The 68,835-nt window shown below is 44.3% G+C and overlaps 9 protein-coding genes and 1 long non-coding RNA gene across 13 annotated transcripts in view; 4 read left to right on the top strand and 6 right to left on the bottom strand.

Annotated features, from left to right (window-relative positions):
• LOC8069647 (40S ribosomal protein S3-3) overlaps positions 1-169 on the top strand; it is a 2,466-nt gene extending 2,297 nt beyond the window's left edge. Inside the window, exon 5 of the mRNA XM_002445068.2 lies at positions 1-169. This exon is cut by the window's left edge and continues 236 nt beyond it. The gene's annotated coding sequence lies outside the window, so the exon portion shown is untranslated.
• On the bottom strand, positions 4,165-6,328 carry LOC110436983. Its single transcript, XR_002454977.1, has 2 exons — positions 5,026-6,328; positions 4,165-4,602 (listed from the first exon to the last, which is right to left on the bottom strand). It is a non-coding gene; the product is annotated as an uncharacterized LOC110436983 (long non-coding RNA).
• On the bottom strand, positions 8,360-11,941 carry LOC8080865 (probable polyamine transporter At1g31830). Its single transcript, XM_002443869.2, has 2 exons — positions 11,673-11,941; positions 8,360-10,286 (listed from the first exon to the last, which is right to left on the bottom strand). The coding sequence occupies exons 1-2, from the start codon at positions 11,673-11,675 to the stop codon at positions 8,808-8,810; spliced, it is 1,482 nt and encodes a 493-aa protein (XP_002443914.1). The 5' UTR covers positions 11,676-11,941; the 3' UTR covers positions 8,360-8,807.
• Positions 30,693-35,318, top strand: LOC8080864. 2 transcript variants are annotated; one of them, XM_002445067.2, is made up of 4 exons: positions 30,693-30,910; positions 30,982-31,082; positions 31,163-31,556; positions 34,729-35,318. In XM_002445067.2, the coding sequence occupies exons 1-4, from the start codon at positions 30,834-30,836 to the stop codon at positions 35,006-35,008; spliced, it is 852 nt and encodes a 283-aa protein (XP_002445112.2). In that variant the 5' UTR covers positions 30,693-30,833; the 3' UTR covers positions 35,009-35,318. The 2 variants fall into 2 exon arrangements, with proteins under 2 accessions (XP_002445112.2, XP_021320539.1); XM_021464864.1 differs by having other exon boundaries at positions 30,704-30,910; positions 30,988-31,082.
• LOC8080863 lies at positions 36,541-37,725 on the top strand. The gene is made up of 2 exons (XM_002445066.2): positions 36,541-36,857; positions 36,937-37,725. The coding sequence occupies exons 1-2, from the start codon at positions 36,850-36,852 to the stop codon at positions 37,553-37,555; spliced, it is 627 nt and encodes a 208-aa protein (XP_002445111.1). The 5' UTR covers positions 36,541-36,849; the 3' UTR covers positions 37,556-37,725.
• Positions 40,265-42,722, top strand: LOC8069646 (acyl-CoA-binding protein). The gene is made up of 4 exons (XM_002445065.2): positions 40,265-40,421; positions 41,021-41,138; positions 42,060-42,122; positions 42,276-42,722. The coding sequence occupies exons 1-4, from the start codon at positions 40,410-40,412 to the stop codon at positions 42,356-42,358; spliced, it is 276 nt and encodes a 91-aa protein (XP_002445110.1). The 5' UTR covers positions 40,265-40,409; the 3' UTR covers positions 42,359-42,722.
• Positions 42,751-44,320, bottom strand: LOC8069645. The gene has a single exon (XM_002443868.2). The coding sequence runs from the start codon at positions 43,611-43,613 to the stop codon at positions 43,023-43,025; it is 591 nt and encodes a 196-aa protein (XP_002443913.1). The 5' UTR covers positions 43,614-44,320; the 3' UTR covers positions 42,751-43,022.
• Positions 44,498-47,430, bottom strand: LOC8069644. Of its 2 annotated transcripts, none has more exons than XM_021465393.1 (6): positions 47,140-47,430; positions 46,868-47,062; positions 45,281-45,447; positions 45,084-45,165; positions 44,929-44,997; positions 44,498-44,800 (listed from the first exon to the last, which is right to left on the bottom strand). In XM_021465393.1, the coding sequence occupies exons 1-6, from the start codon at positions 47,392-47,394 to the stop codon at positions 44,630-44,632; spliced, it is 939 nt and encodes a 312-aa protein (XP_021321068.1). In that variant the 5' UTR covers positions 47,395-47,430; the 3' UTR covers positions 44,498-44,629. The 2 variants fall into 2 exon arrangements, with proteins under 2 accessions (XP_021321068.1, XP_002443912.2); XM_002443867.2 differs by having other exon boundaries at positions 46,868-47,059; positions 47,140-47,409.
• LOC8069643 lies at positions 47,537-59,301 on the bottom strand. 2 transcript variants are annotated; one of them, XM_021465394.1, is made up of 10 exons: positions 58,754-59,301; positions 56,372-56,429; positions 55,252-55,480; positions 55,098-55,166; positions 54,852-54,881; positions 54,380-54,412; positions 54,117-54,187; positions 53,843-53,924; positions 47,946-48,035; positions 47,537-47,831 (listed from the first exon to the last, which is right to left on the bottom strand). In XM_021465394.1, exons 3-10 carry the CDS (start codon positions 55,474-55,476, stop codon positions 47,757-47,759), a joined length of 675 nt encoding a protein of 224 aa, XP_021321069.1. In that variant the 5' UTR covers positions 55,477-55,480; positions 56,372-56,429; positions 58,754-59,301; the 3' UTR covers positions 47,537-47,756. The 2 variants fall into 2 exon arrangements, with proteins under 2 accessions (XP_021321069.1, XP_021321070.1); XM_021465395.1 differs by having other exon boundaries at positions 47,549-47,831; positions 55,252-55,383; positions 58,754-59,300.
• LOC8080862 lies at positions 58,785-59,327 on the bottom strand. Its single transcript, XM_002443865.2, has one exon. It carries the CDS (start codon positions 59,325-59,327, stop codon positions 58,785-58,787), a length of 543 nt encoding a protein of 180 aa, XP_002443910.2.

Genomic DNA, 68,835 nt, shown 5'->3' with positions numbered 1-68,835 from the left:
GTTACCTTAAGCTTTGTGGACAGATGCTATGTATTGGTTCTGTGTTACTTTTGTTTAAGCTAAGTTTTGCCGAGACAAGCTACATTGATATGTACCTGATGAAATTGTGGTTCCTTATTGTATGCTCTGCTATGTTATTTTTGCCTTTTTTCAAAATGCTTTAACGGAATCAAGCTAGCAAAGGAAAAAAGATGTTCGGACGGTATGGTGTCGATCTGTCTATATATCTTAGCCATGCATCTCGTACTTCCTAGTCCTAGCCAAACGCTGCTTAGAGGTGTCTAAGGATATTTGTTTATATATGTTGATGATTTTTGTTACTGTTGATTATATCTAACCTAGTTGTCGATTCTTATAGAAATTTCTAACAATGTATGACTCGCGCCTGTTTGGTTGCTAAATCGATGAAGAATGGAAGCATTTGGATCTGGAGTGAACATGGACGGTCCGAATTGAAAGATACTCGTCCCATGAAATTCCTTTCGGACGTACGAGGGCCGTGCTCCTCTCGGTGATGAACTCCCGAGGGGAGAAGAAGATTGGGCTCTGTCTGAATGGGGAATATGAGTCTCTTGAGCTCAATTCAAAATCTAGTTTAAGTTGAGGACCCGGCTCGAAGCGAAGGCGCTAGCCGTGATGTGATGAAGAACTCGACGCTATCGTCTAGGGCAGTGCCACTTGCTCCAGCGACGCGACGAGTTGGGTGCCTCGAGCCATCCTAGAGCCGGAATCACACTTGATGTGCTCGCCTACCTGGTGCACCAATTGTTCGTGGGGTCGATACCGAAGCGTTGATAGAGCACTTAAGAGAGGCTCTAGAAACTTCTATTTTTTTTTAAGCTACTCCAAAAGTTTATAAAATAGACTCGTATTTGCCCTCACCCTCTGTGGGATGAGCCTAAAGCGTAGTGGACGTGTAGTGATGTTGACGGCTTCTAGTTGCAGTGCCGGAGAAGCCGGGGTTCGGAAATTCCCTCTGTCTACGAACTAGAGTTTTCTTTAGTTTTTTTATTTTTTGCATAAAAAGAAACTAGTTTGCCTCCTTGCGCACAGTGGACAAATCACCCACGGAGCCGCTTGTCCCATTCTGGGCCGGCCACCCTGACGCTGGGCCTTCGATGCCTGCCGGACCTTCGCGGCCCATCTTCTCTTCCTCTCCCACCAGGACCAGGCTGCCGCCGCCCATCATCATCATCAGCGGCGGCGGCATCAGCATCAGCATCAGCAGTGCTGCTGACACCGAGGAGGCATGTCGTCACAAGCCGGCGAAGGAGCGGCGCCGTGCTCTTGATCAGCAGGTGCAGCATCGCCCGGATCGTCGTCTCGACCTCCACCTTGAGCTTGACGTTGATGTCCAACAGGTGCGGCGGCGCCATCAGGTACAGCAACCACAGCGACGTCTGCTCTGAGAGCAGAATGCGGAGCACCTGGTTCGTCACCCGCCGGAGCCATGTTGAGCAGGTGCAGGAGGTGTCCTGGAGCTTGAGGCAATAATGGCGCGTGGCGACGGCGGCGGCGAGTGGCCGGACCACCGTGGCGTGGAGCAGAGAGGCCAGCAGTGCGGGGAGCAGCGGCATCCACCACGCGGAGACGGCGGAGTCGTTGGTTGTGAGCTCAACCGAGAGGCAGAAGAGCCGAGCTGAGATGGTTGCTACCAACTCCATGGCGGCAGGGCCTACCGATGATAGACCTGGATGCATGGAAAGAGCATACTAGTGGACAGAAGGAGAAGCTGAGACAGACTGAGCCACTGTGGAGACAATTTAAAGATGAAATTTAGGCCTTGTTTAGTTCCAAAAAATTTTGCAAAATAGGAATAGTGCCACTTTCGTTTGTATTTGACAAATATTATCCAATCATATACTAACTAGACTCAAAAGATTCGTTTCGTCAATTTCGATCAAACTGTTTAATTAGTTTTTATTTTCATCTATATTTAATACTTCATGCATGCGTCTAAAGATTTGATGTGACAGAGAATCTGAAAAATTTTGCAAAATTTTTAGAAACTAAACAAGGCCTTATCGGAGCGCTCCCTGAACGTCGAAGCAAGGAAGTACGTAATCCTGACCATCTCATTGGATTCCAAATTTTTTTGTAAAATAAGAATAGTAGTATTTTTTTTTGTATTTGACAAATATTGTCCAATTATGGACTAACTAGGATCAAAAGATCCGTCTCGTCAATTTCGGCCAAACTGTACAATTAGTTTTTTTATTTTTATCTATATTTAATATTTCATGCATACGTCTAAAGATTCGATGTGACGGGGAATCTGGAAAATTTTCCAAAATTTTTGGGAAACTAAACAAGGCATTGGATTGGCTACCGTACAGATTCGAGGGCCAATATACCGCGGCTTGGATTGGCTACCGTACAGATTCAAGGGTCAATATACCGGCCCACGTACACGTATCCTACTCATTATTAGTACTAAATTATCCCACTAGCTAGTAGATCGTCTAATCTCACAACATGGCCCTACTATCTTTTGAGCAGAAAGTTTGTTAGAATAGGAGTAGAAAAGAAGAGGGAAGGTGAGCATAGGGTACTGATGAATAAAGAGGATTGGGGGTCTGAGCCTAAAAATTGTTTAAGACGACAAAATGCTTCCCCTCCCCATTGACTAGCTAGCTAATGAACAATAGAACTTTTCCATATATTTTTCTGCGTCATCCAGGTCCCACGCAATTATCATGAAACATCGACGTGGATCCAACCTCCACAAGTTTTTGTTTAACACAAATCAAAATTAGTGGAGCAAGTGAACTTGAGCTGCGGCGTTGTAGTGGGGTACAGGCGGTGCGCTGGATGAAAGAGCATTCCATGTGAAGGGATAAGGTGTCGTGTATTTTTACAGTTTCTTTAATTATTATGGTGACTGTTTTATTTATTGGACGTCAAAACACTTGCGACCTCAGCTGGCAATTAATAAGTACGGAGTAACTGTGAAGATCCTCCCAGGTTAATCAAAGCTCCTGAAACGTCATACAATTAATAAGTTTTTTTACTAAAGAAGGATGGAATATTTGCTCATACATTCATCCATTGGTCCAATAGAGAGGATAAGTTTTTTCAAACAATTGTTGTTGGACATTCTAAGAGCTATATCCTTGAATCTAAGAGCTTTTGCTTTGCTCGAGGACTCCAGGATCTTCTACTTTATATGACATTCCCTTTGGGTTACTGGTGTGCAAGGGAAATCCAAATCAAGTTGAAGCAATTTAGCACATACTAGAGGACTTATTCTTTGTCAATACAACGTGTTTTTTTATAACTGGACTTGTCAATACAACGTTCTCTTTTTGTATATAACAAAAGGAGCATGTAACCAGAACAAAATCTCGTGGGGGAAAAAAAGGAAGAAAAGCAAGAGTAAACTTCAAGCTGATAAGAGAGGAAGGTGAGCGAACACATGACAAAACAACAAAAAAGCTGTGACATGATGAAGCACTAATATAGTAATATGTCATGTGTCATGAACCTTGGTTCATTTTGGGGATTGGAGGTGGAGGATAACCATTGCTAGGAGGAAGGTTGGGCAAAGTCGGTGTGGAGGGAGACTATAACATTTAGGGCTACTTTGGCAACCTTCGGGTAATTAACCCAGGGAGCAAAACCTTCCACGGGAAATTTTTTGGACATTCCATTCCCCCTCCCACCAAAGTGAAGTTGCCCCCGCATGAGAAATTTCCCTTCCGCTGTTTGGAAGTGCCGGCGGTGAGAATTTTCTGCTGCTTGTCCATTAGACATGAGATGGCCTGCATTCTGCAATAGTCATGCACTAACCAGTGACGTTATCTAACTAGTACATCCAAATTAGCAAAAAACCATATATCACTGATCAATATACTTCCTATGCATATGCATATAAGAAACATACTTGGAGAACCAGAACATGAATGACAAAACCTAAATGCCAACCTACTAGTTCATTTATGGCCTTGTTTAGTTCCTGACAAATTTTGCTAAATTTTTCAGATTTTCCATCACATTGAATCTTGCGGCATATGCATAAAGCATTAAATATAGATTAAAAAATAACTAAATGCACATTTTGCCTGTAATTTACGAGACAAATCTTTTGAGCCTAATTAGTCCATGATTGGACAATATTTGTCAAATACAAACGAAAGTGCTACAGTATCCATTTTGCAAAAAAAATACAACTAAACAAACACATGCCCAATTTATATTACATCATACATACAAGCACCATATTATAACATCATAAATTACAAATTAAGGCACCAGGAGTCCAATATAATTCATACAAAAGCGCTCCATACAGATGAAGTAAATATGATACATAATAGAACCCAAGATACCAGCACCAACATAAATGCTCCATACAGATGTGCTCCATACAGATGAAATCGATATAATAGATAATAGAACCCAAGATATGAATGAATAAGGTTACATCTACAATGGTTCAAACAATTCAACCAGCAACCAGAAGATTGAATCAACCTAGATGTTATCGCCCAATGGAATTGAATGTATGTGCTTCATGCCTTCATGTGGTCATGCCCACACAATACTAGGCACTCAAGTATCACCAGACTCATCTCAAATCATGCACTATTTCCACAAAGGACTCTGCATTTGTTCAATGAGAAAAAATATCTTACAATAGGTTAAGAGCACAAGAGCACAAGCTATTAAAAAAATGCTACCTCTACAACTCTATCCAGAAGGAATATATTTATATAATGTTATAAAACAGGGCAACAAAGGTAGCAAATTACCAGTAGCTTGTTGCCACTGCAACTCTGATGAGCTACCAGATTCAGAAAAGTAAATTTTCAGATGATAATGGTATAATCTTGTATACTAATGTAGTAATGTAAGCTACTAATGAAAGCTTATACTTGCAATTCAATTATTTATGCACCAAACTACTAATGAAAGCTGCTACCAGAAAACTATATAACTATCTTAGTCCACTGCAACTCTACTAAAAAGCAGTTTATAAATATTCAAAAAATTTAGAAAACTATATAACTATCTTAGTCCACTAACCTGGAATGTCTTCAGCTAGCTGAGATGACAACTGTCAGCGGCAACGCCTGATATGTCAACTGTCAGTGTTGCTCTTGCTCATTGCAGGTGGTTTGGCTGTTGGCAAATGGAAATTCCAACTGAAACAATACATTTCTTGTGTGTGCGTGGGTTGATGCGCTTAGACCTCTATAAAACACCTCTCTGTGCCTTCTACTTGCCATGATCACAAACACAAACTAGGGATATGTCAGCCTAGGAACAATTAGGAATTTTTTTTAAGACAATGCGAAAGCAAAGCGACAAGGCACGGATAAATCACATGCTAATTATCCAGCTAACAAGAGCTCCAAACAGCATGTGAAATATCAAACCAAGAGCTACAGTTAAGGCATGCCATATAAAGCAATTAAATCAATCTTCAACATTGAAACACACTATCAGCTAGCAACATTGAAACGCACTATCAGCTAGCAGGAGGCTTAAAACTAAAATACATGATGGCCTTACTTCTGGAAAGATGAAAAGACCAAGCTGCCACTCCTGTACTACTAGGAGGCAAAAGAACAGAACACAAGATGCACTCACACGTAAAAGAACAAAACCGTATCCAGTCTTGAGATCTGAAAGTTCAGCAAGTAGCCGATACTTAGTCCAGTGCAATCCAGATTCACACAGGGCTAAATACGAACTAGTAAATGGCAGAATACAACAATTTGGATAAACCGCTCTTCTTGCTATATTTTAGGTAAATATAATACACTATTGCTTTCAGTAAGATGGAACAACAATCACCATTGCTATCCTTTCCCTAATCAGTGCCTAGCTACTTTGGGAAAACTAAGCACAGATTACGCCAAGCGCCGACGTTTCCAATTTTCAACTGCTAGTGCAGCATATGCAATTATTGACGCATTCAACACCATAAGTGCCTGTAATATTTAGATAAGAGTCTACTACTAAAGAAATAAGCTGAATGCATTGCAACAAATAGAAAACACCAAACATTGAAGAAAGATTGAACCTTAAGTAGCTAAATCTTCAGTATGTGATGCACGCAAGCAGACACATCAGACCATTGACCTGAATTTTCAGGCACCGCAGGCATTTTCTAGCTACGTGCCTACCCCTGCACCTGCACTCGATCTCTACTTTCCCCTATAAGTCCTGAACAACTAGCTAGTATGTGCTTTCCAATCTCTGCTTCCATCATTTACAATAGAAGCAATACCGTTGCTTTGTCAAAAAGGAGCACAGATCTACAAAGTTGCGGATGAAACCCTAGCGGATCAAGAAACGAGGAAGGAGATGCGTTTGGAGGATAACTCACTTGCATAGGCGGAAGCAAAGCTGCTGGTGTTGCTATCCGAGGTGACGACGACCGCAACGCAGAGAATCAGCAGGGAAGCGTGGTGGAGGTGAAGCGAGGCGGTGGTGGCCTGTGGAATCCCTGCCACGAGGAGTCACCGGACGCGAGAGGTTGTCGAATGGATGGCGCGGCGGAGACCTAGGGCCAGCAGCGGCGGCGCAGTGCCTCCTCGTGTCGAAGGGATGACGGGCGGCGACGGCGCAGCGCCTCCTCGGTCCTCGCCTCCTCGCGTCGGAAGATAGAGCGACCCACGAGCGGAACCGTGCCCGGTGTCTCGAGACGTGGGGCAGCACCCCGGGGAAAACTCGTGGATCGGGCTGTCCTCCCCTCCGAGCGTAGGCTTCCAAACGGCACCGTAATCTGGCCCATGGCCAGTTTCCGCGCGGGCTTCTCGCCCCGGGAAAAGGCGAGGATCCCAGAGGGATCCCCTGCTGCCAAAGGAGACCTTAGAGGAATTGGATTCTGGGCAAGGTTTTACCCCTCTACGCCGTGTTGTTGAAGAAGGGGAATTAGAAGATAGAATTGTCTTGCCATTGCTTAATACCCATGAGAGCTGGTTAGGCACTTGACCTGCTAAATAAAATGACTCCATAACTCCCCATCAATCCCCTAATTGTTGCCTTATTTGCATGCTGATCTGCATGCTGCTAGCGCCATTTGGGCGGGGTCACCAACCCCTAAATCTTGCCTTCCCTGCATGCTGATCCACATGCTACTCCTTGCTGATACTTTGGCACTTTGCTGACCAAATCTGGCTGCGGTAATTGCGTCTCCTCTGGACACCATGCAACCCCCGGCGCGGCTGCCCTACATGACATCATCGATTATTCCTGCAAAGCAATTCATGAAACATAAAATCGGAGCTTTGCTTTGCACAAAGGTACCACAATTCATGAATCAAAAAAGGGTGTTTCTGTTGCTCCTTTTGATGGAAGGCACTATACATGAAACATGAATCCATTATCCATATCCATTGCAATACAAAGAACTAACCCCGTATCAAGCTAAGCAGGGAAAATGAGCTCACATCAGCTTATATGGACAAAAGAACAACATAATTAATGAATTATCTCATCTTCACCTTGCAATTCTAGCGATGCACAACAAAATTGGACTAACAAAAAAAATGCCAATTTTGGCTAACCTGCACCAAGCCTATATCCAAAGGAGGCATCTCTTTGATACATGCTGACTCGCTGACACATTTCACTCAAAAATTCAAAAAAAAAGAAAGCACCAGAGGAAAAAAAAAAAGGCAATCCTTTCTATCTACAGAACTCCTACAAACTATACATGGTTGAGCTTGATGTTTCATTCTCCTACTTGGTGTTTCTTACCAGATATAAGTTCCCTGCTTTGTGTTATGGATAACATTCAGTCTTTGCTCTATCGCGTTTTCCCTTCATGTACTGGTATTAGATGTTGCTGTGAATGTTATTTCCACACAATTTCCAAGCAATTTCCATGCGTCGGGCGTGCGAGTGCGAGTGGCGGCTCACGCTGGGGTGTGCACAGGCTAGCTGTAGGAAAATCAGCCAAGCAGGTAATTCAAATTGATTAATTGAATAATCAATCTTTGCTCTTGATTTCTAGTCAGTAGTATGTTTGATTGATGGATCATCACTTTCATTATTGCACATTTAGTTATTAAATGAAGATTAGCAACAGTACCGGATCATCGAGAGACAGACAAGTATGGGTAGTGTTGTAAGGTGAGTTCAACTTGAATGAAATCCTATGCGAGTATGTGACCCAACTCTTAGGAACCAAATTGAACGGCAAGTATCCAAATCAACTGAAGCAGTTATTTTTCGACCAGTTGCCACGCACTATAAGCTTGCATATAGACATGTGATGATTTAAATTCATAAACATTATAACAATGAAAATTTGGATTCAAGAATCCAGGAAAAAATAACAGATCCCCTCCAAGACTCAATATAGTTTGTGAAACTCAGACTTGAAAATGCAGAAATGACAACTAACTTCCAAGAACAATTATACCGATGCTCCATTTATAACACAAACCTGTACATAAAAGATCGAATTACTGATAACAGTTCCCCCATAAAGAAAACCAGGCAACCAGGTCAAGAGTTCACGTTCTCCTATTTAAAGGCGAAACTTGTATCAAGAGTTCCTATTTCCAGATGAGCAACCTCATGTCGTATCATGGATCTACCCTAGTATATAAATGAGTTAAGCAGCAGCTGACGGCAGATGCAACAAGTATTTGGTGGTGTTACATTTCTGTTTGATGCCATCATGATGTCTCCAATAGCATGGTGACAACATAATGCATCATTATACAACATGTCTAAGATTGCTGGCTTTGGAACTCATCCAGGAGATACAGGTTGAGAATCCCAGTATCACATTCCGTCCTACAATGCCTCGATTGGGAACAACACCTCCACAGTGGAATATTGGAAGTTTAGAATACGAGTGGAACAGCATCATCTTCAGCAGTTTCCTGTGCATCAGGCAAATCGGGCAGGTCTGCACTGATGGAGAACCTTAGCCATCGCTTCTTCTCCACGTACCCTAGGCATGGCTGCAGCACGAACCCAATGACCATCGCTAAGATGCTCACCGCCATTACCTTGTAGGATGCGATGGCCATCACCACGATGATCAAGACAGCTGGTGGGATGATCATCAGGACAGCACCAATGGTGCCCAGAGGTATCTTGTAGGGCCGAGAGGCGTTCGGATGGGTCACCCGAAGCTTGATGAAGGCAATGAACTCCAGGATCATGCCAAAGCAGTAGAGGTAGTTCTCAGCGGCAATGATTTCCTGGAAGCTCATCCAGGATAGTAGGATCACACCAAAGGCAGAGAAAAGGATGCCGATAAGCGGGGTTCCATGGTGAGATCTCTTGGCAAAAAAGTCAGGGAGCATGCCACGCTCAGCCATCCCAAGAAGCTGGTAAGAATCACTGCTCATTTCAGTGAGGAAGTTGCCCATGTTGGATAAAGCAGCTGCTGCTTGGATCCACGAGTGCAACCAAATGCCACCGAGAATTCTTGCAATGTCTGAAAAATACCCATCTGACCAGTACTCCCGAACAACTGGAACTGCTGCTGTGCAAGTTATCAATGGGTAGAGGTATCCTCCCACCACTAGAACCAGAGCATAAGAAAGCGCTCTTGGCAGGGTTCTCTTTGGATTCTCAACTTCACCAGCCAATGTACTAATTGAATCCCAATAGTTGAGGTTCCAAAACAGTGTATTTAGATACAATCCCCAATCCACATTCCCTAAGTCCATTTCAAGCCACCTTGAAGGTTCAATCCTTGGAATAGCGATCAATCCCATCACAAAGAATGGGAGGAGAGAGAACACGCCAAGAAAGACTGCCACCCAGCCAACTATAGTCAGCCCTCTGTAGTTCATATATGTAAGCGCAACTGTGAGGATAAGCACTGCTACGGTCCTTGGGAGCCCACCTCCAAGAGCCGGAACACTGGACTTGACATAGTCCAGAAAAAGAACTGGATAGAGGGCATTATCTATGACACCACTGAGCCACTTTGCCCATCCTTGCTGAAAACCCCAGAACGGACCAAGAGCTGAAGAAACCCAGACAACATAACCACCGTTCTCTGGGAACATTGTGCCCATCTCAGCAGTGATTAGAGCTTCTGGAATGCTCCATATGAGCGCAAACAGAAGGAAGCCCACGATTGCTAGTAGTGGCCCAGCAGCCTTGACACTATCCTCAATCCCAAAGGGACCCCCTGAAACTTCATAGAATATGAGGAATATGAGGGGTACCATGGAAACCTTGGGGATGCCATGCCCTCCCTTACGCTCTTCACCCTCATTGACGCTGTTGTACTTCACACCAACACGATCCCCCATTGGAAAAAAGGCTGAATTTGCTCGTGTTATTGCTGTGTTCCTCAGTTTCTGCAGTTGATAAGCCAAATAGTCAGAAATACCCAAGCATATGGTTCTTCCTTGTTTTTCAACATGGAAAATGGATATGACCAACATGAGTGTTTGTATGGGGAAAAATCAATGTCTTCAATCTCCATTGAGCACGCGCGTGGTTTATTGTATACACATTATATGGTACTCAGAAATACTGGGCTCTGAATGTATGTTGAGGGAGAACAATAGGCACTAGTATCAGTGGAAATTAAATATTATTTTGGACAATGTGGATAAGTATGCGCACTCAGTAGAACCAATCCTAATATTGTGGGAGAAAATCGTCAAATCGATCCCTTTCACTTCTGCAAGGAACATGCAGGTGATCTCTTGCTTATACGTATAATAATCTGAAAAACTGTTCTGACTTATGAATGGTATGTTCATTGGGAATAATGAGGCCCTAGTAATTTCTCTGTGTCTTGAAGACTGAAGGACAATTAAACAACTAGAGTACAAAAAGGAAATAAGGAATGGAGTTAGGTAAATTATCACTCACACACTCCAAGCTCAAAGAAACTATACTGTGATTTTTGTAAACTGGGCGGTGACAAAAAGAACATCCAAAATGTTGGGACAATGCCAAGAGAGCTCAAACAATAATGCTAGGTACCTCGAATGAGATTGTATACATTACGGCGATCAGAATATCCTTGTCTACTCAAACTAAGGCACACATGAAGCATCAAAAAAGAGAAGATAATTAAACCAAGAATTTATACATCATTGGATATACTAAGAATGAAATAATCCCTGCATGGCACAGAGAATTTATTGTATGTACCAGTGGCAATAAACTGAGGTTGCCTTAAAGAGCCGGCACTCACTCCACCGCCGTGCCAAAGCTTGCGAAACTGAAAGGGCGCGAAGCAGAACGGTTGACCACACTTTACTAGTAGTAGCGTAGAAGGATTAATTACTCTGGTTGGAAGCGAAAACTGTGGAGCTTGCAGATGGCAATGCCGGGCGGCGAAAAGATGCGTGGAACTACGAACTAGAGCAGCTAAACTGGACCTAATTTGAATCCAGTGTAGCATTAAAGTAGCCTATCGGTGAGAAGCAGGTTGATGAGGAAGGAGTGGTGAGGAATCAGACGGAACGGATCCAGGGGGGCGCAGGCGGGGCTGGGAGGAGACGGCCGGGTGGAATTGGGATTCCGACGAAGCGGCTCGATCGGGGTTTGGGCTGTGGGATGAGCGCGGTTGTTGGAGGGAGGGAGCAGCGATCTGTAGTCCTGAGACGTCACGTCATCGAGATCGAGCAAGGCAGGCAATCCAAGCGTAAGAACTGGCATGCATGACGGAGATGGCCAGTGGGGAAAGCAGAATCAGAGGAGGGGGAAGAGAAGCCAAGAGCGCTCACCATCTAGCGCGCGGCGGCCCGCATGCTCCGAGTGGATCTCCCTCCCTCCGACGGCGCGAGCGCGAGTCCGCGTTCGTCACTTCCTCCGAGACGCCGAGAACTGGGAGGGAGGGCGAGAGCAGGGCGGCGGCGAGACGGAGTCCTGCAGGCAGGAGTAGGCGATGGGGGCAGCCTAGTCCCACTGGTCAGAGTCCTCTTCCTCTGTGCAGAGGAGAGATCTTGCCCTCATGAGCAACCTGAACTGACTTTTCTATACGTGCTCCCCCCGCTTAATAAACAACCATTATCAATATCTGTATATTTAAATAAATGTAGTATCAAAATACAGTTTGTATAACTTGATTTTTAGAAATATATTTTTTATTTTATTAACAGAAGGTTCAAGGCCTTGTTAGTTGGTGAAAAAATTTGAGTTGGACTACTATAGTATTTTATTTGTATTTAATAATTTGTCTGATTATAGATTAACTAGGTTAAAAAAATCGTCCCACAAATTACAAGCAAACTGTGCAATTCGTTTTTTTACGATATTTAATATTTTATATATATATATATATATATATATATATCTAAAAAATTAATATGATGAGAAATCTTGAAAAAATCTAGAAATTTTTTTGAAACTAAATAGCCCTTAAGGCCTTGTTTAGTTCCTCAAAAAACTTTGTAAAACTTTTTCAGATTCTCTATTACATCAAATCTTACGGTATATGCATAAAATATTAAATATAGATAAAAAAAATACCTAATTGTATAATTTGATTGTAATTTGCGAGACAAATTTTCTAAGTCTAGTTAATCTATGATTGGATAATATTTTACTAATGTCTATTTTGCAAAAGAAAAATTGAAACTATAGGCCTTGTTTACTTCAAAAAAATATACAAAATAGAAATAGTAACACTTTCGTTTGTATTTGACAAATATTGTCCAATCATGAACTAACTAGACTCAAAAGATTGGTCTCATTAATTCCGACTAAACTATGTAATTAGTTTTTATTTTTATCTATATTTAATACCTCATGTATGCGTCTAAAGATTTGATATGACGGAGAATCTAAAAATTTTATAAATTTTTGGAACTAAACAAGGCCTAAACGAAGCCTAAATCAGGAAAAGAGAAGATACGGACACGCGATCGCGGCGGCGTCAGACTTGGGACTTGGGCACGCTGGCGACGGGAAGCCGAAGAGCAGAAAGCACACCTGTGCGTCATGCACGCGTTCACTGCCAACTCCACCCTCCAGTCCAACAGGCAGGCTCGATCGAGGCAGGCGGCAGGAACCAGCCGAGCTGCGGAACCAAAGAATCCGTCGCACGCGGGCCGCGTGGGAGCGTGCATGCTCTGCCCCACAGCCGCTCTAGTTCCACGTCACTCTATAGTACTAGTAGTACCTAAAGTTGGATAACGAGCTAGTTTCGTAGGCTCGTTAGAGCAGACTCTCTATATTGTTTCTATATATGTTAGGAATAGCAATTTTGATGAAAAACTACCATCCAACAGCTTTTCTAAATGATTATCCAAATATAGCCATTGTCTATTTCGGATTTTTTGCTAGCCAAATATAGAAGACGAGAATGACCCTAGAGTGCGCATGAGATTTAGCAAAACTGTTGGAGAATGAAAAAAATATAGAAAGCGATTTTTATGTAAATGATTATCCAAATGATGATTTAGAAAGTGAGATTTAGAAAGGCTCTTGGAGATGCTCTTAGGGTTTGTTTAGTTTGTTTCCAAAATCTAAAATATTTCAAGATTTCTTGACACATCGAATCTTTGGACACATGCACGAAGTATTAAATATAGATAAAAATAAAAATTAATTACACAGTTTATCTGTAATTTGCGAGACAAATATTTAAGCCTAATTAGTCTATAATTGGACAATATTTGTCACATACAAACGAAAAAAAATTGTAACTAAACATAAGATAATGAGCTAGCTCGGTTCGGCTCGTTACAAGTTCGAGCTGGTTCGTTAAGCTAGCGAGTTAAATATAAAAAAATACATAAAATATAATATTTATATTTATCTAAACCTTAAAAATAATAATTATATAATAATAATAATATATCCAATAGTCTTAAGTTTAATAAAATATTCATATAAACTAACATATCAATCATTTATAAAATATAAGATATGAAGTAATACAAAATTAATATATGTTATGATGACTTTTTCTCTAAAACTGTAACTTGTTTGGCTCGCGAGCAGCTCATGAGTTGGCTCGTTATATCTAACGAGTTAAAATATGGGTTCGGCTCGACTTGTTATCATAACGAGCCGAGTCGAGCCAAGCGGAGCCAGTCACGAGCTGAGCAAGCTAACGAGTTTCGAGTTTTTTTTAATTCAGTCTTACTAGGCCTTGTTTAGTTCGTGAAATTTTTTGGTTTTGACTATCGTAACATTTTCGTTTGTATTTGACAAATATTATTTAATTATGGACTAATTAGACTTAAAAGATTCGTCACGCAAATCATCGATAAGACGGGTCCAAAAAAAACAGATAAGCCGTCAAAAATGGTTTCAGCTCCTAGATAAGCACCGAAATCAAGTGAGTCCCCTTTATTGAATTAACTAATTAATTTCCTTTTACCTTTTGGATTTTTGATATTTTTTATTTGATTCGGCATTATTCAACAAGAAAAAAAATTCAACAAATTCCTTTTTTTAAAAAAATTGTGATAATTATGAGAACCAATTCTACTGCTTCGTTCTTGGGGTTTCCACAATTGAAGAAAAAACTAAAAGCATAGGGCATCAAATTATTGAAGAAAAATAGTTTTTACAAATTATTGAAGAAAAAACTACAATTATTATGAATCCTTTTTACTGTTTAGTTACGATCAAATTTCTTGTAGGTTGTCATGCCTGCTGGTTAAATTGATTGCAGCTAGCAGATGATGTACCTAATTTTCTGAAAAATTAATCGCTTGGAGTGGGGGAGGATTAATAAAGTTGCTATCGTTAGTTAGATTTTTTTTGGAAAAATATACATATGAGTGCCTCTAAATTGTCTAGTGTTAAAAAGCTAAAAACTGGTTCTTAGTTTATAGTTCACTGACTGTTCAAACTGCAACAAAAAATTTTAGAATTTATCTTGGTTAAGAATGTTCAGAGTTAAACGTGAATGTACACTGGCTTTCGGTTGCCAATGTTCCATGGATTTGTTGCTTTAAATGTTGAAAGTGCAAAAATTGGGCTGCTTGATAGGTTGCATAATACATGTTCTTATGTAATGTTAATTATTTTTCTTTTGCTGCTAAAAGCCAATCCAATTCTCTCTTTCTCTGCTCATTTTAATAATGCCTCAGTTTCATTAGTGTTTTTTCTTGTTCAGAGTAGTATGTGGAAGGAAAAAACAGAGAATATTGTCACCGGACACATTTGGGTTATAATCTGATATACAAAAGGTGAAGTTATTATTATCTGGTGGTATATGCAAAATATGAGATAGGACCCTACACAATTGTGATTTAGTATTTTTTTAGATAATGGATAAAAATCTAGCCTCTACATTCGAGGATGTACACAACCCATTATTATAAAAACTTGGATCAAATGCAAAAGAGAAAGCCATAGTCATAAAACGACCAGGACGCTAGATCAAACAATATAAATGTTTCCATCCTTTATTGGAAAACTCTAAAGCAATGACTTCTAATTTCTTGCTCATTATCGAGAGCGCGTCCTTAGCTTGCTCTTCATGCTGCAATTGGGCCCAAAAAGCGTAACCAGTACGCTCCCCTAAGACCTGCATAATAGAGTTAGACTTTATTCTATTAAAAACAACATCATTACGGCATCTCCAAATAGCCCATAACATAGCAGCCACCCCCACCCAAATCAAGTTCCTAATCTTTTTATTTTGATTAGATAGCCAATTACCAAACATGTGGCTGATTGATCTAGGTTGAGTCTGAAAGGTCCTAATATGGCTAGAGGGGGGTGAATAGCCTATTTAAAAATTCTACAAGACACTAGAGCAAAGGATTAGTATAACAAAAGGCGATAAGCAATTTTGCTCTAGCTCTACAAGGGTTGCAAGCCACCTGTCCAATAATTCTAGTTGCTATAATCTCTAGGCACAAGCAAGGTCTATGTCACTACTCTTTACAACTAGTTACAGCTAGCTAAAACTAGGATCTACTAGTTACAACTAATTTGCAAGAAAGTAAAGAGGTAAGAGATAATTATACCGATGTGTGGGGGATGAATCAATCACAATGTATATCAGAATAATCACCGGGAGAATACCAATCACAATATTAACACCAATATTTTTCTCTCGAGGTTCACGTGCTTGCCGGCACGCTAGTCCCCGTTGTGTCGACCAACACTTCGTGATCCGGCGGTTAATTGGGATTCCACACCCAAGCTCACCACGAGCACCGCAAGGACCTACCACAAGTAAGGTAGCTCAATGACACGCGCAATCCACTAGAGTGGCTTTTGGCACTTCGCCGGGGAATAAGCCCAAGAACCCCTCACAAATATCACCTTGATTGGGGCGGACACAATCACCAAATCCCCTCACCAATCAATAAATCCACAACCGTCTAGGTGACGACAATCACCAAGAGTAATAGAAAATCCACAATCACAATAATCACCTAGTGCCACAAGAAAATGCAGTTTCAAATGCACCTAGGGTTTCCCTCAATCCTTTCTCAGATAAGCACCAAGCTATGAGAGGGAGAGGAGAGGGAGGAGATGCTCACGAGCTCACTGAATCAATCACGCAGGCCTCTCAAAAATCTCTCGTAGAATTAGCACTTGGGAGAGATGGGAGAGGGGAGCTCGAGTTCTCTGTTCTCTAGAAAGAAAGAAGTGTGTTCGCAAGAGACAGAGAGAGCTCCAGGAAGGGGAGCGCTCGGCCTATATTTCTGCCAGCTCTCCAACGGGCAAAACAACAGTGTCGTTTGCCACAACGAGCAGCAGGAGGCACTGAGTGACTCTTTGTATTTTCTCAGCACTGGGCTCAACCAAATAAATGAGTGAGCAGCAAGAGCTACAACTTCCCAGCAGTCCACGCGCATGCACTCCTGCACTCTCCACTCTGAATGGACAAGCAGCATCTTAAAATAATTAAGTGTCTTCTTGTACTTGAGTGGGTGGCCCACTCTATGAAGAGCAAAGGTCAATGGCTGTCTCCTTTTATCAAGGTGTGTTCACACTTGCATGCAGCCATGCAAATCACCTCTCTCTCTTTCTCTCTCTCATTTAATATGGCAAGAGCTCCACCACATGCAACGTATGCATGCATGGTCCCTGACTGCCATTCCTTCTTGCGCACGAGATGGACAGCAAGCAGCAGCTGTAAAAACTTTCAACTGATTCCAACTAGTTGCAACTGCTTTCAGTTCTCTTTCACCTGCCTGCTGTTGGGCTGCACAGTAACTTGTTGCGACTGGTTGTGACTGCTTCCAGCTTCTTGCAATTTCCTTCACTTCCTTGCTGTTGAGCTGTGCACTGATTTTAACTCGTTCCAACTGGTCGCAACTTGCTTCCAGCTTCTTGCAAAAGTCTTCACTTGCTTGCTGTTAAAACTGTGCACTGCTTTTAACTGATTCCGACTGCTTCTAATTCGTTTCAGCAGCTTGTAGTTCTTCAGCAGTTCACCTTCTGTGGATTTTCAGCACCTTTTCAAGTAGCTAATTTTACCAAAATATTCCAAAATAAATTAGACATTTAAATTAGCTTTTCACAAATATTTTTATAGACTTTCTCATGCAGCTCACCACGACACTAAGCGCTAGGTATATGCAAATGAGAAACATATTTAGTGGCACTAGATAACCATTGCAATTAAAGATTTCCCCTCTTTATAGTACGGTTATCTATCCTAAATCCACTCACACCCACTAGGTGTCTTGAATGGTAAAACAAAATGACCCTATTAAAAAATACCTTTGCCTTGAGCCCATTTTGTTTTTCTCTTTCTTCTTTTCTAAGTTGGAGCACTTGAATATCATCTTTTGGTCACCTCCATCACCATGACCGTCATCTAGCTCCATCACTTGGTTTGTACCGACCTATCTTTATATTTCACTCATGACAAAGGTTAGTACACATAGGTTTCATCAATTATCCAAAACCAAACTAGGGCTTTCAGAGTCAGGTTAGTAGCATAGAAGATAAACCTCCAAATCATTTTGGCAAGGGGACAGTCTATGAATAAATATTGAATACTTTCATTCCCATTACAATATATATACTTCTGACTCTCTTTCCAATTTTTCCTGGCTAGGTTGTCTTTGGTAAGGACGACACCCCTTTGCAGAAACCAAAGAAAATTTTTTATTTTTAGAGGTATTTTTATCTTCCAGATCTTCCTATGACGAAAAGGTGTATTTGTATCTATAAGATGGAGATATAGGGACCGGACAGAGAATAAATCTAATCTCGTTAAACTCCATATGAAATGATCTGATCCATCCACCAGTTCGACATGAGAGATATTTGCTACTAAACTAAGCCATTCCGTAAGTTTATTATCCACCAAAGCCCTCCCAAAAGAAATATTCAGTGGGCTAGTGTTCATAATCTTTGCGACTGTAGCGTGAGGATCTCTCACTATATTATATAAAGATGGATAGCGAACTTTCAGAGGCTTATCACCTACCCATGTATCATCCCAAAATCTAGCTGTGGTTCCATCCTTAATATCGAAGGAACCCTTTGCCAACACCTCCTCTTTGATCCGCATGAGGTCTCTCCAAAAATGAGAGTCATTGGGCTTAGCTGTGACCTGGGATAGATTTTTAGAACTTAGGTATTTATTCCTTAGAAGAGATTGTCATATACCTTCTGTATTCAATAGATGAACCAGCCATTTTGCTAGGAGGCATTTATTTTGCAATTGTAAATTTAGGATACCCAGTTCTCCCTGGTCTTTGGGGCAGCAAATAATGTCCCACTTGGCCAGGCGGTATTTATGTTTGTCTGTGGAACCTTGCCAAAAAAATCTTGATGGTCCAGTTTCTTTATGACTCCTTTGGGAATCTCAAAGAAAGACATCATAAATATGGGCAGACTACTTAGGACTGAGTCAAGAAGTACCAATCTTCCCCCATCGACAGGTACTTCGCTTTCCAACAAGAGAGTTTTTGTTTAAAATGATCTTCTACTTTACTCCATTCGGAGTTTAGGAGTTGTCTATGATGCATAGGAATTCCAAGATATTGGAAGGGATATTCACCCACATTGCATCCAAAGAGATTTGTATAGAATGATTCCATCTCTTTTACCGCTCCATAGCAGAAAATTTCACTCTTATGGAAATTGATTTTCAGCCCTGATAGCTGTTCAAAAGCGCAAAGCAACAGTTTTAGATTCTGCGCTTGTGCTGGGTCGTGATCAAGAAAGATAATGGTGTCATCTGTGTACTATAATATGGATAAACCATCATCTATCATCTATCAAGTGGGGTATAACACCTCTTATTTGACCGTCAACTTTTGCCCTGTTAATAAGTAGAGCTAGCATATCCGCGACGATATTGAATAAGATAGGTGACATTGGATCTCCCTGTCGAAGTCCACATTTGGTTTGGAAGTAGGGTCCAATGTCATCATTGACCTTGATTCCTACACTTCCACCTGTAACCATAGTTTGAACCCATCGACACCATTTGGGAGAGAATCCTTTCATCCGTAGGGTTTGTTGTAGAAAAGACCACTTCACCTTGTCGTATGCCTTTTCAAAGTCAATTTTGAAAATGACACCATTTCTTTTTTTGGTGTGAAGCTCATGGATGGTTTCATGTAAGATGACGATCCCTTCCATTATATTCCTACCTGGCATAAAGGCAGTTTGTGTTGGTCTCACTACAGTTTTGGCTACCATATTAAGCCGATTTGTGCCCACTTTAGTGAAAAGTTTGAAACTGACGTTAAGAACACAAATTAGCCTATACTGCTGAATTCTTATGGCATTATTTACTTTTGGGATTAAAGTAATAATTCCAAAGTTCAGACTGTAGAGGTCCAGAGCTTCTCTATGCAGCTCAACAAATAAGGGAAGAAGGTCATCCTTTATCACTTCCCAAAACATCTCATAGAATTCAGCCAGAAAACCATCTGGACCTGGAGCCTTATTATGTTCCATTTGGAAAATCCCCTTCCTCACTTCGGATTCAGTGAATGGGCTAATGAGGATGTCATTTTCCTCAGGCGTAACCTGTGGAATGTCTAGGTTATGGTCTTGCCTAAGGGAAATCTCAAGATTCTCTGGCTGGCCAAAGAAATGTTTGTAGTATGTCGTAATATGACTTTTGAGATTATCATCGCCAATCACAGCACCTTGAGTATCTTCAAGTCTATAGATATGTTGTTTGCGATGTTTCCTGTTGGCAACTAGGTGAAAGAACCGAGTATTAGCATCCCCTTCTAGAAGGGTTTTAACCTTAGCTCTCTGGTACCATTTTAGTTCCTCCTCCCTGAGAAGGGTAACTAGGCGCTCTTTTAGATAATGATTTAGATTAATATCTTGGTCAGATAGAGGAGAGATCTCAGCTTTCTTATCAATTTTCTCTAAAAGAGCTAACCGAGTCTTTTTTTTTCTTTTTGATAGGACCCTGCTGTGTGTTTCGCCCATCCCCTTAAATACTGTCGTAGTCTACGAATCTTAAACTACCAACGTTCAAGGGGGGTGGACCCAGAGCATGGAGATTGTCATATATTTGCAACCATATCATGAAATTCATCTCTTATTAACCAGCCTCTCTCAAATTTGAAAGGGCGGCAGTGGGTCTGGTGGGTTGACGAACCTGTATTAAGCACCAAAGGAGTATGGTCTGAAATATTTCCATCCCTTGGTTCTACTGTGGATAGAGGAAACATGCTCTCCCATTCTGTGCTAACGAGGACCCTGTCCAACTTCTCAAGGGTTAGATTATCCCCTGGGCCTGCCCAAGTGTACTGGCGTCCTGTCATATTAATCTCCTTAAGATCTAGAGATTCAATAATAGCATTAAAAAGATCTGGCCATTTAGGGTCAAAGTCCCCAGTACTCTTATCTTCAGGGCATCGCATTATATTAAAATCTCCTCCTATGATATATGGTAGGGATTCTTTAGAGCACGTGTTGGCCAATTCAACTAGGAAATCACGCTTATGTTGGAGTTGTGCTGGTCCATAAACCGAATATAGCACAAATTTGTGGTCATTTGATTTGACTCTAAGGGTGAATTTTACATAATAGTCTCCCTCCCCAATAGCTCCAATGTCAAAGACATTCATGTCCACACCTAGCAAAATACCCCCCGACCTACCGTGGGGTGCCATAGTGTGCCAAAGAAAATCATGTCGTCCACAATAATTTTTAAGAACATGATCTGGGAATGAGTCCCGCCCTGTTTCGGAAAGAGCAATAAAATTAATCTGCTCTTACTTAACTAGTTTAGCCAAATACCTATGCTTAGCCAAGTCTCCCAGACCTCTGCCAGAAGACACCCTTCATTTCATAATAATTTTGGAAGGGGTTTTTGGTTTTTTAGAAAGTTTTCCTTTCAAATTATTCTTGGCATTATTGTATTTTTTTCTTCCTTGGGAGTGGAGAGAGATCGATTATTTGATCACTCTCATCCTCCAGCAAATTCTCATTTAAATTACCACAGGCGTGGCTGAGAATCGCATCAATTTGGCTTTCTCGCTCATCATCCCTCTCAAAATTGGAGAGTCTAGGTTTGATAGAGCATTTTTTTATTTGCACATAAAACCAACCTATCTACCTCTAAGTTTTTAATATTCACTACAACTAAGGTATCTAAGTTGATGTCTATCCTACCAAGGTTTGACAAAATTTTTGAATTTGGAAAGCTAGTAAAAGAATTACCTGGGAATTCGAGGTTCTTCTTTGCCATCAACCACTCGGCCTTGTGCAGCGTGTGCACATCAGTTGACGCAGCGTTCCTGATGCTCCGGCGTAACTCCTTGTTAGGTGCAGCTAGCACCGCAATCTTGGAAGTCGGGGACGTGGGCGGTGTAGAGGTTGCAGACGGTGGTGCTGCTGAGGAAGCCGCTGCTGCAGTAGGAAGCAGCTCGGCCCCCACGTCAGGTGCCGCTGCAGCAACAGGAAGCAGCTCGGCCCCCACGTCAGGTGAGTCAACCGCCGCCTTGGGTGGAACAGCAGTGACCACCTCGGTCGGTACAGCAGCGACTACCTCGGACGGGGCAACAACAACCACTTTTGTGGTAGTGGCAGGAGCCACTGTCTGCGCGTTCCCCTTCACGATGGGCGAGGGCGAGCTCCCTCCCTCCTCCAGCGTAGCAGGCAGCGAGGGAGAAGAGGGCGCGCCCCTCTCCTTGGACGAAATAAGTGAGAGAGCAGCGAGTTGTGCGCCCTCCTCCTGTGCGCAGCAAACAGCGAGGGGGAAGAGGGCGCGTCCCCCTCCTCCACAGTCCCCTTTGGCGTGGCTGGGGCAGCAGGAACCGGTGACGTGACGCCGGTCACCACCACCGAAGGAGCAGCTGTACGAGCAGCAGGTAGGACGTCCACCTTCTCCCTTGCAGCAATACCGCCCCTATCAAAGTAGGAGCAGCAAGGGACTCCTCCGCAAGAGTAGGCGAGGGAGGGGGCGCAGGCGATGTAGATCCCCCAAGACCCTCACCAGCTGCGCCATCAGTATGAGCAGCAGCATCCCCTGTCAAGTACTCCGTCGATTGTAACACAACAAAAGAAGAGGAGTGAATTTTGTTAGTGGCATTCACTTTATTATAATAAGCCTCCAATTCTTCTTCTGTCGGTGGTGAGTAAGTCGTCCGCGGAGACCCATTGTCTGATTCAAGCATGACTTTAAAGCTGATCTCATTTAGGAGTTGCTCACATGCCAGATCTAATGCCTCATTCACCAAAGCTGTCTGCTTCTGAGGGGGTAAATTCTGAGAAGGTTGTGGAGGATTATGGGAAGTGTTATTATTACCCGGAGGATTTGGATTAGCACCATCTGCATCCTCCATCACACGATCGCCATCAGCATGCTTCTCCTTGTCTTTGTCCCCCAATAGGTCATCATCATCCGGGTCAGAATCAACAGTCTAAGGGGCTTCCTGAGCTTTAAAATAGAGGCGGTATATGATGCTCCCAGCACAAACATCAGCCAGCGGAGGGATTTTCCTAGCATCAACGACCGCTACTAGAATGCGGACCTGACCAGTCGCCCGAAGATGTGCCATATCCACCTTTTGTGTGACCCCAATGATAGATCCCACTGCCCACAGAGGAAGAAAAGCTCGAAGCATCTCTTGTGACCGTTACCCAGACCTGCTCCAACAACCTAGTGGGTTGCACATCATCCACAATTTTTTCAAAGACAATAGTGCCCTCTTTGTTCTTCGTGGTGATGGAGCCAATAGCAAGCATACGATCCAACTCCTCCATGCTTGGAAACTGGACAACAAAAGATTTATCCCCTTCTTTTTGGACCTCCCACTCCCAACGGATTGGAATAATCCTCGCCAGTGTCGGTGGAGGTGCTGACGTTGATCCATCGACAGGGCTTCCGTATGTCGGGAGGTTTGGTGCCGATGGGAGATACTGGGGTGGCGGCGGTGTGGGAGAGGATCGATGTCGCGTGCACAAGCCTGCTATGGTTCGGTCTGGTCGGTAGACCCAACCGGGTTGGGCCCGGTCCCAATCTGACAGTCTCCTCTGGTTGATCCGTTATTATAGGATCACGGTGACCCCCGTGCCGCCGGCAGGTGGTGCGGCGTTCCTGTCCACGATGTGGAGTGCCCGGACGCTCGAGCTGCGGTACAAAATCGCCAAGCGTGGCCGGCGGGGTGATGCACATCAATTCATTATGAGTATTTCTTAAAAAAAAAATGTATGCATACTTTGATACTAATACTAACATTTGAAAAGTCTGAGTTGGTGGTGCTTTATTAGTATTCATGCTTCGACTTAACATTATCAGTTTTTCATAGTATTTTATGCCTTCGACTTGACTTGATTTCATTTCAGAACTAATATAGGTGGTATGGCAAATCAGTGCAGGAATAGTCTGTGATCGTGTGTGTGCCACCAGTGAATCATGCCCTAGACGACTCTGCTGCATCTCCTTTTGTCATCTCCCGACTGATTGTTCTCCATCATCTGCTCGCCGCTGTCTGTTTCCATCGTCTGTCACCGGCTTCCATTTGCCTCTCCACACTTCACTGTAGATGTTTTCAAGTTCTTGCTTAGGCAACTCAGTTATTACCTTTCTTCTGGAGTGATTATTCTCTCTCCTGAAATGGTAGACCATACCTTTGCCTTGAAGCTGTAAATTGCAACGTATTGTGCCTTGAAGCTGTAGATTGCAATGTGTCATTTATCTATTTCGAAGTTTGATCACCGATTGAGTAAGCTGAATGGAAGTAAATAACACTGCTACTATGTTTGCTGAAATGAAAATGGTGGATTTGATTACACACAAGAACATGTATATGCAGGGACAGAGTGATGAGTCGAGGGACTCAACAAATGATCAGTTGCATCAGCTCATTGATCATGTTTGCCATTCGTGCAGGTTGCAATCCCTGTTGTTCCAACAGTGAGAGTGGTTATCACTTTCACCAAGTTTGCCCCTGATGGAACCAAATCTAGTTAGATTCAATAAAACCAGAGGATTACAGGAATATTGAGATGACTCGAGATTGACAGATATGTTCCTGAAAGACAATTTTATCTTTATTTTTGAAGGATAAATTTCATTTGAATTATTGCCAATTCCAAGAATTATTGTTGCACATCGATTTGCTCAATCCATTCCAGGAGACCCCGCTAGCAACGCCCCCAGAGCTGCCCCCGATGCACCACGACGCCATGCTTCCGGAGCCAGAGCCCGACCGTGGTCCACTCCCGGCAGTTCCTTGTCTAGTGGGAAGGGCATGACGCCATGACGGCGGCTTCAGCGACGTGGGAGGATGCTGACGTCTTCACCGCCAAGTTCCCTGCGTTCCAGCTGCTTCTCAACCGGAGGAGAGATGTCATGTACGGCCAGGGCTGGCGACGTGCGCAGAGCGGCAGAACGCGCGGTGCCTGAGATGGAAAGATGAGATAGTTTCTTAATTCAAGGAGTATTAGACTCCGGTTTATGTGGCCCTTGGCCCTTATATTATAACCGCACGTCGGATGGAGGTCCGACGACTGAGGGGGCAAAACCTCGCCGGCGACGACGACGGACCAAGAGGCTACAAACTGCGTAGCCGAGGGCCAGCTACCCTAGGTCCCGACGTCCCTGACACACTAGGATTAATTGTGAGTTAGCAATTTGCCACCAAAAGTCTTAATAGAAGACATTGTTTTTATGCAAGCTTATGGTGCGTGGTGGCTGCATCTTTTGATTCTTAGGGTTAGGATTAATGTGAGCTAGCAATTTGCCAAAAAAAAAAAAAGTCTTAGTAGAAGACATTGTGTCTATGCAAGCTTATGGTGCGTGGCAACAGCATCTTCTAATTCTTAGGTCCTTTTCTTTGGACCGCTCCGCTTTAACTTTTGCAGCTCCTCGATCTCCCAAACTATCCAGCCAAACAAGCTCAACTCCGGAAACTCCACTCCAAGTCTCCAAGGAAAATGAGGAGTTGATGAAGACATTGGTTGTTGGCAATACGTACATCATGGTCTTGAGGACAGAATTGATGCACTTCAAATAAAAGCCGAGCAATGAGACTGTTGTCCACAGCGTACGAATGGTATATCGGTAATTTGGTACGTTATTAGAGGTCAAGAGGTACGAAGATGATAAGTCCATCCTAAAGCAATATGTAGAAGGTGATCACAAAGCACAACCTGAGAAGTTTCCACCATTGTCTAATCAGCAGCCGATGACGTACACGTCCAGTTATAGGATTATGACAAGATAAAAACTTTAGCTCTTAGATTCAAGGATGTAGGTCTGGGTATAGGGCTTATTTGAATTCACCAACTAAACTTTAACAGGCTAAATTTAGCAGCTAGAGATTGAAACGCTCCGATCCGGCTAAAGTTTAGCTACTTGAACCTACTCCGTAGTTAAACTCAGCTAAAGTTTAGCTGAGTGTTTTACAAACACCTTAACTAAAGTTTAGTTTTAAAATTTTAGCTAGCTATAAACTTTAGTTGTATGGATCCAAACAGGCCCATAATCAAGGATGTCCAAAAGCAATTGTTTGGATTGTATTTTTGATGTCCACCAATAATATAGAGCTCGTACTGTATGATGTGTGCTCTGTTTGATGTCCAGCAACAATAATAGTAATATAGAGCACGTGCTATTAATGTGCTCTGTTCTGAATCTTTTTGTCATCTATTTTAGGATCTATATTATATTCTTTTTTTTTCCCTTTGCCGGGCAGCCCAAGACTGATGGTGGTTTGCCCAATGCACCTCTCGTTTTGGCGCTCGGAGGTAAGGTAACGGTGGCGTCAGATTACAGTGCAAATCAGGAAATCAGATACTAGCTTTATCCGGTCGAGAATCCAGACCAGAGGTCGTTTCCGATCAGTTGCTGATAAACTATAACTAAAATACTATTCAATGATTTGTTATTAAAGAAAAATATTTCTAATTCGATGAATAAGTTGGAGAGAACATGCTGTCGACGTATGCTCAGTGCGATCTGATGATGGGGGCACTAGGTGGGAGGCAATTAAGTGCGTTCTGATGACCGGGGGCACTGAGCGGGGTTGTGGGGGCGTGCCCGTGTGTAAAAAGTGTACCCCCCGCAACCTATATAAACCTGACCAGCGACCATGTCGGTGCGTGTGCGTCCACCACTAGTGTATCAAGGCCCTGTGGCGATGGAGGTGGTAGCAACCATCTCATCAGCAACTCGGCTCTTCTGCCTCTCAGTTGAGCTCACAACGACCAACGACTTCTCGTCCTCCATTCCAGCGTCAGCGTGGTGGACGATGCCGCTGCTCCCCGCGCTGCTGGCCTCTCTGCTCCACGCCACGGTGGTCCGGCCACTCGCCGCCGCCGTCGCCACGCGCCATTATTGCCTCAAGCTCCAGGACACCTCCTGCACCTGCTCGACATGGCTCCGGCGGGTGACGAACCAGGTGCTTCGCATTCTGCTGTCGGAGCAGACGTCGCTGTGGTTGCTGTACCTGATGGCGCCGCCGCACCTGTTGGACATCAACGTCAAGCTCAAGGTGGAGGTCGAGACGATCCGGGCGATGCTGCACCTGCTGATCAAGAGCACGGCGCCGCTCCTTCGCCGGCTTGTGACGACAGGCCTCCTCCGTGTCAGCAGCACTGCTGATGCTGATGCTGATGCCGCCGCCGCTGATGATGATGATGGGCGGCGGCAGCCTGGTCCTGGTGGGAGAGGAAGAGAAGATGGGCCGCGAAGGTCGGGCAGGCATCGAAGGCCCAGCGTCAGGGTGGCGGGACCAGAATGGGACAAACGGCTCCGTGGGTGATTTGGCCCCTGTAAGCAAGGAGGCAAACTAGTTTCTTTTTATGCAAAAAAAGAACTCAAGCGGTGATGTAACTTTCCGAGGATACTATTTTATTTTATCAGTACTACCTCAATCCTAAAAAAATACAACTATAAGTTGCGTATCATGTGTAGTGGTTCTTGTTTGACCAAGTTCTAGTAAATAGTATCCACATTTATAGCTTTAAAATATTTTTTACAAAATAAATTTCTTAATTAAATAATGGTATTTATTAGGCCTTGTTTAGTTTGCGAAATTTTGGATTTCGCTACGGTAGCACTTTCGTTTTTATTTAACAATTATTATCGAATTATAGACTAACTAGGCTTAAAAGATTCGTCTTACAAATTACAGATAAACTGTGTGATTAGTTATTTTTTTATCTATATTTATTACTTCATATATGTGCTACAAGATTCGATATGACGGGAAATCTTGAATTTTTTTTAAAACTAAACAAGACCTTAAGTAGCGATACTTTTTTCATTTATAATTAATCAAAGTTAAGGTACTAAAACTTGACATTATGCTAGAATTGTATTCTTTCCGAGACCGAGAGAGTAAGACATAATTCAAGTTTCTTCGTCGAGGCAATTTTGGAACCATGACTTTGCCAGCAAGGCAGCTGATTGATGTCTCTGTCCCTATAGAACTACAAACACCACAACTCACAACTTGAGGGATTACGCTGGCGTTTGGTTGCCAGCCATGGTACGCCATGATGCCACCGCCAACTTTATGGTGCCACACCTTCGGATGTACTGTACTAGCTACTAGCTCTGGTTCGTTGATAACCCGAGGCTTGCCACAGTTTTTTGAACTAGTAGTTGACAACAGCCGGGAACCAAACAACCAAAATAATTAATTAACAGCAACCAATCATAAACACGGAGAAGGGAAAGAAAACAGTATTGGAGACTGGAGACTTGCTGTGGACAATCGTCACCATTTTATTTTGATGGCTGCTTTTCTTCCATAGTATTCTTTACCTGGCATGTTCGGTTGCCATCGTTGATGCGATTGCACAACAGCAATATGCTGATGTATGCAGCGAACACTGCCAGTAGTGTACTCCTGACAATACACGCGTGCTGACGCACGCGTACATGCTCTGCTTCCCTCGTCAGCATCCCAAGTCAGATGGCGACGGCGCTGCCTTTGTCAATTATATAATATAATATAAATATATATATAACTAATACATAGAAGTCGTTTTCTTTCACAATTAACGGGTTCTCATGACGGCAGCTACCACTAGCTGCCCTCCTCCCGTGTCGTCTCCACTCCTGCACAGTCCTCCTTAGTGCTTAGGCTTTGTTTACTTGCTGAAAATTTTTAGATTTGGCTACTATAATACTTTGTTTGTATTTGATAACTTTTATTCAGTTATGAACTAACTAAACTTAAAAGATTCATCTCATAAATTACAGACAAACTATACAATTAATTATTTTTATCTATATTTAATGTTTTATGTATGCGTCTAAATATTCGATGTGACCGAGAATCTTAAAAAATTCTAGAAACTAAACAAGGCCTTAGCCACAGCCACCTAGTTCTTGTCGTCCGACGACGAGACATGGATTCGCGATCGCACCGTCGGCGTGAGGGACAACCACTCCGAGCATGCAGGTCATCGCGCGGTAGATGGTGAGCACTCTAATTTGTTGAAAGGTCCTAATATGGCTAGAGGGGGGTGAATAATCTATTTTAAAACTTCTACAAACTCACTAGAGCAAGAGATTAGTAGATAACAAAGCGAAGCTTTTTGCTCTAGCTCTAATGGGGTGTTTGCAAGCCGCCTATTCAACAATTCTAGTTGATATGATCACTAGGCACACAAGAGCTATGTCACTACAAGCTACTCTAGTGAATTGTGCTACACAAGGCAAAATAAGCAACTAACTAATTACACTACTTTGCGGTAAGTGAATCGAGAGGATGAGATGTTTATACCGCCGTGTAGGGAATGAACCAATCACCAATATATCAACAAACAAGCCATTCTAGCTTGCGACTCGGGAGTTGGGCGTCGGAATACCGATGTGGGTCAGAAGCAGTATTCACGTTTGGCAAAGTACAGACGTGTGTGTGGAAACTTCCAACGTTTCCTGTTTGCCTTGTTCATTTGGGCTTATCAGCCGGATCTGCCAGCCATTCAGCAGTGTTTTTCTCTCACAATAAATTAGTCAACAATACTTTCTGCCATGACTTATTTGCTTAAAGTTTATCCGTCGAATCTGTCTGTCATTCAATAATATTTTTTTTCACAATAAATCAGCAAATAGTACTTTCCATGGCTTATCAACCAAGCAAACAAGTTAGATCTAATTGTTCTTATTAGATCTGATCTAAACTTCTCCGATCTTGTATAAACTAAAAATAGGAAGGTTTTTTTATTGGTACAAGACAATCTACGCTATACATATTGGAAGTATATGTATTGGACAATCATAGTTGATTAAGGTACCACCATACACAATCCATCAAAAACCAATCTACTACTCTCTTCTTCTACATTTTACTCTTCCATCTCCATGTTGCTGATCATCGCTTGTTCCCATGACAAAAAATGGTACCCTAGGCTCACTTGTCGATGTCCTTGCCTCAACAGGATCCCTTTCGAACGAGAGTTTCAACGACTCCTTTGCTAGTTTGCCTAAAAACCAGCCATTCTTCACTAAGTAAGCCCGATAGCTATCTTTCGATGGTTTGCTTATAAATCTTGCCGCCCTTCACTTCAGAAGTGCATTTATTATCCGCTTTATTCTTTGGTTTGTTTGTATCATATTGTCACGATCTCATTTCAAATTTAAATTTTACGAAAACTCCCTCGAAAGCTTCATCCTTTATCAATCAATACTCAATATGGACCCCTCCACCCATGATCATCTAAAACACCTTCAAACTGCAAAACTAAATTGAATCATGCTTCAAAGCATCTTTTTTGCTCTCTTTTCTGCAATGGTTACACTCACTAACAAAATACACAAAGTTAATTAGACGACCAATTGCGCTTCGCCTCTAGCACGTGACACCAGGCGCGATAGGGTGGCCTAGCGGACGCCCACTTCCCCATCCAATGTTGCGGCCTTTCCTACACCCGATGCTACTTCTTCTGCCTTTCATTCTAGCAGGGGGACGAATCTGTCGTCCTTCTTGTAGCAGTTGAGGAAGGCGACGTTCTCTAGACAGCACCAGGCCGCTATGTACTTCGATGCCGCCATTAACACTGAAGATTTTGGGACCGGTTCTCCTGACGCGTCTATGGACGTGCTACTCGCTGACATTACTACGTGCACGGAGTTTTCCCCGGGCTCCTAGTCTTGGAGATCTAGGGGGGAGTCAGTGAAGCGATGGTACTTTCCAAATTTTTGGCAAGACAACATTTTCTCTCTTGTTGGTATGCATGTTTTGGCTTGCCCTAAAATTGGTGTACCCATGTTTTGGCTTGCCCTAAATTTAGTGTACCCATGTTTTGGCTTGCCCTAAAATTGGCTTGCAACTAACCAGGCCCTAAATATCAATTACGTATTTTTTTAAAAGCATATAGTTCTTTCACTCCTATAGTCCTATATGTGCTACTTGGACTTTTCAGGGGGTGTTGTGAAAAAGGACAATGGCTCTCTCTACCTCATCCTTATCCTTTCCCCCTGACCTCTTCTCTCCTCTCCAGCGCCGCCGCTGGCCCCAGCGCGGCCGCCGTGCTCCTCCTCCACTCGTGCCTCCCAAGCTGCTTCGCCGGAAGCAATGCGAGGATCCTGCCCCGGCGGAGGCGCCTCGGCGTCCTTGGCCCCAAGCTTCAACGGCTTCCGAGCCATGATCTGGTATGAGCTGCTGAAATTTCCCCCCTTTTTCTCCCCCTCTGGTCAATTCAAACCCTTGTGAGATCTCGCAGTCGCAGGCCGGCAACAGTAAATTGTACGAGCCGGATCGGCATTTCCTTCATCCAAACAGCCAAAACGGGGCCGTTCCGCGCAGGCGACAGGGCTACGGGAGGTGATTGCCCGCGCATACGACATGATCCAGCTACGCAACCGTTTTCTTTGACATTAATTTTCGTCCTTTTTGTTTCTCAGGAATTTGCTATGCTAGCCAGGCGGTTGAATTGCTGCCCACTTTGTGCCCTGAAATCGTGGTCCGAGACGCACGGCTCGAGGACTGCTGGGAAGTGGCTGACACTCACTGCAGCTCGTTCTTTCCTGGTTACAAGTTCCCGTTGGACCTTGTTCTCCGGATTGATCGTTACATTGCTCTCCTGTCTGGATTTTCAGTTCCGCCCGGGTGCATGAAGACTTGCCTTGTGGCCGTCAATTCTAATTCTGTAAATAATAGTTTCACCATCGAGTGTGGAGATGTTACAGATGCCAGCTTTCAAGAATACAGTCTCAGTAGAGGTTCCATAGCTGGCATTCTTACTCTTGATACAGTGGCAGACTATCTTCCGAGAAGGGGACCCCTGAAGCAGAGAAGGTACATATTTAGGCTCCGTTTGGCACGGCTCCACTTCATCAGTGAAGCTGTTTTTTCGGGCTTCAGCTCCATGAACAGCTCTATCGGTGGAGCTGGAGCCATTTTAGTAAACCGTTTGGCAAAACAGCTCTTTCCTTATAATGTGCTCGCACATAACGCCACGTAGGTTGAGGTGAAGCCAGGAGAAGACACTATTTTTTGCTCCTTCACACCCCAAAACTCTGTGAGATCATGTTTTTAGAGGCTTCATTGGTGGAGCCATTCTATTTTACCCCGTTTGGCACAAAACGGCTCCAAACGGCTCCTGAAGCCGCTGGAGAAGCCGTGCCAAACGGGGCCTTAGTTACCGAAACATATAAATTGAATTTCCTCGGGTCCATTTGTTAAGACTATTACCTATGAAGGGATGCAAGATATGAATGTTGCTGTAGGCGTCACTTGGTCTATATCATTAGTAAGCTTGTCTGTTTATCATTGCTAGTTATATGCATTTTTCTTGTTAAACTTGTTTGGCTTTTCAAATGTCTACTTGGCATAATTAGCAAGTAATGAAGTTTAAACATGACAGAGGACATGTGTAATGTAACAAAGCAGTCATAATATGGCAATCAGAGACAGCTTTCTTGTGGCCTAAGGTGGTCATGTCTCCCCCTGTTACTAGGATTCTCTTAAGTCTTAAGCAAACATTATACTTCACCTCCTACATGCTAACAAAAAAAACTAAATAATGAGTTTTGGGCTTAGTCTTTAAACTTAATTCTAATCTAACTATGAATGCAAATTCCATCAGTTGTAATTTGGGTTAAGTCATTAACTCGAAGTTTGTTGAAGACTTGTCCATGAAAAAAACAAGGTTTCACACGTCAGCTGCAATGGATGGGAAACATGTGTACACATTGCTAGTGCATTTTACAGCCTTTTAGATTATCACTTGTAATCATATTCTGCTCTTCTGAGTCTTCTGGCAGCACATCTTTTGAGCTCCCAGAAATAGACTTGTTACACATATTATGTACTAGATATGTAGGTGAACTACAAATGGCGAAGTTATGATCATGAGCATAATTACATACAATCTATTGTCCAATATGTTTCTTGGTTAAACTGGTAGCTAATTAACTCAAATACTGTAAGATAGTATTTAACACTTTGATGCTCTAATGAAAGCTGTGGCATGATTTTCAGCTAATTATGCTCTGGTAATGACATTCTCACCTACCCTACCCCTTCAATGTTGGAGAAAGCATAGTTGTTCAAGCTTGTTGAGATGCTTATAAATGGCATCATTTTAGTTCCTCGAACACGCATTAGAGTTACGTATCATTTCATTAAGAAGAGAAAGGTAAAAGGGAGAGTTTGTAAACTATCAATCCCCAACACACCCTAGACACAAACTAACAATACAACCCCATAAGAATGGCATCATTTTATGTATAGGACAGTATTGAGTTTGGGCTTTTCTTACCCTTTATGGGCTATGGTTACTTTTCTGAGAAGTAAAGGCAGTCACAGGTTAGACAAAAGAAACTAAAGCCAGTGTAGCTGTTAGTGCTAGGGTTGCGGCGTAGGTTGTAGTTGAAGGATGTGGATGGCCGGGGTTTGGGTCCCCTGTGTTGGGGCTGCGGTGCCATGCTGCTGCGCGGCATCACGAACCCGGCGTGACAGGAAGGGAACAGAGAGAGCAGGAGAGATCGATTCAATCTCCAGCTGAATCCTTTATTAACCAACTGTTTGAGTTATATATTCCCCAAAGCCTTAACAGCCCAAGCTAATCAATCTAAACAAACTCCTGGGAAATAGAATCTAGCTAACTGAACGGTAACCGGGTGCCAGCAGGTGGTGACCGTGCGCTGGGCGTGCCCAGCCTTTCACCGGCCGCATCTCAGCCACAGCTCCATTTCCTCTGCTGGTACACGTTGCCCACCATAACAGTAGCTCCGAACTACACAAGATTCTGGAAATGGTGATGTACTGCAGTGACCTATGTTGGAAACTGATGGCATGTAACTACAACATGATCTATTGAACATTTTTAGTTAATATAAAATTTGAGGAAAAAAACTCGGCCTATGGCCAGCTTCCTAAAGAAAATGTAAGAGTCGACCAATTTAGTGGCAACTGGCAAATAGAATACAACATTTCAGAGCTTCATATCATTGCATTAGAGGAGTAACTATTTTCAATGGTCAATCAAAAACCACCTGCTATCACACACAAGTATACAAACAAATAACAGAAGCGCGGAAAACATCATGCTCAGCAAAGGAAAGGTGGCAAACTTCTATTGTGAATGGTGAACTGAACTTGAATTTTCATTTGACTAAGGCAATACCATGTGTTTTGTCAGCTTTAATAGTTTTTTATGAGGTAAGGGTGTTAAATTGGATAAGTTATGTGGAAGAAAAAGGAATGTTCAATTTTGTCGATGAAATCTAACATAGTTTGAGCAAACACTTCTCAACTGAAGCAGGAAAGTGAAAAGCCTGTACTGTTAGTCTTTATTCCATCTTGGAGTGTATTCAAAACAATGTAAGTTTAAGTTATGCAGACAGATTGTTATTTCTGTTCGATATTTACCCTAATTAAGTCAGACTCACAGGGCACAGCCAGTGCTAAAGCCTCCCATGCATGGTGTTGTCTTGAAAGGGAGTTTCTAGGCAACCTTGCCTTTTCTTATTTTCAAGAAGGTTTATTCAGATCTTGGATACCCTGTACAAAAAGTGAAAGCTCTAGCACAAACCAGGCCCACCCTTCATCCTAATTAAATCATACTTAGACCCTCCCCCCTCCCCTGTTTCAGCCCAATTCCTACTATCTAGTTGAATTCTAATCAGGTTTCTTATCAGTATCCACACATTTAGTTTGTAGCTAACAGGAGTAAGTTTAACCTACTTTCCTACATTAAACTTGAGGCTATGAAATATGTGGTTCGGGTATATGTGTTGGCATCTTCTAGGAAATTTTAGGGCATGGATTCTCTCCTGAAGCCGACTCACATTCTGAAACAGCCTTTGTCCATTACTTCTGGCTACTGTATGTACTGAACAAGTTGTATTTAGTTGGTTACAAATCAGCTTATGCCATTGGTTGTGCTGTGCTTCAGTATGCCACCCCCACCCCCTCCTCTCCTGCCTCCCTAAAAGGTACTCAGTGTTATTTCCACTTTGTGCAGGACAGGTATTGCATATATAGCAAATGTGGCAGTGCGAAAGGAGGAGCGTCGGAAAGGAATTGCTAAAATGTTAGTCCAAGAAGCAGAGGCACGGGCAAGGAGTTGGGGATGCCGGTCAATGGCATTGCATTGTGATGTAAACAACATAGCTGCCCTACGTCTGTACAAAAATCAAGGTTTCAAATGCATCCGTGTACCAGAAGGAGCTAAATGGCCTGAACCCAAGATAGCTAAAGGAGTGCAATACAACTTCATGATGAAGCTAGTGCCCAAGGCTTGACCTGTATAAGATCTGACCAGGAAAAAGAAAAGATTTGAGTCTGTAGATTCTGCACAGATGCACAATTTGCTCCATTCATGTGTACAGCATTTGGTATATAGTTGAGGCTACTTTGTAAATGGTATATATCAGCTTACGTATTGATCCAAAGTGGTGAGGGTGTTGGTGTTCAAACCAGCCCGTACTAGCTGTTGGGGGGAAATGAACTAAAGCATACTTCACTTGTCTTATTGTGTGTAATTCTTGAGATTCTACAGGATGCCAGCCTTGCTGCTGGGGCGAAGTTCTAAATTTTTGTTTTTTTGCTGTAGATACAGACCAGCTGGTCACTTACCCTTGTGTTTTTTTTTCCAATGCTCTGGTCAGGCTGTGTTAGAGTTTATTAGCTGTGCTATCTGCTATGCGCCATGTTTGTTGGTTAGCTCTGGATTGAGATGGGTCATTGCACATTTGGAGCTAAGTTTACAAGAACTATCTATAGCTGTTCAGGCAAATAGCTAGCTGAAATCTATGGTAAAGATTTGTGATTGCACTGTGTGGATGCATGCCATACCATCATATTGCCAACTTCACTTCCGGTGCTCTCACTCCAATCTCTGTACTATATATGCTTAAAATGAATAAAAGTTTTTCCTTTTTTTTTTTAAAAAAAGCACCATATTGCCGATTTATGGCATTGAATCAGTTTTACTCATGTTCATGTTATCTCTTGTGTCCTGGTCGGTTGGAATAATCTTAATCATGTATATTGGTTACTTGAATTCATGGCTTATTGTTGTTGTGGGCTGGTGCATGTTTTGAGTTGGTTCTTATTCTCGTCAGATGGAATCATAAAACTTAGAATGCGCGCTGATTTCAGCTTGTTGCCTGGTTGTTTTCAGTTTTCTTGGTCTTCTTGGAATTCTCTGTAACGCAATCGTCTCATTATCATTTCATGTGGCTTCTCACCTTCTGTAAGGAAAAAAAAGGAAAAAAAAAGGATCAGTGGAGGGTGTTGTCGTGTTGATTAGTGGAGGATCATCGTACATATAGTGATCTATGGTATAGATTCTGTGCCCACTGTCACGGCGCCACAGGCTGGCAGCAGAATATTTTTGTCATCCACTTGGAAAGGAGAAACAGGCATGAGAGAAGAGGATATTAGCTCTCACCAGAAGCAGCTTCTAGCTTTTGAGCCAAACATGCCCTAAATAATGAAGCATAAATCACAAGGTTGTCAAATAGACTCGGAAAGAAAATACCCTTTTCATTATAAGACCTTTTTTATGTGTATATATATTTTTATTATATACTTAGACAAATATTATTATGTAACAAAAAGTATACAATACTGACCTTCTACTCAAAAATTAATCAGCACTAATAATTTTCTTAGGAACCCATAGGAACCAAAAAATACCTCCAACCACAGTAAAAGAGCTCTTTTATTATATACTTAGACAAATATTATGTAACAAAACGTATACATCTAATAAGACAAAGCAGCTTATAATTTAAAATGAAGAGAGTATTAAATAAATTATATAAATTCCGTGTTTTATCTGTCGGCTGATGTGTTTTTGGATCTAAACAAGGCCTCTGTTGGGTGATGTTTATCAGCTGTTGCAGATCACTGTAGCAATTACGCGTGGCTGCTGCAAAGCAATCACAAAAGCAGCTTCTAGCTTTTGGAGACCCCACCCTCCCTCCAGCTTTTTGGACCGCCGCTCCATCTCCTGATCTCCGTCTTCCCTGTTTCCCATCCCCAGTTCACCATCCCCAAAGGTTGACTGGCGAAATCAGCAGTCCAAGAACCGCGAGTCTCTGTCTGATCCAACCTCATCCCTCCGTGGCCGCCCGCCATGGATGAGTAAGTCCCTCCCTCTCTCACAAGAAGCAACCTTTCCATGGATCAACAAGTGAATATTATCTCGTCGTCTCCATCCCAGATCTGAGGAGTACAGCAACGGTAATGGCGGCGGCGGCGGTCACCAGCACCACCAGCACCAGCACCACCACGGGTACGAGTGGAAGTTCCCGGCGGCGCTGAGCGCGAACACGACGAGCGTGCACGTGACGGCGCTAGACGGCGTGGTGAACGTGAACTCGCTCTTCACGGTGGCCGTCTTCGTGGGTCTCTCCCTCGCGACGCCAGGGCAGCTCCGGAGCCTGGCCAACGACCCGCGGTGCGACGCGGGCGCCGGCGTGGCGCGGTCGCTGCTGGTGCTGGAGGTGGTGGCCTTCTCGTCGTTCCTCTTCTCCAGCCTCGTGGCGCAGGGCCTCAAGCTGGCGCTCAACCTCATCAACTCCAAGGACCCGCACGACGCGCTGCGCGCCCACATCGACGCCCGCGTGCTCCGCCTCGGGATGCTGGCGTCCGCCGTGGGATCCGTCGTCGGCTGCGTGTTCTTGATGACCTCCATGGTGATGGTCGTGCAGATCCGGCTTGGTACCCTGGGGTGCCCCACGGACCGCGCCGCCGCTAAGGCTGCGGCCGGGCTCGTCGGGCTCGTCACCACCGCGCTCGCCGTCTATATCGGCACCGTCTTCTACACCTTCACTCACTGATCACTGATGCCAGTTTTATGTAAGATTTGACGTCGCCGCATCGTGTTCTTGAGTGATGATAAAATGCGTGTATGAAGAGAACAGACATTTTTACAGTGATTTGTTTGTGTGCTCCATCATCTAGATTTTTACAGTGATGATGTGTGTATGAAGAGAACAGACATTTTTGTTGTTGTTGTCACCAAACAGGGCAACGAAACTGGCGGTCGGCGTCGGTATCACGTGAAGAGCGCGACGCGTAAATCTAGCATAGGCGGGTCTCCTAATCCGAGAGAGACACCAAAGCGCGCACAATCATGCAGCTACACATCGGTTACAAAACACAGATATCAACTGAGATACTTAAAAGATCTGGCAGTAAAGATCTCTGATTTCCTCTATGATCATTCCCGGAGCTGCAAGATTCGTGGAATTTCCCTTGATTGCGCTGATAAGATTTGCCACAATCAATAAACTGTGGGCCGATACTCCTTGTAACTAATGCCTCTGGGCTGCATATCAATAAATTGAATCAGCCCGTTGAATGTGTTAAAAAATGATTTGCAGAATCTGATTCAAAGATCACTCTGCCCGTTACAAAGTGAACAGCAGCATTCATAGTAGCAACACAAGCTTCAAACCTTCAGTTAGTTCTGAATTTCATTATGTGTTTATTGTATCTTAAGTTTGTAGAAAAAATAACAATTAATATTATGGTATGAAACGAGCACCATTAGATACATTATAAAATATATTTTTTCCATATTTTTTTTACTTCTTATATGTTAACACCCTTTTCTATAAACTTGGTTGAACTAAAAAATCTGACTTACTGTAAGTCTTTATATTTTTGGACTGGAGTATAATAATTGTGCGTTCAATTGATGGCAACATATAAAGGCAATGGAGAGCAGAGGATGCAAAGCTATCTGAAACATTTTCCTTCTGTATGCAAGAAACAAGAAACCTAATTTGTTTGAGTATCCATCGTCCATACAGCTTTCAGTATGCAAGAAACAAGAAACCTAATTTGTTCTGAATTTCATTATGTGAGGTCTTTAGTCTTTCTATCTGCATGACTGCAGCAGCGCGCAGCTACTTGCGCTTAGGTGAGGTCTTTAGTCTTTCTATTGTCCATGTTTAATTTGTTGATTCAACCAGTTTATGCTGGAGCCTAGAGCTCTGAAATGAGCATAGCTAGCGTGTTCCGTGCTCTGAACCTCTTTTGAGCTGATAACCGATTTTTTGTTCATCTTCCTGTTGCAGTAATGAATTGTTGTTGAAAGTTTCGACTACTAAACTGGCTGGGGCAAATTAATGGCCGCCAGCCCCCAAGTCGGGACAACAACCACGAATCCCACAGTGATTTGCTGCCGTGAAGAAACAAGTGTCAGATCCTTCTTTTTCATGCGAGACACGGCACCAGTCGTGGAGATTAATAACACGATCGATTGATCGAGGCTGGGTCGGAACTCGGGAGATCAATAACGGCATGCAGCAGCTTGTATTTGTTGCTGTAATCTGATTACACAAAAAAAAAACACCAAAGCAAACAGCATCGCATTTTTTTTATTTAACGTACTTAACGTCTGCTGGACTCAATACTACGTACTCCGTAGCTTTTGTCATGCTCTTTTGTGTATTTATTTGCGTCTGTGAGAGTGTAATTCTTTTGGGGGCAGAAAAGAATGGTCGCTGTAGGATGATGCTTGATGCATATGAGAGTAAGTATGAATGGTGAACTGGAATCTACTGCTGCTGCTAGATGATTGAATAACATGCTTATTTTGGTCACAACCGCAGGATGGGGACGCTGCCATGGCAATGGCAATGGCAATGGCATTGGCATCTAATTTGGTCTTTTAGAGCAGTCAGCGGCTAGTGATGAGATTCTATGCCCACTGCCTAGCAGCAGCAGCAGCAGCAGCATATTTCACAACCACTTGCCCACTTGGCTGGTTCCATTGGAGCATATCCGACTGGCACCAAGCATTTTCACATCACTCCCATGCTTGTGTCCGTCTGCTATCTATGCTCATCAGCATCTCATCTTTTTGGGCAATGTACCCAACTGGATCGGATGGCAAGTTGAAACGCTCAACTTGCAAATGCTTGAATGGAATGAAGCAGTGATTTATGCAAGAATCCCTGTTGCAATGGATAGAATGATTGATGAACTGTTCACTGTTCAGTAGAAGCTTCTGGCTGCTGCTCTGTTGATTTATGCCTACCGTTCATGAGCATTGTCCTGTTTGGCTGTTTGTTACTTCTTCCATTTATGAGTATCAGTTGGTGGTTAACTGGTTATGTGCTGTCCTTTAATGCCTCCATGTCCAAGCAGTTAGCTGCTAATTGGTGCACACTGCTGTCACTGCATAGTGAATTATCAATGCTTCCTCATTTTCTCATAGACCTTTTCTGACTGAATAACAAAAATGTATCAATCAATATCTTTAAAATGGTCCATCCGTGAATGAACCTAAGGTGCCTTTGTATAAAGAAGTAATTTCACAGAAACTGTACAAAAATTTCAAAGAAATCCATTCATTTCCATAGAAAAAACACAGAAAAATAAAGAAAAGTTCCATATTCCAAAGGGACCTTAATTCATAACACTAACAATTTGCGTTTTTTTCCTAACTTATTATTACTAACATTTTTCTTTTGAAAATCTAGAAATTATTCTAAGGATCTGTCTGCGAAACTTTGCCCAATACAGGGGCTCCTCCATAATTAAATTCGGAAACAGGGGGTTTCTCAGTACGTAGGAATTTCAGTACTGCGCTATATAAGCGGATCCGATCTAGTCGCCAGTCATCGTTAAAACCGAGAAGAAGAGAAGAGGCCGAAGGAAAACAAATCCTGAAACCAAGCCATGGGTCTGCAGGTACACGGCTCACCACTCCCTAAATCGCCATCAAATCTTTATTCATCTGATGATCTCCAAGATTGGTTCTTTTTCCCCCCATTTGTTCTGAATGTTCAGTTCCGTTTAGATTGTTGCACTGTAACCCATAGTAGTGTCGGTACGAGCGAGCTTGGTTAGATTGTCCAGAGAAACGATGTAGACTTGGAGGGTCTTAATTTCCGTCTAGATTTGTATGCGTAGCCAAGATCTGGTGGATTCAGACTGTTGGCTCTTAGCAGCACTTGGAAATTGTAGAGGCTGTGCTCATTATCTTCATGCTTAAGAGGGGATCCAATGCTTTTGCGCCGCCCTGACTCCTGAGCGGCAGTTACTGTTGTGTTCATCATGCCTTTGGATGTAAGATGGGAAATTCCCAGTTTGTTTTAAGTATTTTGCGATCTCTCGGGTTTCTATACAAAATTCTATAAAGAAATAGAGTGTGGCGAAGTGTGTGGTTCAAAGACTGGATTTCTTAAAACGATTTACATGAAAGATTTACCTTGTGAAATAGTTTAGCCTAGTATTGCAATCGTGGCCCCCCCAAGGAACATAACATGTGAGCTGTATCTCTGTTGCAGGAGGAATTTGAGGAGTACGCTGAAAAGGCAAAGACCTTGCCTGAGAGCACGAGCAATGAGAACAAGCTGATCCTCTACGGACTGTACAAGCAAGCCACTGTTGGAAATGTGAATACCGGTTAGTATGTAATCACACAGCTACTTTTGTTCTCTTGTTTCTAGTTCCCTTTGTAAGTTTGCAGTGTGGATGAAGCTCTTGGTTTGCAGAAACCCAGTTTAAATGTCATGGCTCAATACTATTCCTAGCATGGATAGTGTTTAACTTTGTGTCATAATACGAATTCCCTAAAAGTTTCACGATTTGCTTCCCCTCCATAAATTAATAAACAGCAGGCCCTGCCAGTTTACTTTCAAGGTTTAACAATTTAGAAATTCAAACCGTGGTGAATACGTATCATGAATTCATGATACTTTACATGATAAGAATATAAAATTGGGGGAGAGAGAGGGGGGGGGGGGGGGAGAGAGGGCTAAGAATATAAAATACAGGTAAAATCATATAGTAAGAAAACAAAACAGTATTATATAAAGAATAAGATGAACCTATTTACTGTAGAATCTTTTTATTTCTTCCCAAGTTTGGACAACTAACCATGGTTCTAGGATTTGAAGTTTTAGATTAGATGTTGACCAACCTCTTCGGACTTGGGGGTTCAACCAATACTGAAATGTAGTATTCTATGCTCTGTCCTGCAACATCTATTTACTGATGAAATTTGCTGCACCTAGATGCAGATGAATGGTAAATTCAAGTTCATGGGGCTAGGCAGAGTAACTGAACAGTTAAAAAAATGTAATGCTCATATGCTTTTTCTTCCATATCTCACTTGTAACTAAAGTCATAATTATGCTCTGCTTGTGCCGTACTAAATGAACCTCTAGTCCGTTTGACATCAGAATCTAGCCAGTTGCCATTAACTCATGGGATCATGATAGTGTCTCTTGAAACTTATCTGTGTATCTTTTGTTTGTGTTTACAATAGTATTTCTTTTCAACACAATTGTGCTTACATGTTTATTCGTTAATAAACTTTTGAAGACCGTCCTGGCATATTCTACCAGAAGGACAGGGCCAAATGGGATGCATGGAAGGCTGTTGAAGGTTCATATACTTATCTGATTGTTGTATTTTGGGCAGCTTATATATTTTTGTTATTTACCACAATACTAGTGTTCTACATAGATGCATATGCATCTATTCAAGTAGTATCACAAGATATTATAGTACTTGCTAAAACTTTTGAGATTTTGGCAGGTAAACCGAAGGAAGAGGCAATGAATGATTACATCACCAAGGTGAAGCAGCTCCAGGAGGAGGCTGCGGCTGCCACTTCTTAAAGTCTCTTAATAGTTGCCAAACAGCTATTGTCAGCTGAGCTTTATGCCATTTGTTCGTGAGAAATAGATCATTTGATCCACTGGGGATCTGTGAACTATGTACCTGCTTATGTAACTGGTTACCAATGTTATCCATCTATCTACATGTGAAGACTTAATATGTCTGTGTATTAAGGCTGTGTTTGGTTCAGTTTCTAGGAAGTGCGCTTCTGCTGGCCAAACGGGTAGAACACGAAGCTGTTTTTCCAAAATAGGCTGTTTTCATGTAGTATAATTATCCCACACCTTGGACCCTGCTTTGCCTTTCAGCTTTCAGTTTTCCAAATGGGTGAATAAAATAAAGAGATGTTTTCATTTGCTTCAAGGAAGATAACGAGGGGTAGATTTTATAGTTGCTTCAATCAAACGACTTACAGTTTTTTACAGCACATAGGCCACAACAGCTTGGTTTTCCACAGCTCGCTGGTTTACAAACCAGTTTGTATTTGACATAAATCAGTAGGTAAGTATAAGTTTGCCAAAGCTAAAATTACAACAGCTATACATTAAGAAAATAGCACTGCAGTGATCATACGCTTCTTTCTACATATTTGCTCCCCCTCCCCTGATATGGCATGTTAAATGGCAAGAAACAATACTGCCCTGAAAAAAGCATGCTCAGAGCTCAGGGGTATCCATATCCCCAGACTTTCCCGCCGGAGAAGAGATTGAGGCAGAGCACGCACGCGGCCAGCATCACACCTGGGATCCACCAGCCATTGCCGCCGTCGGAGAACATGGCGCACAGCACCAGGCACAGGAGCAGCAGCATGTAGAACCCCAGCCCGGCGCCGCCTCCGCCGCTCCAGTCGCCGCCGAAACCACCGCCGTAGCCGTAGCCGTACCCTCTGTCCGGCCGGTAGTAGTATATGCCGGCGAAGTAGACCAGCACCAGAAGCAGGAGAGCGGTGAGCACGATGTTCTGGATGAGCAACATGACCGCCACCAGCACCACCGGCACCAGCACCACCTCGCTCCGGTTGCCGGCCACGGCCAAGGCGAGCAGTAGCGCGGCGGCGCCGAGGGCGAGGACCACGAGCACGGCGTTGTCCGTCACCGTCTCCTCCAACTCCGTCACCGTCTCGTACCACTCCATCAGGGTCTCTTGGCAGATGACCCATCCCAGCGCCATCACGACGAGGAGCGGCACCACTGGCGACGGCCCCCGGCTCGCCGTCCACGACGGCGGCCCGCCTGGGCTTCCCCAGTAGCTCATGATCACCTCTACTGTTCTACTGAGATTTGTATCTGAAGATAATTTCTTTCTTTCTTTGTTTTTTGCGCTGTTCTAATTAACAGCAGACTGCTTGTTGCAAATGGCAATGCAGGCCTAACAAGTTCCTGGTATATATGGATTCATGTTCATCTTCTTCCAACTAATTTTTAACCACCTGCTTCTGCTTTTGTATGTGTAATGCTGATGTCTGTCTGGACTCTGGAGTGTGGGTAGGGCAGGAGCCCAACTTTGATCTGGTAGATGAGCTGATCCCAGAGAAAGATGACACTGAAGACAAGGACTTGCAGGTCAGGTCATTCTCATGATTAAGTCACAATCACAAACTAATTGAACTAGGGTTTAGTGAAGAAAATATTCTTTTTATCGACTCCATTAAGACTTAAAAGCCGGTTGAGTAAGCTGAAAATGATGGCTGATATCATGAGCTGGACCATGGATCACTTCAACCACAAAAACTGTCAACCCATAGTGGGAGTAGTTATGAGTCTCAGTACAATCTGTCTTATTGTAATAGATAAAAGATAAGGCAGTGGCAAAGCTTATGTTACCGGTCACGAGACAAAACTACAATTTGTTCAGACTGACCACAAAGTTCAGTGAATATAGCACATTGGTTTCTACAAGTCATAAAAAAAAGGTTGCTTCTGTATGATTCTAGAATCTGTGCATGACATGATTCCTATATCTTTGATCTTTGAAGTTTGGATTGGAGCTTGAGTGGTAGAAACTTTTGTGACAAAATCTCTATGCTGACGAGAGCAGTATTGACAATGGAAGCATTTCTGAAAAGCGTGCTGCCTTTCAGTAATAAAATAAAATTGAGTAACTTTATAACCAACAGTGCATGAAAATTAGACAAGCCATTAACCTCAAATATTGTATATTTCCTTTCGATTTTATGTATATCACTCAGAATGTTTTGTGAGATGGAGTACAGCAGCAGTCAGCTGAGCTTCTTGTGCACAGCAAAAATTTGGATCTGAAGAATGAGCAGCCTATTGCAGGCCATACACAAGCAGAGCCCCTACTCCGGCGATGCCGATTACAAAACTTATGATCACCGCAATAGGCGGCAGCGCACCGCCGATGGCCTTCCCAGTGGCAGCATCATACTTTGCAAATCGCTTCTTTGGCGCATTGCATTGTGGGCATCCATATTCATCAGGCTGCAGCCATACAGAAAATGGTTAAACTTCATCAGACGAAAACTAAAATACAGTACTTAATTAGATATAAACAGAAAAGGTAAACACTAGTTCTGTAATTGATTTAGAGAGAGAGATGCATTGCTTACCTGTTCTTCAAAAGGCTTGGGTAGGAAGTATATGAATCCACAATCAAGGCAGATGTGCGTTGCTCTCTCCTGAAAAAGGGGACATTTGCAGTTTATAAAATACATGCAGAGGCTTCAAGTTGGAGAAAAAAAAGGCATGGTTATGCTGATCCTGCCTTTTGTGCATCAGTCAACTTCCGTCCAAACCGAGGCGGTGCCGGCCTCTTAGGTAGGCGCTTCACATCAACTTCGGCACCCCTGAGATCACTCAGATGAGATTTGGGGGAAGTATAATCAATTCACTAAATTTTGCAATATCAAATCATAAGCCCTAACCATGTAGCCAGGATAATCCAAGGGAAGAAGTGTGTACCTGCTCACGACAAAGTAGACGGAGTCTGGCTTTGCTTGGATGGCTGTCTTGGTGAACCCAAGCTTATCTGCAGGCCACAGCTCATCTCCAAAGAAGCTACTTGTGTACAAGACCTGGTCGCCGGCTTTCAGACCAGCTCTTGCTGCATTCCCTCCAGATTCCACAGACTAATAATCGCATGCCGAAGAAACAAATCAATCATAGTTACTGTTTGCAATACTTGCCTCCAGATTCAGAGAATCATACTGAAGTGAACATGTTGTTTACATAGAAGCAATTAACAATTGGATCTTCAGCTTCAAATCATAACTAGTGCTAGAATTTTGAATTCTATGAAGCAAGGTGGCTAGTATATTTATGAAACATCAGCTCGTGGCTGAAATCTGAATTCCACGATCATGCCGGGCGACAAGGACAGAAACTAGCCAATTGATAGTGAGATAATGGAACGGTGAATAAATCTGAGGAGGAAGATCAAATAATTTGGGGCTTTATCTCTAATGGTAGATACTCAGTACAATCTTTGTATGCGGTGATCAGTCACAGAGGAGTTATACCAATGTATGTCCATGCTGTTTGGAAAATTAATATTCCACCTCGGATTCAGTTTTTTTTTTGTGGTTGTTAACTAAGAACAAGTTACTTACTAGGGATAATTTGGCTAAGAGAAGAGAGGTCTTGGACCAGTCTTGTCTTTTCTGTAGTGAGAGGGAGTCTATTTGCCATCTGTTTTTTGATTGTTATGTGCTATGTTACACGGATACTCTAAGGGGGGTGACGTATTCGTATCCGATACTCATCGGATACGCGGATACGGATACTCGGATACACCATTTTAGTGGGTTTTGTTTTTAGAAAGTGCGTATCCGCGTATCCGATACGTATTATATCCGATACTCGTACCCGTACTCGTGTAACGTAGGTTATGTGGCCAAATGTTGCTGGAGTACTATTTCCAAACTTCTAAATTCCAGGGAAGTGGTAAATTTTGAGTATGTGGCCACTAGATGGGTTGCTAGTAAAAAGCATGAACTGTACAATATCATTAGCTCAGCGGTTTTGTGGTGTCTGTGGAAATTCTGTAACTCTGTGTGCTTTCAGGGAGCAATTTGGTTAAGGCAAGAGAAGTTTCTTAGTGATGATTGTCAAGATGTTGGGGGGGATGGGCACCGATGTACAGCCAGGATCTAGGCAGGAGAGTTGAAGCTAGCTTTTGTGCAGCAATTGCAAAACCAGGCTACTGGACCGCCAAGAATCGACTGGCAGGGCAGGGCTCTGAAGTGATCAAGACTGGGATCGCCGGCTGCTCTTCATTTGTGACGGGGCTGTTTGGATGCTCCTCATCAACCATCACACCAATGAAGACTTCACTTGATGGTGACCCAAAGTAACCAAAATGTATTCAGGTAGTGGTTCTGTTGGCTTTTAAGGCCTTTTTCTGTTTGTGGCGGGCGCGCCAATTCGCTGGAACTTAACTGTCTTGAACGCTTTAAGATCTATAAAGCGGAGGAAACCTTTTCTCTGAAAAAAAAAAAACAAGGACAGGATCGCAGGAAGCAATGAAAACGCAAGTGGAAGAGGACTAACAGTGATGACGACGCCACCGCCGGGCTTCTGGCCTAAGGCTAACCCAAGTGGCTTGTCGACCTCCACCTCAATGTTCTTGGCGGCGGTCCTCGCGTTCACCTGCAGCAGCCTCCGCCGCGCGCCGCCGCCTCTCCGGTGGCCGGCGGCCGCCCACCTCCTGTCCACCAGCGACACCCCATGGAAGGCAGTCTTCTGCTGCACCATGCACACGAACATCAGCGATCACAAGGAACAAACCAACGACAGCAAGAACGGACGCGATCCCTACTCACAGTCGTTGATGCCGAGATGATGGAAGGAGGCGCCTGCTGCTGAGCTCTGATGATGGAGCCGTGCTTGGGGAGGGAAGGGGCAGCCACGGAGGAGAGCGTGGCAGCCATGGTGAGGGGCTGCGAGGATGGCGGCAGGTGGAGGTGTGGACCTGCCGAGGTGGAGGAAGGGGATGGCTGCTGGCTCTGCCATTTGGATGGATGGATGGAGATGCGGTGGTGTGCTCTGCCTGTGGCTAAGGCAAGAGTGGTGCTCATGGCCTCTGGTCGTGTGGAAACTGTGCGGCTGACACTGACTTGTCGGGACACAGTGCACGCGCCCATTTCCTTTTTTTCTGTTTGGCACGAGGTGACATTGCAGTTAATAAGTAACCAAAATGATACTGGAACATGTCGGATGGAGATAAAACACTGCAGGAACGTTGCGATTACTTCATGGTTCTAAGAATTATATCCAAAGCACAGACAATGTGTTTATTGCACGATACATAACATGCATAAGCAATTCTTAATCATCACATAACATCCAGGCTGATCCATGAATGACGTATTCACATGTCATCCTATCTATACAAAGATGTCCTTTGACGCCAATGAATCATCATGACAAGATTCAAAGGCTATTGTTGTTCAGGAGCGCAGAGCGTCAGTGGCTCGTCATGACACAACACGAGTGCACTGTTCCACCGCGTCAACTGTAAGGAAACATCCAAGAGATCCAATCAAACTGAGACGAGTAATAGAAAAAACAGATGGTACTTTTTTTTGGGGGGGGGGGGGGGGGGGGGGGTGGCGGGGCGTCAACAAACCTTATTGAGGACATCTGTTGCAGCAGTTGAATCCTCCCCTTTCTTCAGGAGTTCAATTCGAGCTTTCATGGCATTCTTGCTTTTTTCAACCTATGTTGTCGTGAACAGGAAACCACTTACTAATAGCATTTAATATCTTTACCCAAACAACTTAACAACATTATTTAATATCTTTACCCAGACAGATTTACTTAGCACAAAGATACTACATCTGAGTATCTGACCACAAATTGATATGCAGAGGTAGCTTCCCTATGCAAAATAATATAAGGCTACCATGCTACTTATGTAAAGGTTGATCTTTATTAAATCATCAGCATGAGAATAGGATCATAAATCATTTTAAAGGAAAAACATATCGATTATTTCAAGCTTAAACTCTTCCCTCTAAGCTCTAATTGAAAACCAATGACAGAGACCTATTTAGTTATGTTAGAAAAATTAAACTTTTAAAGTATATACTAACACAAGTAATTAAGGTGTAGTTGGCCTAACTTATCCTCTTGTGCACAGTAAACATGCATTTTAATAGAATCATTGGCTATCCTTAAAGTCACCACTGTCACTCCACCCAACATGCACATTGGGGGTGGGGGCTGTACACATGGTTCAACTGGCCGTGAATCAAGGCCGCCTAAACCTAAGTTTGCCACACCCATAGTGTAGTTAATAAGCCCTGCTTCCTAAGCATTTCCTAGATAACTATGCTAGTTAATTACAGTCATTAAAGACCTTGGGCAGCCCAAAGGTGTGTACGGCTGCCTATCTGATTAGCTATGCTCTAGTGAGCTGTTTGTAATCAATGCAATGTCTTTCTCTATATATAATGAAGGAGACGGCCTGGGGTTAGTTGCCTCAAGGCTAATCAAGTCTGTGTTATCTCTAACATTTGGTACCAGAGCTAGGTTAGACACCAGAGAGCCACGAGGCCAACTCCTCACCTTCTCCACCCCATGTCGACTCTGCTGAGCGCGCTGCCAGGCTCAAGGCCAAGGGAACCGGCGATGGAGAGCTGGGCGACTCCTCCGGCCGGGCTGCGCGATTGAAGGCTGCAGAGGAAGCAGCGGCGCTGGCAGTCCAGGCAGCAAAGCAGGCGGCGGCTGCAAGGACGGCGCAGGAGCTGCGGGCCGAAATTGCTGCTGAGAAGGGAGAAGAAAAGGATGAAGAGGAGGAAGAGGAGGAGAGCAGGAATCGGGGGCTGCGGACTCCGTCACGAGACAGGAGGCGCTCATAGTCACCACTGCGGGACAGGAGGCGCTCGCAGTCACCACTGCAAGACCGGAGGCGCGGCCGCGGCGGTGGTCGCTACGAATCACCGCAAGGCAGAGTGGTGTACCGCGACTCTGGTAGCAGCACGTTGTGGCCGATGCTGGACAAGTCGAACTACTACGAGTGGAGTCAGACCATGAAGCTGAGGATGCATGCGCGCGATCTCTAGGACGCCATCAAGGGCGGCCCTGTCCAGTTTCGCGATGACAAGCGCGCACTGGAGGTGATTGTCGGGGCCGTGCCCAAGGAGATGGGCATCCCACTCCTCGACAAGGCTATGGCGAAGGAGGCGTGGGACGCCATCGCTGCGACTCGCATCGGCGTGGACCAGGTCCGTCGAGCAACGCTGCAGCGCCTACGCGCGATTGGGAGAGCAAGTGGAAGATTTCGCCATGTGTCTGTCAATTCTGCACCAGCAGCTTGTCATTCATGGTGACAAGGACATCACTGAGGAGCGTGTGGTGAAGTTTCTGCGCACGGTGCTAGCCAAGTACACGCAGATTGTTGTCGCCATTGAGCAGTTCCTCGACTTTGAGGCACTCACTCTTGAGGAGGTGACTGGAAGGCTCAAGGCGGTGGATAATCGCAAGGAACAAGCGCTGACCGAGCCGGTGGCCATCAACGGCAAGCTGCTGTACACCGAGGAGCAGTGAAAAGCGCGCTGGAGGAAGGAGAAGAAGGGAGATGGTGCCGGCGGTTCTGGTTTCAGGAACCAGCGCGGTGGCGGTGGACGTAGCCGTGGTGGTGGACGAGGACGAGGCAGAGGCGGTGGACGTGGTGGCGGACGAGGAGATGGCAATGTTGCTGGCCGCGTCGGCCCCAACACCTGCCTCAACTGCAACCAGGAGGGCCACTGGGCACGTGAGTGTCCCCAGCCGCGCCGTGAAGATGCAGAGCGCGACGGTGGAGGTGGAAACCGTGCTGGCCGCGGTGGTGGCAACCGTGGTGGAGGTTGTGGCGGCGGAAATCAGGCTGGGCAGCGTGGCGGGAACCAAGGAAGGCATGAGGCGCGCGCCCAGTACGCCGAGTGCGATGAAGATGGCGCTCTGTTTCTGGCACATGGCTTCATTAGCCTGGAACATAGCATGCCGGCGCACAGCTACACGGCGCAGCACGTCGAGCTCTCTGAGCCACGTGCTCGCGCCTACCTCGGCGTGGACGAAGAAGAGGTGGACAGCGACTGGTACCTGGACTCCGGTGCGACGCATCACATGACCGGGCGCCAAGAGTTCTTTGCTGATCTGAACACTGGCGTTCGAGGAACGGTCCGGTTCGGGGACGCGTCGAAGGTTGAGATCAAGGGCGTCAGGTCTATTGTTTTCCAAGCCAAGACCGATGAGCAGAGGGTTCTTCATGGCGTCTATTTCATTTCGGCGCTGAAGAACTCTATCCTAAGTCTGGGACAGCTTGATGAAGGAGGGTCCAAGGTTGTGATTGATGATGGCGTGCTTCGCATTTGGGACAAGAACCGCCGTCTGCTCGCCAAGGTACACAGAGGGAAGAATAGGTTGTATATTCTGCATCTTGAGGCTGCACAACCTCTCTGTCTTGCGGCGCGCAAGGATGAAGAGGCATGGCAATGGCACGAGCGTTTCGGCCATCTGCACTTCGACGCGCTCCGGCGACTCAGCAAGGAGGAGATGGCGCACAGGATGCCGGTGGTCGACCATGTTGAGCAGGTGTGTGACACCTGCGTTACCACCAAGCAGAGGAATCAGCTTGAGCTGGAGCACGGTGACCTGTGCGGTCGGTCACGCCAGCGACATCAGCGGGCAACCGCTATATCTTGCTGCTCGTCGATGACACCACCCGCTTTATGTGGGCTGTGTTGCTGCCATCCAAGGACGCAGCAGCAGAAGCAATTAAGAAGGTCAAGGTGGCAGCAGAGGTGGAAAGCGGGCGCAAGTTGAAGGTCCTGCGCACCGACAATGGCGGCGAATTCACCGTCGCGGAGTTTACTGCATACTGCGCTGATGAAGGTATTAAACAGCATTTCAGTGCCCCTTATTCACCGCAACAAAACGGTGTTGTTGAGCGCAGGAACCAAACAGTGGTGGCCATGGCACGAGCTTTACTCAAGCAACGCCAGATGCCCTCTCGGTTTTGGGGGGAGGCTGTGATGACGGCTGTGCACATTCTGAATCAATCCCCGACGAAGGCGCTGAAGAATGCCACTCCTTATGAAGCGTGGCACGACCGGGCACCAACAGTCAGCCACCTCAAGGTCTTTGGCTGTGTGGCTTATACCCGGCGGCTTACTCAGCTTCGCAAGCTCGATGACCGCGGCGAGGCTGGCGTGTTTATCAGCTATGCGGAAGGGGCCAAGGCATACCGTATCTATGATCTAGTGTCCCAGCGTGTGCGTGTCAGCCGTGATGTGGTGTTCAGACGAAGGCCGCGGCTGGGACTGGACATCACCAGCAGCAGGCACACCAGAAGCAGCGGGCAGTGAGTTTACTGTTGAATTCCCATGGGCGGAGGAACTCCCTGAAGCAGGAAGTTCAACATCGCCTTCACTATCTCCTCCGCCACATCCTGCATCGCCTGGTTTCTCTCCGGTGAATGCAGGAGAGCCTGCAGCGGAAGCAGAGGAGCCCACAGCAGAGACAGAGGCGCCTGTGATGCCCAGAACACCTACACCAGCCCCAGCAAGTCCTCAGGTTGAGCATGTGACCCCCCCTGGAGGATGATGATGAAAGGGTGGATGCCTACCACGACGATGAAGAACTCCGCTATCGGAAGATTCATGACATTATTGGTGATCAGCCAACCCCTCCGCCGGCGCAGCGGCTGTTTGCAAAACTGAATCTCACCCATTCTGGTGAGCCTACAAGCTATGAAGAAGCCAAAGATGATCCAGATTGGCAAGCAGCGATGAAGGAGGAGCTGAGATCAGTAGAGCGGAATGGGACTTGGGAACTTGTTTCTCCCCGTCCTGGTCACCGTCCAATTTCACTGAAATGGGTGTTTAAGCTGAAGAAGGATGAACATGGAGTTGTAATTAGGCACAAGGCAAGACTTGTGGCCCGTGGTTTTGTGCAGCAGGAAGGAGTTAATTATGAAGATGCTTTTGCACCGGTTGCAAGGATGGAATCAGTGCGTGTTTTGCTTGCCCTAGCAGCACAAGAGGGATGGGCAGTACACATGGATGTGAAGTCTGCATTTTTGAATGGAGAACTCCAGAAGGAGGTCTATGTTACACAGCCTCCAGGTTTTGTAGTATCAGGAGAGGAGAAGAAAGTGTACAGGCTGCACAAGGCCCTGTATGGTCTAAGACAGGCTCCTCGGGCATGGAATGCCAAGCTTGACTTGACTCTCAAGCAGATGGGTTTTGAGCAAAATGTGTATGAAGCTGCTATGTACAGGAAGGGATCAGGTGACTCCCTACTGGTAATTGGAGTCTATGTTGATGATTTGATCATCACAGCAGTCAATCAGCAGAAGATTGAAGCTTTCAAGGCAAAGATGAAGCAAACCTTTGAATGATTTGGGTCTTCTGTTTTTCTATCTGGGAGTTGAGGTGAGACAATCTGAGGGGAGCATCACTCTGAAGCAAACCCATTATGCTAAGAAGATACTTGAGCTTGGTGGTATGGCAGGATGTAATCCAGCCACCACACCCATGGAAGAAAGGCTGAAGTTGAGCAAGGAAAGCACAGCAAAGGAAGTAAATCCAACTCAGTACAGAAGACTGGTTGGCAGCTTGAGATACCTAGTGCACACAAGACCAATTTGGCTTTTGCTGTAGGGTATGTTAGCAGATTTCTGGAGAAGCCAACAACTGAACATCTTCAGGCTGTGAAGAGAATCTTGAGATACCTGGCTGGTACTCTAGATCATGGGCTCTGCTACACCAGAACAACAGGCAAAGCAAGGTTTGTGGGTTACAGTGATTCAGATTTGGCTGGAGATGTTGATTCAAGCAAAAGCACAACTGGATGTTTGTTCTTCCTTGGAACCAGCCTGGTCAGCTGGCAGTCTGTCAAACAGAGAGTTGTTGCTCTGTCTAGCTGTGAGGCTGAATATGTGGCGATGACAACAGCTGCAACCCAAGCTTTGTGGTTGTCAAGACTGTTTGCAGATTTGTTGGGAAGAAAAGTTGAAGTGGTGGAACTCAGAGTAGACAATAAGTCTGCTCTGGCTTTGGCAAAGAATCCTGTTTTCCATGACAGGAGCAAGCATATTAGAATCAAGCATCATTTCATCAGAGATTGTATGAAAGAAGGTAGCATCAAGACAGAGTTCATTCCCACTGCAGATCAGCTCGCTGATATACTGACTAAAGCCTTGGGCAAAACCAAGCTGGAGGAGATGAGGAGCAGGATTGGGATCAAGGAGATCAAGATTAGTTGAAGCAGGTCTTAGGGGGAGAAATGTAGTTAATAAGCCCTGCTTCCTAAGCATTTCCTAGATAACTATGCTAGTTAATTACAGTCATTAAAGACCTTGGGCAGCCCAAAGGTGTGTACGGCTGCCAAGGCACCTATCTGATTAGCTATGCTCTAGTGAGTAATCAATGCAATGTCTTTCTCTATATATAATGAAGGAGACGGCCTGGGGTTAGTTGCCTCAAGGCTAATCAAGTCTGTGTTATCTCTAACACATAATCTGCAAAATCGATTCAATACCTTCTTTAGTAAACCAGTCAAATGTTCAACTTCATCCTTCTTTGCTCTTGATACCTTTTCTTGGATTTCTTCAACAGTAGTTCTGCAATCAGATGAACTATAGTGGGTAACTTTATGCTAAATTTCACAAAGGAATATATCCATGTGCTTATATACTAGTTCGCAAACATAAAAACAAGGGCATTGGATGCATCATAACCATCCCAGCCTAGTATTCAAAACCCTGATTTTTTTTATAAAAAAAGGACTCCAAGGTAAAGCATACATCACTTACTTCTCTGAAGCTAATGCGTCCAGGTTTTGCTCTTCAACAAAGTCATCTATCTTGTCAAGGGCAGCAGCCACCTAAAATAATGAAATGATGTTACACAGGAGAAAATGTAGTAACTTCTACCAAGCACTACAAAAGTGCAAAGGAGTATCACAAACTTCTTAAGGGCAAAATCTGGGGAATGGCTCCCCCCTGGTTTGAGAAAATCCACAAATTGTGACAAAAATATGTCAACATGTTTGAGAAAATACTGATTTCAAAATTACCTGTGTTTCTTCGCAGAAGTCATTAAACTCATCCTGCGATATATGAAGGGAAAAAAAAACAGATTATAGCATATTGGGCTGAATACAGTGCTCGCACATACAAAGAAAGGAAGATAAATATAAACTAACTGCATCAGGCTTAGCAAACAGAACAAAAGTGATATCAGTTTTGTAATTTAAGAATGCATGCTTCCATATTAGACACAAGTGGTAAACCGTGCAAGTGAGGCAGTAGAAAACATAGTGAGAGACAGGCAGAAAGGCATTGTATAATAAAATAACCCTTAACCCAGGTTTTGTTTCTAATCCACGGAATATCCTCGTTGCTAGTAAAGTAGTAAGAATGTAATGCCACTACAAAAGGGAGGTGTAGTTAAGAAACCAATGGTAGAATGGCATGTATTTGAACAAAATCTGAATGCTAAACTGATATTATTCAGGAATTGGACCCTTCAGGAACAAAAAACTGTACCATTATGTTGACATGCATATTCTTCAGCACCTGAAAAAAGAAACACAAAAATGAATTAATCTACAGGAGTCACACACAGACACTCACACTAGCCGGATACATAACTGAACTTTGACCGCAATAAAATAGAACTGAACTTTGCGTGGCAGTCAAATTAGTAGGTATCGCAAGGATGAAATAATTTACAAGTTCATTGCAAATCGTAACAATTGGACAGGGCATAGATCAGGAGTTCAGGACACTCACAAGTGTGACCATTAGGTGCAGACGCGCCTTCTCGGCATCGGTGAATGAGGAGAAAGCCTCATTGACAACCTGAAACGCTCAAGAACACGAGTTGAGGAAACGGGAGTTGAGGAAGGGGAGGAGGGGAGCGAGCCAGCGAACGAAACCAACCAACCTCGCGGGAGCAGGCTGTGAGGAGGCACTGGACGGAGATCTTGAAGGAGCTCTGGAGCCTGTCGAACCTCCCTGGCGCTGCGGGATCCATCGGTGGCGGAATCCGGCGAAGGTGGAGACGCCGCCGCCTTTTCTGAATTCGAAGAGCGGCGAAATGGTTGAGAGGAATGGTGAATGAGCTGTTGGGCTGTATCGAGATGAATCCTAGTTGTAGTGCTGTCCACATCGAACTGGCCCGTGATTAAGGATGGGGATAATGTTTCAAATAGATATATGTTTTTTATCTAGTCTAATTTAATGAGTTAAATGATTAATAAGGATGTGAATGATGTTTCAAATAAATATCCTGATTATAGGTAAATGCCCGTGCGTTGCAACGGGAAAAATTAATACCATGATAATACATGTATGAATTTGTATTATACCAGTACCTCAAAAAGACATTGCGAGGATGATGTTCTGAATATCAATATTGCGCAAGCTATTAGCTATTTATTAACAATAAACAAAACAAATAATCGTAGATGTGTGTACATAAAGGCGGGAAACCATTGGGTGAGACTAAGAGATTAATTATGTCATGAGCGTATCATCTGATAAACCATAATAGCACACCTTCTTAACAATATCATAAAGGTATTGACTTGTATCTAATTATGTGTGTAGCAAAATACTTTCTTTGGACATCTCTTTAATTCTATTATGCTGTCTGAAATTATTGCTTATCTATTTGCTGGGGATGAACCAGGACAGATTCATTTACCAGAGATCACACTGCCCATCCTGAAAGTCCTCCTTTAATCTATGTGGTTAGTTTGTATCCTGATATTTCCATAAGTAGGCCTATTTTTACTATATTTTGCAATTGCATGAAATTTCACAACCATGGCCATATAATTGAACTTGTCTCATTAACAGGACATACCATATCTCCTAAAAATACAGTGGTAAAAAACCTCAAGACTGAAAGATGTTTTTTCCCAATTCCAAGTAGTACATGAGCTTCTTTTTTATTGCTTAAATGATTTGTTTGTCCAATTCATGGTGACAGAGCAGGCAGCGACGACCACGAATTATGCCTTACCACTGCAATAGTAGATAAGTGACGACCATTTGCTCACCTTTATTGTTTTATTGAGTACTGGAGTGCTCCAATAGTAGTTTTCTAGCCCTTACAATCTGCAGTGCATAAACAAAGCATGTACATATTAATTAAATTTACTAACTCCGCAAATGGTAGAACACATTGTTGCAGGAAAACAATTCCTATAAAATGTTTTGCAAAACAACAGTAAAGATATAAGGTTTTCGACATGCTACAGCACAAAATAAGTAATGCATATTAGTAGAGGTGTCAAGTGATTACTTAACTTATTCAGTAAACACATCACAAGTGGAGTGGCAACCAAAATCAAGGTTGATGAACACGTAGGCTGATGCTCCATGCACTATGACGGACAAGCGTGCATTGCCACATAAGGATTCGATGACAATAAGGATGGGGTGCAGAATATAGACTTTTACGCTATGACGCAAAACTGACATAAGTTTGAGACCTGTTGCAGGCAGTATGCTCGTGCCCCCACCCCTGAATGTAAAAGTACAGGCTAGGTTTTCCTTTTAATTTTTTCTTTTAGTGGTTCTAAGACATTGTAACTGATAGACTGAGTCATCTACTAAACAAAGTGGACCATTAGGCAGAACCAACCGGGGAGAGTAATGTTAAGTCTAGCAGATTCATTAATTCAAATGGCAACCAAGACCTTTTTTATGCGGAGTTATTCCTGATTTCCAAAACAGAATATTGATGCACACCTTTCTAATATATTCTTGCAATCGCAGTGACGTATGAGAATTGTTACATAATTCTTCATTACACCTTTAAATGAAACAAAGTGTAAACAGTTTTAAGAATATATGGGGGTACATGCATTATAAATTTATATAGTGCTGCTCCAGGGCTGCTAATAAAACTTAATCATTCATCTGCTAAAACAAAACCTAAGTTCTGTTGTCAAATTACTATCCATCCACCATCTATGATCGTTTCAACATACTGTTATGTTAAAGTGCTTATTATAGTCGAATAACAATATGGCTCACTCCTGAAACTGTTGTTTGTTTCATGTCTATATTTTCGAACCCGTGCCATAGATTTCCCATTATATCTATAAATCTAAAGGGCGGTACTGATGTCAATATTTTTATTTTGAGGAATTCATATCATGCCTATATCCTGTGAATTGTCATTCACTTCACATGGAAGGTTTTGGATGTGGCTACTTAGTTCCAGATGCTCGATGCTTATTTTTCACCCAACTAATCATCTTTTATGATCATGCTCAATCTTGGTGGAACACATTCCCATGACAGCCATGGCTTGACAAATGTGCACTTTTGCAGAGGTCTATAATACATGCCTCACATATGATAAGGTAATGAATTTTCATTCTATAATTGTTCCAGACACGTTCCATGGTTTGTGCAATGGAAATAGTGATGGATCTAAAGGGTTTGCTACGTGTCTGGCGAGATAATTGCTATTATAGGACTCCAAACATATGGCTTCGCTATTATAGGATTCCTAACATCAGCTTTGCTAAAATAGGACTCCAAACATGAACACTTTGTTATACATGACATTATGTATTTTTAAAAGACTATCTCATCTCAAATGCATGTATTTAGCCATGACTTGACATTTTTGCCCTTAGCTTCAGAACCCGTCGGCAGGTGCTGCTGCCCGTTGCCCTGGCCGGCTGCGGCCTGGCTGGCCGTGGCCTTGCATGCCCCTGACTGGGCTGGCTGGCTGCATATATGTGCATATATAAGTATATATATAATGATGCAGTGGCCTTGCAAAATGCACACGTCAATGATCATGACGCCAAAAAGCATCGCTGAGTTGCAGCTTCACATTCCAGCAGAGTCTAGAGCTAAGCACCAATTATGATGCTGAAACAAAGCATCCATCCAGACATCTGGAGGCTGGAGCCAATGCTTAACTGCTACCAAGTAGCAATTTATCCTAACATTCCGTCTATTTCTACAACACACAGAAAACCGAGAACAAAAGATAAACAGTTAGTAGTATATATGCACATATATGCAGCCAGCCAGCCCAGCCAGGGGCATGCAAGGCCACGGCCAGCCAGGCCAGGCCGCAGCCAGCCAGCGCAGCGGGCAGCACACCTGCTCTCCATGTCTGGCTCTGCTACGTTGATTTACTCTTGATGTGTATAATGCTAAGGTCTGCAGTTTGACCATCTACAGTTGCTCATGACATGTTCCAGTTTGACCATCTTTTTTTTTCTTGCCTAAAAAAATTTCAATGGATAGCCTATGAATTGGCTGTGCACATGTACGTATGGTAACCATTTAAAGGGATCAAAGTTAGGAGGCATAATACATGTACACACAATAGAGATAGCAAATAGAGATAGCAAATTGGCTTAAGGTAGGGTTTGAGTTTCGCACAACAGTAAGGGAAGGGATTGGCACACCTGGTGGTGCTCCTGATTTGGCAGCACAGCTTCACGGCGACGAAGACACGAGCCGGACCGACAGCGGGGACGCGACGGGGAAGGGGCCGGCAAGGGTCGCCGGGGTAGGACGGGGCTCCTCCTCCACCGGCAGGCGGCCGAGCGCGGCCGCTGGCCGGAGCGGGACGACGGGGCGGGGCTGGCGGTGGGCGCGGGATGGGCACGTGGAGAAGACGACAGCCGGGAACGGAACAAGACGACGGCCGACGCACCTCCTCCTCCCCTCCTCGGCTTCCTCCCCTTCTTCTTCCTCCTTCCTCCTTTCTCCTTCCTCCTTCCTGTGCGGTTGGGGATTGCCGTCGTTGGAGAGGTCGTGGGAGGGGAGGCGCTGCAGGGACCGGGGCGGCGGCTGTGGGTGAGGACGGAGGGGAGGGAGCGTGTGATGCAGAGGCGACGGCGGCGGGCGTTGGAGACGGAGATGGGGCGGAGTCGGGTGTTTTTCTTCGGAACGTCGGATGCGTGTAGAGAGGGCTGGAGTTGCTCTGAAGTAAAATTGCAGAGATGGCCCGTCCGGCGTCCGCAAAAGCCGCATCATCGTACACGGGCTTATACGGCGGCCCGTTTCCATCCGCGTGCGCGTGCGGCGTTTGTTGCGGCGTGCAAACAAGAATCATGATAAGTTATATACGTGTGTGTTCATTTTGTTATTTATTACTTTATAATTTTTTTAGTGATCTATATGTTAGTAAAAAATATATGTAAATTACATAAAATATTATGTATCATTAGAAATATATGATGAATTTTCTTTTACAGTTTTTCACCATTTATGAGTTATCATAAAATATTCTTCTGCACTACCTCATCTTTCAGTCCTTGCCACTCTTTCCTCATTCCACGCTGCAACCTCGGCCCCAGCACCTACCTCACTACTTTGCCGCTGGCCGGCGGGTGGAGTCGGGCCGGAGCAGCCGCTCTCCTCTGTTACCTTACCTCCCCAGAAAGAAAAGGAAAAAAAAAAGTACTACCAAGCAAGCGAGCCACCGGCAGCCATGGAGCACGGCGTGAGTTGCGTCCGCACCGGCGATGACCATGACTACTTCCACGCGGCGCAGGTCGGGGATCTCGACTCCCTGGGCACGCTCCTCGCCGCCGACCCCTCCTCGCCCGCCACGCCACGCTCTACAACCACCTTCCGCACTCCATATCGCCGTTGCGAATGGCCGCCTCGAGGTGCCAGCCAGACCTAGGTGTAACACCCTAAAAATTGTTGTTGATACCGTTTTTTGGCACGTGTCCATGGTCGGTAAAAGTATAGATCAGCAGAATAAGGCGGTGGTGTTTTATCTACAGGATGAGTTGCCGATGAGGATGATTGCCGATGAAGGAGGGGTTGAACGTGACTAAGTCCATAGCTGGTGATGTGTCTGTGCCGATGACTACGACAAGAGAGTCTGCCGATGATATAAAGGGAGAGCCTGGAGGCTGCCGATCGGTTTGTGGGGTTGTTCGAGTTTGTCACGGAAGGATAATTTTATGTTTCCTTAGTTATTTAAGTCGTTTTGTATACGGATTCTGTGTAATTTGGAATTCGAGTTTTAGTCGTGTCTGGTTGAAGCTCTTTGAGCAGGGTATAAATATAGACCCTATGACTTTGTAATGAGATATCTATCAATCAATCAAACACAAGTTTTTACTCATATTCCAGCATCTATTTTTCGACGACTTCGTCACACTTTTCCTTTTTATTACGAGTTCTTAGGAATTCGTCGACTTAAGCTCGGCGTGTTCTCAAATTCCGCGTGAATACCTCTTGGCCGTGACATCCGGGTGCATCGCTGTTGTCAGGACTAAAGTATTCGAGTTACCACCTTTGCCGATAGAAAGGTCAAATCGGATGGCACGCCTTAACATTTGAATCGGGTATTAGCCCTTTGTGTTTGCAGATTAGCTTTTGCACCAACACATCTTTTGGCACGCCCAGTGGGACAGATTCAAGATCAAGATCAACATGTCGACTTCCGAGTTTGATCAAGAAAACGTCATCCCCGTGACGGAAGTCAATCTCAAAGATGAGCAGAAGCAAGCTATTGCTAAAGCCATGGAGGATTACAAGCAGCAATGCCTGAGGTCCTTCAGCATGAACAGGAGTGGCGAGGTGATCCAGAAGGATGCACTGCCGGCTCCGCGGCAGGTTACTTTTGAAGCCAATCCTGGCAGGCTTCAAGAGATGGTTGACAGCGCTGTAAACCGTGCTTTGATCAACCAAGCTGGTGTACTGTCCAATACGGTTTTCAATGCCGTGGCAAGAACTTTCAAGGAAGGACAGCTGCCACCAGATTATGTGGGTCCCATTTATCACCAACCGAGGTCACCAGTGGTCACAGCTCCATCGGCCGCTACGGCCGCTGCGGGCATGGAGATCCCTGTTCCGCCAAGCACATTGGGAGTCACTAATGCACAATCTACGCCGATGACAACCAATCCACAGACTTCAGATGGGCAGATCAAACTCGCTACAGATCTGTTGGCATCGGCAGTGTCAGGGTTGACTCCTCCTCCTAACTGGTGGGGTTATGGTATGCCTCCAGAGTTAACGCCGGGCACGTCGCAGACAACTGACATGAGAGGCAAGACTCCTATGACATCGGCACCTCCAAATATGCCGATGAATCAGAGTCCCCAGTATACCACAACTACTATTGCAAGACCGCACACTGGGAATTCTCAAGCTCCAACGTTCCAGATGCCTAACGCATCGGCAGACTCAATGCTGATGCAACAGAGGTCTATGATCCAGCCAAGGTATGTCAGTTCAATGGTAATGCCCAATTACCAGTCATCGGCAGGGCCTATGCCGATGAACGCTAATAGTGGATGGCTTGGGCAGCAAGTCTTTCCGCAAACGCCCCAACCGAATCATCAGGCTACAGGGTTCCACCAAGGACAGATCTATCCGGGATTCCACAATCAGGGGATGCCTAACCACCCAATGAACCTTGGGCAACAGGTCGGCGGACAGCAGATTGGCGGGCAGCAGCTTGGCGGTCCGCAGATTGGAGGCCAGATGATTAACCTAATGTTTCATGCAGATCGTGCGCCACACCGACACGTGGAAGCTTACCAGCAGGTGCCTGATCCGCAACAGCCCCATCGGCAAGATGCCGATGCTTATTGGGCCGATAAGATTGCTGAAGTAATGAGAGACCAATTCGGGATAAAGTTCAAAGTCAATACTTACTCTTATCGGACACCGTATCCTCCCGCATATGATTTGATTCCGCTTCCGCATCGGTACAAGGTACCGGATTTTACTAAGTTTTCTGGGCAGGATGACACGTCGACCATGGAGCACGTCAACAGGTACATCATCCAATGCGGGGAAGCTGGTAACAGGGACAAGTTAAGGGTTCGTCTATTCTCGTCATCATTGTCTGGATCGGCTTTTACCTGGTTTATATCACTGCCTCCCAACTCGGTGATTACTTGGGCCGATCTGGAGAAGCAATTCCACAAGTACTTCTTTTCTGGGGTCCATGAGAAGAAGATCACCGATTTGGTCAAATTGAGGCAACGCAATGATGAATCGGTTGAAAGTTTTGTGCAGAGGATACGGGAGGTTAAGAACAAGTGCTATAGTCTGGTTCTGGACGATCGGCAGCTTGCCGATTTGGCTTTCCAGGGTTTGTTGCCACACATCAAGGACAAGTATGCTTCTCAGGAGTTTGAAAGCTTAAGTCATTTGGTGCAGAGAATTTCTGATCAAGATATCAAGCCTTTTGAACCTAAGAGAGCATGGAACAAAAAGGTGTCGTTCGTTGATGAAGCAACAAGCTCGGATTCTGACGAGGAACCAGTCATCGGCTTGGCAGAGTGGGTGAAAAACAAGAAGCCGATGTCTTGTCCTTTTGGACATAAAGAACCAGAGAAATTTGCGTTTGACACTGCTAAAGCCGATAGGATATTCGACTTTCTGCTCCAGGAAGGCCAGATCAAACTGTCACCTAATCACGTGATCCCATCGGCTGAAGAATTGAAAAGGATGAAATATTGCAAGTGGCACAATGCAACTTCTCATGACACTAACGAGTGCAAGGTGTTCAGACAGCAGCTGCAATCGGCTATAGAATCTGGGAGGATCAAATTTGATAGTTCTAAGACCCAGAAGTCGATGAAGATTGACCAACATCCTTTTCCAACAAACATGGTGGATGCTAAGGGAAAGGCCAAGGTCTTAACATCAGAAGCAGTCGAAAGAAGTGCATCGGTGGATCCTCAGCATCAGGTCACTACTGCCGATGCAAGAGATAGGGGTTTGATCCAGGAAGGAACCAGCTCACGAAGGCCTCCCCGATCTAGTATCATTATAACTCACAGAAGACCTCGGGAAACTTGGCAGCAGCGTGAGGATCGATATCGGCGCCAGCAGGAAGATTATCGCCGGGAAGAAGAAAGATGCCGACACGAGTGGAATCGACATAGGGATCATTGGAATTGTCCGTTCTTCATCCATTGTTGGGAGGAGAATATCAAACTCCCCACTGTCAGAGATTGCCCTGAGTGCAACGGTTATGATCGGTACGACAGGACTGACCGGCACCATCGTGACAATGATCGGCGTTTCAATGGGCCGAGTCGAGGGAGAGCGTCCGTCCATGATCGGCTGGGGGGCAGGCTCAGTGTGCACGACAGGCTTGGTGATCGTGTCCAATATTTTCCCAAGAACCAGGAAGAACTTGAGGAGATGGCTAATGTACGGGTTCCCGATGAGTTCATATTTTGCAGGGATGCCAATACGCATCGGGTGGAGTTAAGGGAGTATCGTCGCCCAGCAGCAAGACAGCAGCAACTTCCTCCATGGTGTCCAGAGGGTTTGACCAGGACACAGAAACGAAGGCTGCAACGCGAAAGGCGAGAAGAGTTAGGCAAAGGGGGGAGCTCTGGAAAACCTGAGGATCAACAACAACCAGATCCTAAGAAAGAAGGCCCATCGGCAGATGTCAACATGGTCTTTATGTTGCCGATAGAGTTCCTTGCGCCGTCCAGCGATGATGAGGTGGAGTTTTCCGACCAAATAGCTCAGTTGGCTCTTGATCCGATGACGGCTATCTTCGAGAAGCCTGCCGATGATGAAAGGCAGCATCTCAAGGCCCTGTTTGTTAAAGGAAAAGTGGATGGTCAGCCGATGACCAAGATTCTGGTTGATGGTGGAGCTACTATTAATATCATGCCATATGCAGTGTATCGGAAGCTTGGGAAAGGGGATCATGATTTGACCAAGACCGATATGATGCTTAAAGACTTTGAAGGGAATGTGTCTCCAGTCAAGGGCGCAATATGTGTAGAGTTGACCATCGGCAGCAAAACCTTGCCGACAGCCTTCTTTGTGATCAGTGGAAAGGGTGCTTACAACTTGCTGTTGGGAAGAGATTGGATTCATGCTAATTGTTGCATCCCATCCACAATGTACCAATGCTTGGTCCAGTGGGTAGGTGACAAGATTGAGATTGTCCCAGGAGATTCTTCTTATGTCATCGCATCGGCAGAGGCGGATACTTATGAAAGGACTAGGTGTATCTCAAGAGAGATTTGGGAGAAGGATTTTCTCAAGGTTGCCGATTATGAGATTCCACCGATCCGAGCAGTCGGTTCTGACGAAGGTTTTTAATGGATAGGTTCGCCGATGATGGAAAGTTAGGTCAGGGATTCACATCGGCCGATGATCTAGTAGAAGTAGATATAGGTAGTGGTGATAAGCCTAGACCTACTTTTATTAGTGCTAAGTTAGATTCTGAGTGTAAGCAACAGTTAACTGATTTGTTAAAGGAATATAAAGATTGCTTTGCTTGGGACTATACTGAGATGCCTGGTTTGGACCGATCAATTGTTGAACATCGGTTGCCTATCAAGACTGGATTTCGGCCACATCAGCAGCCAGCTCGCCGATGTAATCCTAACATCCTACCTGATATTAAGGCCGAAATCACCAAACTTATTGAAGCTAAGTTTATTCGGCAGTGTTGGTATGCTGAATGGATTTCCAATCTTGTTCCGGTCTACAAGAAGAACGGGAAGCTTCGAGTATGCATTGATTTCAGGAATCTCAATAAAGCTACACCGATGGATGGACACCCAATGCCCGTTGCCGATCTGCTGGTCGACGCCGCAGCTGGGCATCGGATCATTAGCTTTATGGATGGCAATGCAGGATACAATCAAATATTCATGGCAGAAGAGGATATTCCAAAGACTGCGTTCAGGTGCCCTGGTCATGTTGGATTGTTTGAATGTATAGTCATGACCTTTGGCTTAAAGAATGCTGGTGCTACTTATCAAAGGGCCATGAATTTTATATTTCACGAGTTTATCGGCAAGATAGTGGAAATTTATATTGATGATGTGGTGGTTAAGTCCGGAGACTTCGCAAAACATCTTGCCGATCTGCGAAAGGTGTTGGAATGCACAAGGAAGCATGGTTTGAAAATGAATCCCAATAAGTGTGCATTTGGTGTATCGGCAGGACAATTTCTTGGTTTCATGGTGCATCAAAGGGGGATTGAGATAAGTCGAAGATCTATTGATGCCATCAATAAGATAGTGGCCCCTACCAACAAGACTGAACTCCAGTCCTTGATCGGCAAGGTAAATTTTATCAGAAGATTTATATCTAATTTGTCTGGTAAAATTCGTGCTTTCAGTCCTCTTCTTAAGTTAAAGGCCGATCAAGGGTTTGTTTGGGGAAAAGAACAGCAATTGGCTCTGGATGAAATCAAGAGTTATTTAGTGAATCCTCCAGTTCTAATTCCACCTCAGCAAGGAAAGCCCTTCAGGTTGTATTTGTCTACCGATGGGATAGTCATCGGTTCGGCTTTAATTCAGGAGTTTGAAGGGAAAGAGCGTGTAATTTATTATTTAAGCAGGAGGTTGATTGATGCAGAGACCAGGTATTCGGCTATCGAGAAACTGTGTTGTGCTTATATTTCTCTTGTATCAAGTTGAGGCACTACTTGTTGTCGGCCGAATGCACTGTTATTTGCAAAGATGATGTAGTCCGATATATGTTGTCCATGCCGATTATGAGTGGTAGGATCGGTAAGTGGATTCTGGCACTGTCGGAGTTCGATCTGCGTTATGAATCGGCTAAGGCTGTTAAGGGGCAGATTATGGTCGATTTTGTAACTCAGCATTGCAGTACAGTGGAGGCTTTGGAAATTGTACCTTGGACGCTGTTCTTTGATGGATCCACATGTGACCGAGGGGCAGGGATCGGCATAGTACTAGTTTCCCCTCGGGGAAGGAAGTACGAGTTTTCATTGCCGATTGTTGCCACGTCGACAAATAATCAGGCTGAGTATCAAGCTTTGATAAAGGGATTGGAGTTATTGAGGGAGGTTCATGCTGATGCTGTCGAAGTCTTCGGAGATTCTATGCTAGTTATAAATCAATTAGCCGGAAGCTATGAATGCCGAAGTGAAGTTCTCATAACTTATTACGAGCGAAACATGCAATTATTGAAGGAATTCAAAGATTTCCGATTGGAGTATGTTCCTCGATTGCATAATGAAGAAGCCAATCGGTTGGCTCAACATGCCTCGGGATATCAGCCTATGATTGATGCAATATCGGCAATTGGTGCCGATGATTGGAGAAAAGAAATCGTTGATTATTTGAAAGATCCATCCAAGAAAGTTGAAAGGCGAGTTCGGTTCCAAGCCACCAAGTATGTGCTCCTCGAAGATGAATTGTACTACCAAACTATTGATGGGATTCTCCTCCGATGTTTGGGTGATGATGAAGCTAGAAGTTTGATGGGGGAAATCCATGAGGGGGTATGTGGAGCACATCAGTCGGCTTTCAAGATGAAATGGATGATTAGGAGGAATGAATATTATTAGCCGACCATACTTGAAGATTGCTTTAAATATTTCAAAGGGTGTCAAGGATGTCAAAAGTTTGGTAACATTCAAAGAGCGCCTGCATCGGCTATGAATCCTATTATAAAGCCATGGTCGTTCCGAGGATGGGCTATTGATTTGATCGGCCAAATTTATCCACCATCTAGCAAAGGGCATAAGTTTATTCTAGTTGCCACTGATTATTTCACTAGATGGGTTGAAGCTATTCCTTTGAAGAAAGTCACATCGGCCAATATGATTGATTTTGTGAAGGAGCATATCATTTACCGATTTGGAATCCCTCAAACAATCACTACCGATCAGGGCACTATGTTTACATCAGGGGAATTCGATGAATTTGCGATCGGCATGGGGATTAAAGTATTGAATTCTTCTCCTTACTATGCTCAAGCTAATGGGCAGGCCGAGGCGTCTAACAAAGGAATTATTAAGCTTATTAAACGGAAGATTGAAGAAAATCCTAGAAGGTGGCACACATTGTTAAACGAAGCCTTATGGTCCTATCGGATGGCTTGTCATGGATCAACCAAGGTTTCACCCTATCAGTTGGTGTATGGACATGATGCGGTATTGCCTTGGGAAGTTAAGGCTGGATCTAGGCGACTATCTTTTCAAGATCAATTGGCTGCCGATGACTATGCTACTTTGATGACAGACGAGTTGGATGATCTGGCAGGGCATCGGCTGAGGGCTTTGATGAGTATAGAAGAGAATAAGAAAAGAGTTGCCAGATGGTATGATAAGAAGGTAAAGGCTAAGGAATTTGCCGATGGAGACTTGGTATGGAAGTTAATCCTACCGATCAGAACTAAAAGTTCAAAGTTTGGCAAGTGGTCTCCCAATTGGGAAGGTCCCTATCGGATAAATCGATCGCTTCCTGGTAATGCCTACATTCTAGAGACTCTCGAAGGAGTTGAATTTCCCAGAGCATTAAATGGCAAGTATTTAAAGAAGTACTACCCCAGCATATGGGTCGATGCATAAAAGTTTAAATGCCGATAACACTCCTATCGGCTGGATTAAAATGTTTGAGGCAGAACTTAATGTTTCAAAAGATGTCGATAACAGTCCTATCGGCTAGACTGAACATCAAGACAGCTGAAGAGCAGGAAGAGGCAAGTGTGTTGCCGATGAAGAGCTCACATACTTAGCAGCGCTTGGATGGCCGATATAGCGCGTAGGCGGATCTGGTCGGCTGCTTCTATCTCCTTGACATCTTCATCGGCAGAACCTTCTATTGGCTTCAATTTCTTCTTCAGCTGCAGGGCTTTACGACCATGGGTGTTTCGCTCTTGCTCGAGGTGTTTGACGGTCTCCGGCAGTTGATTTTCTTCCTGTTGGGCTTGGGATAGGACATCCTCCACTTGCTTGAGTTCTGCCAAAAGGGCTTCTCGTTTCGCCGATAGGTCGGAGATCTTCTGCTTCAATGCATCGCCTGAGGATTTCAAGGTGCCGATGTTCTTGTGCTTCTCATCGGCTAAGAGTTTCTCTTTCATCATTTCCTCGGAGAGCTGGGTCTGAGCAGCTCTATCGGCAAGGCGCCGAGTGGCTCTCTGATACTGTAGCTGGCGACTTTCTAGATGCGCGGCCTGGAAGAGGGTTTCTTCAGCATCGGCAGAAATCTGGCCTCTGAGGGTCTTGAACAGAACCTTGGCCGGGTCGGAGTCATTGACCAATTGAGCTGTATCTTGATGAAGGATAGCCGATAACTCTTCTAGCTTAGCCCTGATCTCTGCCGATACAATCCCAACTGCTCGGGAAGAACTTACTTCCTCACCTTCGTCTTCGGAGATGTCAATGGCGAAGGAAAATAGGCTGTCGGGGGAGTCTTGTTCCTGAGAAAGAAAACGAGGCAGAATGAGTCATTCTATGGTCAAAGCATCGGCAAATGATACTGGTGGAAGATTAGATGGCTTACTTGTTTCAAGGCAATCTCTCGCCTTTGACTTGAAGATGCCGATGGAGCCATGGGTTGATCGGCTAGAATTGCCGATGGAACTACGTCAGCTAAAAATTAACAGAGAGGGTTATGAGGCTGAAAAGGAACAGATTTATTGGCAATAATATAAAAATGTGTTACCTTGAGGGGGGACAATGCTTGTCTGAATTGAAGAAACTATTGATGATATGATTGAACCTGCTGGATCGGTAGTTTGTTCACCCACATCGACCGGTGTGTCTTCTGGT

This window comes from Sorghum bicolor, chromosome 7, assembly GCF_000003195.3.
Source record: "Sorghum bicolor cultivar BTx623 chromosome 7, Sorghum_bicolor_NCBIv3, whole genome shotgun sequence".
Taxonomy (NCBI): Eukaryota; Viridiplantae; Streptophyta; class Magnoliopsida; order Poales; family Poaceae; genus Sorghum; species Sorghum bicolor.
This window is presented reverse-complemented; position numbering and strand designations above follow the sequence as displayed.

Excerpts from the sequence above, each read along its gene's own strand:
- LOC8069644 (XM_021465393.1), bottom strand. The coding sequence starts at position 47,394 with ATGAGCACCACTCTTGCCTTAGCCACAGGCAGAGCACACCACCGCATC. Across the intron at positions 45,166-45,280 it reads GTCTACTTTGTCGTGAGCAG|GGGTGCCGAAGTTGATGTGA; the intron begins GTACACACTTCT and ends GAGTGATCTCAG. Across the intron at positions 44,801-44,928 it reads CCAAGCCTTTTGAAGAACAG|CCTGATGAATATGGATGCCC; the intron begins GTAAGCAATGCA and ends GTATGGCTGCAG.
- LOC8069643 (XM_021465394.1), bottom strand. The coding sequence starts at position 55,476 with ATGTGGACAGCACTACAACTAGGATTCATCTCGATACAGCCCAACAGC. Across the intron at positions 53,925-54,116 it reads GACGCATTAGCTTCAGAGAA|AACTACTGTTGAAGAAATCC; the intron begins GTAAGTGATGTA and ends ATCTGATTGCAG. Across the intron at positions 48,036-53,842 it reads TGACTGGTTTACTAAAGAAG|GTTGAAAAAAGCAAGAATGC; the intron begins GTATTGAATCGA and ends ACGACAACATAG.
- LOC8080862 (XM_002443865.2), bottom strand. The coding sequence starts at position 59,327 with ATGATGCGGCTTTTGCGGACGCCGGACGGGCCATCTCTGCAATTTTAC.
- LOC8069645 (XM_002443868.2), bottom strand. The coding sequence starts at position 43,613 with ATGAGCTACTGGGGAAGCCCAGGCGGGCCGCCGTCGTGGACGGCGAGC.
- LOC8080864 (XM_002445067.2), top strand. The coding sequence starts at position 30,834 with ATGCGAGGATCCTGCCCCGGCGGAGGCGCCTCGGCGTCCTTGGCCCCA. Across the intron at positions 30,911-30,981 it reads GGCTTCCGAGCCATGATCTG|TCGCAGGCCGGCAACAGTAA; the intron begins GTATGAGCTGCT and ends GAGATCTCGCAG. Across the intron at positions 31,557-34,728 it reads GGACCCCTGAAGCAGAGAAG|GACAGGTATTGCATATATAG; the intron begins GTACATATTTAG and ends CACTTTGTGCAG.
- LOC8069646 (XM_002445065.2), top strand. Across the intron at positions 41,139-42,059 it reads TGTTGGAAATGTGAATACCG|ACCGTCCTGGCATATTCTAC; the intron begins GTTAGTATGTAA and ends AAACTTTTGAAG. Across the intron at positions 42,123-42,275 it reads TGCATGGAAGGCTGTTGAAG|GTAAACCGAAGGAAGAGGCA; the intron begins GTTCATATACTT and ends AGATTTTGGCAG.